The sequence below is a fragment of the Propithecus coquereli genome, unplaced genomic scaffold (assembly GCF_000956105.1).
Source record: "Propithecus coquereli isolate 6110/MARCELLA unplaced genomic scaffold, Pcoq_1.0 Scaffold301, whole genome shotgun sequence".
Classification (NCBI taxonomy): domain Eukaryota; kingdom Metazoa; phylum Chordata; class Mammalia; order Primates; family Indriidae; genus Propithecus; species Propithecus coquereli.
The window spans coordinates 4,638,802-4,710,468 of NW_012148631.1; the positions used below are offsets into that span (position 1 = coordinate 4,638,802).

A 71,667-nucleotide genomic window follows, 5' to 3' on the forward strand; every position below is an offset into this window, starting at 1 on the left:
AAGTGAATAAATAAATGGGGACAAGAGAAAGCTTTTCCTTTTTCTCTTTATTTCATAATATTACAGGGGTACAAATGTTTTTGGTTACAAGGATGGCTTTTGTAATGCTCGAGTCAAGGTTGTAAGTGTGCCCATCACCCAGACAGTGTTCATTGTTAAAGCTTTTCTCATGGTAGGATGGCAACTAAGAACAATACGTGCAGAAGGAACGAGGGAATTAGAAAATCACTGTTCAGCCACCATCGTGGTGATACTTAATCCAACCAAGAAACATTGATGGGTGTGAGCGTTTGATGAGGAACAAGACATTTGCCAAGACTTAAAGTACCGCTCCACACGATACTAATGAAACACAAAGGGACAGAAGAGTTATCTGGAAGATGCTGCCTGAATCAAGTGATGAACGTTTACATCACCGGCAAAGGGAAAGCTGAACTCACACGCTGATCAGATGCAATGAGGAGGCACAGCCTCCATTCTGTGATGTTCCTACCAAAGGTGCAGAAGCCGAACTGAATCAGGAGGACTTGTCAGATGATCTGGCCTGTAGTCTCAGAAAATTCTCCAGGAACTATTCCAGTTTGCAGGAGACAAAAGACATGTGACAACTAAGTGTGACAGTGATTCCAAACTGGATCCTTTCGCTAGAGAGGATGTAATGAGAACAACTAGCAAAACTTAAATGAGGCCTGAGGATGAGGTGGCAGTGACGTGTCACTGCTGATCTCCGCAGGCCTTTACTGTGGCCATGTACGAGGCTGTCCTCCTTTGCCGGAATTCCGTGTTCAAATACTCGGGGGGATGGGGCCACAGGTCAGCAACTGCTCTCCAGTGGTTCAGCAAAGAGTTATTTGTACTACAAATTCTTATTTGTATTACAACTTTTCTATAAGTTTCAAATTATTTCCATGGAAAAAGAAAAAGGCTTAAAACAGTTATCCAATACCTACGAAAAGTCGGGCATCTTAGTTCAGGGATGTAGGTAAAAACTAGGCTTTGCAAAATATGGTCTGTACAGACAATGGAACATAGTCGGCCTTAAAAAGGGAAGGAAAGTCTGACACGTGCTACAACATGGATGCACCTCGAGGACATTTTAAGTGAAACAGGCCAGTCACAAAAGGACAAATCCCACACAATTCCATTTATCTGAAGTGCTTGGAGTAGACAGACTGGGAGAGATGGAGCATGGTGGTTGCTAGGGGTTGCGGGGAGGAGGGGATGCGGAGTTAGTGTGTAATTGGTACAGAGTTTTAGTCTGAGAAGATGAAAAGTTCTGGAGATGGACGGTGGTGATGGTTGCACAATATGAATGTACTTAATACTACTGAACTGTACACTTAAAAATAGTTAAGATGGCAAATTTTTGTTACGTACATTTCGCCACAATTGTTTTAAAAATCGAGGGGAAAGAAGCTAGGCTTTGGAGTGAGCGCTGGCTTGGACTCTCAGCTCTGCACACTTGCCACAGTGTGGTCTCGGGCGAGTGCTCGTTCCTGTGTCAGTGGGGACAACAGCACGGTCGTGGTGCAGTTAGAGATCCTGTGGGGAAGCCCATTAGCGCAGTGGCTGCAGGAACTTCCTCTGGGGACAGTTAGAGAGGGGGAGCGTGTGCCAGCTGAAGGCAGATATGAGAATGTTTGTGCTCATAAAGGCTTATATACGCACAGATTGTCTCTAGAGAGAAAGTATGGAACTGGTAACTGATTGCTTCTGGGGACTGCAGGGACACTGTTAAAACCATTTATATTCTTTGGACGTGTTCCCACATACAAACATTATCTATTTAAATGAATAAATTGATAGTTTCAACTTAAATAACAGAGAAATTCTCTGAAAGATAATGATGTCTATTTGGGAATGGGCATTGCAATGGGAGTACGTATGCCACGGAAAACTATGTGTGACTCTGGGAGGTGGAGGCAGGAGGATTGCTTGAACCCAGGAGTTGGAGACCAGCCTGAGCAAGCATGAGACCCGTCTCTACTAAAAACAGAAAAACTAGCCGGGCGTGGTGGTACACGCCTGTAGTCTCAGCTACTCGGGAGGCTGAGGCAGGAGGATGGCTTGAGCCCTGGAGTTTGAGGTTTCAGGGAGCTATGATGATGACGCCACTGCACTCTAGCTGGGGTGAGACTCTGTCTCAAAAAATAAATAAATTAGGCCGGGTGCGGTGGCTCACGCCTGTAATCTTAGCACTCTGGGAGGCCGAGGCGGGTGGATCGCTCAAGGTCAGGAGTTGGAGACCAGCCTGAGCAAGAGCGAGACTCCCGTCTCTACTAAAAATAGAAAGAAATTATCTGGACAACTAAAAAAAAAAATATATATATATATATATATAAATATATATATATAGAAAAAATTAGCCGGGCATGGTGGCGCATGCCTGTAGTCCCAGCTACTTAGGAGGCTGAGGCAGTAGGATTGCTTGAGCCCAGGAGTTTGAGTTTACTGTGAGCTAGGATGACGCCACGGCACTCTAGCCAGGGCAACGGAGCCAGACTCTGTCTCAAAAAACAAACAAACAAAAAAATTAATTAATTAATTAATTAAATAAAAATTAAAAATAAACTGTGCGTATTCAGGGAGGTAAAGTTTTTTCAAGCAAAAGTGAGGAAGATTACATAATTGTTTCGAGATAATTATCCTTGGCTACATGGATCAGTAACAAGGGTGGCCCCAGTCTGAGGCTGGACAGGCAGTAGCTGGGCAGATGTCCTCAAGTAAGTATTGTTGTGTAAGCTTGTGATGGCCTTGTACTCCCAGCACTTTGGGAGGTCCAGCCAGGAGGATTGTTTGAGGCCTGGAGTTTGAGACCAACCTGGGCAATATAGTGAGGCTCCATCTCTTCAAAAAATAAAAAGGTAGCTGGATGTGGTGGCACACACCTGTAGCCCTGGCTACTTGGGAAGCTGAGCCAGGATTGCTTGTGCTTGGGGGTGGAAGGTTGCAGTGAACTTTGATAGTGTCACTGCACTCCAGTCTGTGTGACAGCGTAAGACTCTGTCCCTGTCTCAAAAAAAAAAAAAAGGATATGGTGCCCTGGCAAACTTTTCAGCTGGACAAATGGCTCAGGGAAAAATAACAAGGCTTTTTTTGCACAGAAGCCCCACAGACTCAAGTTTACATTTAGAGAGAGTTAAGACAGTGAGGAAGCAAAGAAATGTTAATACAACAGATTTGAGAACTGAGTCACAAAAAAAAACAAACAAAAAAAACTGTGAGCGTGGCTTCTGGCCTGTGTTGCTGATTGGAATCAATCAGGTAAAACTCTACTACATTTTGGCAATCAACACCTTAAAGGCAGGGTGTTGACTGAGAAAGCCGTATGGCCTCTAAGGAGAACGAATACAGGAACATCTTGTTTGGGTGTGGCCAAAGAGCAGGATGGAAAGGAACGATAACGCAAGTGGAGGAATCTGGCAGAGGGGGAAGCCAGAGGCCACAGAGGACCGTGGAACAGGGAGGCTGTTCCCCCAGAATGAAACCCAGTCCTAAACAAGGAGCACCTGCCAGGCCTGGGTTGAGGACCTCACGATGGTGCCCAGTGGGATTTCAGAATTGCTGTGCGCCTAGAACTGCCATGTTTTCCTTTCTCGTCCTTTCCAGTTATTCCTGTGGCATATGAGGTGGGATATTAGGCAGACAACTTGATTTTCAGTTCTTGGGTATAATAGAGGAGGAGCTGCCTAACCCCTAGAGACATCCTCAACTCTGGCTCAGATGCAGCCCCTCGATGGCACTTTGGATCACTGTCCATGGAAGAGGATTAGCATCTTTGTGGGGCAGAGACGCCGTGTATTCGGTGGTGAGAGGGCATGCTGAAGTAGACTTTGGTGCTCACACTTGCCCATACTTGATTCTCCTCTCCTTCTGGGCACGTGAGTGGGTTAGACCTCTCTGTCCCCTGGCACTTAGGTGAGGCCACATGCCTGGTTCTGGCCAATGGGCCGTGAGTGAAAGTGGCATGTATCACTCGCAGGCCAAATCATTGCATTCCTCACGTGAAAACGCTCAACGTGCGCTTCCCCTGTTGTGCTCGCTCTTGAGGAAGAGATCTTGGATTAAGACAACGGGGCTAAACGACCGAAGGGCCAGGGTGCTGAGCTGCGGCAGGAAGAACAGCCGCCTGGAGTGTGGCCTGGATGGAGGCCGTCTCGTATACACGACAAACTCCTGTTGTGTCAGGCTGCCGAGATCTTGGTGTTTCTTTGGTCACTTACTGCAGCATAAACCTAAATCTGTCATGACTAGTGCAGCCCCAGAGGATAAGTGGCAGAGTCGGGATTCAAATCCTCAGCCTTTACCCAGTGTCCTCCATGAGCCTGCTGGATTGCTGGGACAATGGCCTCGTGTTGAGACCCCCGGGTCATACTAAAAATGACAAACTCCTGCTCACCCACAGGATCAGCTCTACAGAGACATGAATGCTGGATAAACTGCCATGTCCAGCCTCTCTGACCACTGTTTAACTTCCACCATCCCCAGTCTAGCACTCTCATGTACAACACTTTAAGCTACATGCATTGATTAGGCTACACAGCCAAGCCTTCTTCTGACCTTGGCTCTGGAAGAGACTACCCCTTTGGGTTAATTTGAGCTTCTGAGAACACTGTGCGTTGGCTCTATCAGTCTGCATCCTAGTTGTACCTTGTACCCTCTATCTGCTATGTCTGCCATGTTTTTTTTTTGTTTTTTTGAGACAGAGCCTTGCTCTGTCGCCCTGGGTAGAGTGCAGTGGCATGATCATAGCTCACTGCAACCTCAAACTCCTAGGCCTAAGGAATCCTCCTCCCTTAGCCTCTCGAGTAGCTGGGACTACAATTGCCCGCCACAATGCCCAGCTAATTTTTCCTTTTGTAGGGACGGGGTTTTGCTCTTGCTCAGGCTGGTCTCAAACTCTTGAGCTCAAACAATCCTCCTGCATCAGCCTCCCAGAGCGCTAAGATTACAAACGTGAGCCCACACCCGGCCCCTCTGCAGGCTTAATCTGGATACCCGAAGGGCGATGTTAGAGAGGGAATATGAGGCTCCATTTCAATCTCAAACATTCTGGAACCCTACTGATGTAGCTGAAAACCTAGTGTCTATGCCTATGGAAATCGAAGTCTAGAAGATCTGGCCCTAGAGCAGCTAAAGGAATGTTTTTGAGTAACTATAAGGAATCACAGGACAACGACATTCTAGGGGGAAGTATCCTCAACTAGAATGTCCACAGGGACCAGAAGGGTGACAGAGATAAGTGAAGCCAGCCAGTGGCATCTGCGTGTCCAACATGTTGTCTAGAGAGGGGAGTTCTATGAGTTCTACTTAGCCTAGCTGACTGACAGCCAGTGGGAAAACACAAGTGTGACCAGACCTCAACACTTTTCATTAGTAGCCAGAACTGTGAATCTCCCCGTTTTAGATACTGGCAATTGAAAACTAAACAGTAAACAATAATCACAACCCCATGGCCGAGGGAACATGGCTGCATGGCAGAGCAGACCAGCCCATCCAGTTTGTACACTCTGCCCTGTGATACCATTTGCTGAGGGGAGCAGGGCTGGCTAGAACTAAGGGTGCACATTGAGATATAGCAGGACGTCAAGTTGATTTGATTTCAGCCTAGATTTGGAATGCAGGGTGAACCCCAGAGGACTGACAAGGTTAAACTTAATTAATAGGGAGGCAGACTAACAAAGGGGGAGGGGAAAACATGGGCACTGAATTTAGAGTGGCTTTGGTTCAAATCCTTGCTCCCTGACTTATAGTTGTATATTGAGCAAGTTGCTCCACCTCTCTAAGGCTTGGTTTCCTCATCCGTCAAATACAGAATAAATCCTAACAGGGTCATGAAAATTAAATGAACTCATGCATAAGAAAACGTCTGTCACTTGACAGGCACCGAGCTCATCTTACTTCTTTGTTTGAAAGGTTCGTAAGGCTGGGCGCAGTGGCTCATGTCAATAATCTCAACACGTTGGAAGGCTGAGGCTGGAGGATCATTTGAGCCCAGGAGTTTGAGGTCACAGTGAGATATGGTGACTCTAGCCCAGGTAACAGAGTGAGACTCCATCAATCAATCAATCAATTAATAGATTAAAAGGTTCGAGAATGAGGAACAGACCTGGTGTTGATGAAAGCATTGTTTCAGGAAGGATGGCCAGATGGCAGTTTGGAGACTGGGGTCACAAAGACTGGTCCCAGCAGTAGGATCAGTTTGAGAGGACAGGTGATTATTACCGTGTGGCTTTGGAGCCAAGCCCATCCCCAGTGACACCACCATAAAAGTTGACCTCCTGCCCCTCCACAGTTAAGGTGATGGACAGGGTGAAACATACAGTGTGGACACCAAAGCCCGGCTCTGCAGCTCTCCTGTCTGTGCCCGCTCCCGTCCTCGGCACCCTCAGGGAAGCCAGAAGAGGCAGCCCCTGGCCTCTCCGCCTGGCTCATCCAGACACGACTTCAAACCCAAACCTCAGTGTCAGGCTCAGACACATGTCAGGCCCTGACCTTTGCTGGGTCCCCACAGGCATCTCTCCTCAATCTTTAAGAGCCAAAGAAAGCCTGCAGAGTGCCAGGTAACGTTCTGGGCTGCTTTAGCAAAGTCACCTTCAGGATGGCTCACAGCTTTTGAAAGCTTGGGAAGTTTAAGTTACTTGCAGGCACTTCTAAATCAAAATGTCCAAATGGACATGCAAATGTCCCTTGCAAGCAGATGTTAAAAATTTTTTCAGAATGAAAGTCTTGCCCTTCAGGAGTTGTTAGAGACACGTGTGCATCTAGTAATTAAACTGTCATTACCAGCTTTCAGAAAAGGTTTCCTAAAGCAAAAATGACTTTTAGTGTGCATTAGATCACCTGGAGGGCTTGCTAGGCACTCCCCAAGCGTCTGCATTAGTAGGTCTGGGCTGGGGGCCACATTTCTAACAAGTTCCAGGGTGATGCTGATGCTATTGGTCAGGGATCACGTGTTCAGAACCACCGTTGTAACGGATCTGTAGTATTTTCGCAGTGACACATGATGCAAAAGAACTTTCATCCCCCGCCTCTTGATGGGTAAATGGAGACGAAGGCAAAATGGCAGAAATAGGATAAAATCACCTGAGATTTTGCTATAGGAGCCACAAACCTCACTAAAAGGCAAGAGTTAAAACAGGACTGGGCTGAGATGGGCCGGCAACACCACCAATCAAGCATCTAGGCTGGGAACTGGAACGTGCCAGAACGATGGTCTCCGGCAGCAATCACAGACGCTGCCTCAGGCAAAAGAACTGGGTTTCAAAGTGAGAGGCAGCCCTCCCCCCCCCAGCCCGCCCCCATCTTAAATGAGGATGGAGGTCTCAAATCAAGATCCTCACGACTGTGACTGGCTCTGTGTTGGCAACATTTGTTCACGTCTTACGGAGCTTAGCGCTGTGTTCCACTGGGCTTTGTGCGAGCGGCAGTGGTTTTTCTAGCTATAGGGAGAGAAGCCTAGTTGGCCTGAGGTCAGTGACAACTGATTTCCTGTTGAGGAAGGAATGTAGCAAGGGCACTTAAGGGGTGAAGAATTTTTGGTGACCTCATTGTCCCGTTCTCAGGGAACACACAATTTTTCTAGGTTTGCAACACTAACCCACCACTGCCCAAAGTGCAAGGCCCAGTTGAGGATGCAAACGGGTTTGCCTGGTCTCCTAAGGAGGGAGTACAGAGACTGGCTTTCTTCTCCCCACCTTCCCCGCCTGCCAATCTGGGTGTTTACCAGGGGACACAGGTGCTCCTTCGCCCTCAGTGTGGCTCAGCCAAGAGCTAAAAGGTCAGCTTTCTGTCCCAACAGCAGTGCTGTGCCCAGCTACTTCTGTAATCTGATAACGTTCTGCTCTGTTTTTTTTCAAATGAAGTCATCTCTAATCTAGGTGACTCTTAGTGGATATAACACAATAATGAAAAACAGAAACTCTGGTATCTTGGCATATTAAACATTTTGAAAATTATTTCTCATCAGCTGGTTCAGGCTTCTCTAATAATGGAAAAAGCAACGTAAGAACTGATAAGGACCCAAGAATACCCGCCAAAAAATATATAAAATGTAGTCAGTTGAGCATTTGAGGGCAGAAAGGATGAAGTTTTTTTTGGGCTGGTTGATTTTGCCCTTTGTTACTGGTCAATGTGGGAAAGGCAAGATGTTGGGAGGGTCAACGGAAAGCAGCTGTGCAAGGATCTCCCTTCTGGGTACATGCCTCAGAGCGAAGGAGCTTCCCACTGAAGGTCTGTGGGCCTGGAGAGAAGATGCTCAGCCTGAGAAGCCTCTCTGCAAGCACAGACCTGGCGAGACTGGCCACTCCATGTCTGCCTACTAGTAAAGTGGAGAGGACTGGATGGCCCCTTCTCCAGGTGTTGAGAACTCTGCTTGTGGAGGCCAGCAATCTGTTTGAGCTGAAAATGAAACTGTACCCACCAGGTGGGAAACAGACCACATTTCAGATATTAACTGCCACCTGCCCTAAAGGTGTTGCCAGCTTGCTTTAAAATGAGGGCACATGCTGCCAAAACATCTGAGTGTGGCAGTGCAGTCCTGATTTAGGGTATTTAGGGTAAAGGTGGAAGTGGAACATTTATTTTAACAGGGAAACAACTGAACTGGTTAAGATTCATCAGATTGGCAATATCCAGTAATAGACTCAACTAAGAACCAGACTCTTAGTTTGAAGTAACCTTTGACATTATCCAAGGATTGCCATCCAAAGTATGTTCAGAGGCCCAGCTGCACCAGCATCACCTGGAAGCTTGTTAGAAACAAACTCAGGTCCTGCCCCAGAACTTCTGAGTCAGAATATGCATTTTTCCCAAGATCCCCAGGTGATACTTCTGCATATTCAACCTTGAGAACACTGACGTAACTGGCTGCCCTCAACTAAAGAGTGGTATCACTAATGCTTCAGAGGAGGATAGGAACTGGCCGCCCCCCTCTAGCTACACCTATTAGCTTCAGGGAGAGAGTAGTTCCAAGTTACGAGGGCTGTCCGGAAAGTATCCAGCCACTGTTAATATAACGAGAACAGTTACATGGCTGGATACTTTCCGGACAGCCTGCGTGTGTCTGCTAGTCTTCACCACCATTAAATCATGCGTTGTGCACAGAAGTGGCATATAGGCAGAGGACAAAGGTCACCCTTCGCAGACTTGGGGTCTAAGATTCAGTTGAAGCTTCAGAATAAGGGTATCAAATGATTTTATTATAAAACTTAAGCCATTTATTGACCATTCTAAAAAACACAACCACAAGAATAAAGTAAACACAGCCCAGATCACTAGCCCTTGCAGAACAGGAAGAAGCCCAGCCTGCAACTGTTTTTCCTTACTTCCAATGTCTGAGCTTCCGCACATATTCTAGGGTTCCAAGTTTTGTCACCTCTTATTAGGGAAAGGAAACTGGCTAGAAGATTCATGTGCAAGAAGGTCACAACTTTAAAGCTATCTGATGCTAGTGGCTTGTACATTCTAGTTTCAACTCTGAGAACAAAATCAAATAAGCATTGTCAAATCCCTACTCCAAGCTAACCTACTGTCGTTGTTCTCGAAATTACCTTTGGGACTTGTTACGTTCTTTCACTGTAGCTTGTTCATCCCAGAGCACAAACCCTAAAGTTCACGCACAGTCTCCATGTTCAGATACAGAAGTCTGTTTCAGGACAACCTCAGGGGTTGCTGTAGTGTTTCTCTCTGTAGTGTCTACTGGTATCACACCCTTGGACAGGCTGGTCAAATGGCAGCACAGTCAACTTTCCCATTGCCAAACTTGCTCAGTCAATCTGGACACTACCCACAGTCAAGGCTGAAATCTTGACGTCATTGATGACCTTGGACCTATCTTCATTCTGAAGCTGTACTCTTATGTAACTGAATCCACTTCTTCACCATTGATTAAATGGCACTTTCAAAACATGTCAGGCATATTCTAAAAAGAAAAGATCATATCGAATAAACACAATCATATCAAAAAAAGATAATCACATCAAAATGCTACTTTTTGATAATTTTATGTTTCTAAAGGAATTTATAATTAAACCAGAAAGACTTAAAATGAATGTTTTACACACCAGAATGGACTCGAGGTCCTCTCCCAAGAGGCACAAAAAGACCATCCCTCTTGAGTGCCCCACGTGAGCCCAACGTGAGTCCAACACTCTCTTCCACCGTTCACTCACTGATCCTCGAAACGCCCCCGTCAATTCACTTCACTTACCGATTTACTAAGAATAAAAGGCATCTCAAGGAATCTTAAGAGAGCACTAATAGCAGAATGAAGGGATAAGGCACACCCCAATGGCCACCAACAATGGCTAAACATGCACTGTAACTTCATCACTGCTCACGTTTACTAAAGTTTCCCAAAACCTGCATAAAGCATTTTTGTGCATCTACAGCTGTTTAAATTTAATTCAAAAAAGGGAGTGCTCATAACAGAAGAATCCCAAGGTAACTGATAGGGGTAAACAAACCCCTTCTAAGTACATGGAAATCCGGCAGAGCTCAAAGCAGACCCTGAATCCCATTTAGGATACCACTTTAGAACACACTGCTTGATTCTATATTAAAATTGCAAACCCAAGTTAACTCATGTCCAGGGGAGAGACTCATTCAAACAATTTAAAAAAAACAACAAGACTTTCATTTGAATTTCCCCTGTGCATACCATCATCCCAGTTGGTTTTTAATGAAGCACCTATGCATAGCTTACATGTTTGGCTCCGGTGGCAGAGAAAATCATACATTCCCCGACACAGGAAAATGCTACTAATTAGTTCTCAGTAAAAAATGAATCATAACAGGAGGTGAAGTGCTTCTGCAGGAAATACTTTCTGAATGATCCCCAATTATGGCCTACCCCCTTCCTATCCACTTTATATATCTACAAGCCAGACATGTGTGTTCTTGGACAAAGATGGGATACTAGACCTTAGGAAGTGTCCTGGGATGGAGCCGCAGGGTCCTGGCCTTCAGGCTCTGGAGGGGGTGCTGGCGCAGCTGCTTTTTTCTGGGCCGCCAGGAACTCATGAATTGCTCGTTCTATTTGCGGCCTGAAGATGTGGTTTAGTTTTGGATCCACCACCTGAGAAATAATCCTGTCTACTCCAGCTTCCAACATGCCTGACCTTGTGGAGACAAACAGATCACTCTGTTATTTCCTTTGGGATTCATCTTTAGCCCCAACAAGCATCATGTGGGAGCCCAATAAATGTCCACTCGGCCAAAGCTACAGCCCTTCTAGGGAGTTCTTTCAGAGGGCAATCCACTTACTACATAGAACTCAGGCTATTATATTTTCATTTTTGAGGAGCAATCCACAACCAGCAGCTATCTTTTATTTCTAATTCACTGTCTCATCCACTACCACCTCAGCCTTGTACAAGGGAACCAAACAAAACTAAGCAGACTGCCCCAAAGACAAAGAAAGAGTGACAACATGGCAAGAAAGAATTTGATAACGTGTGTAGACCTGAAAACCTTAACCATACTGTCAAAGCCATCGAGCCTTGAATCTGACTCCATTTCCTTCAATATTCTCTTAATAGCCAAAGCAGAAGTAGCCTCCAGCTGCATCCTGGTTACCAATCCGCAACCCTTACAACAAGGCACATCAGTCAGGGCTGAGAGTGTTTACATCACCAGCAATTCGACACGGCTGAACCGTGGCCGTTACCTATAACATATAATAAGCAAGTTGGAAGCGAACAAGGAAACAGACAGACAAGAAACAAACTGGTTCTAAGCTCCTATAAGACTAAATTACACCCTTAAATCCTTTTTGAAGTAGTGTAAAAATCAAAGTTAACAATGTCTGTATTCCAACACTTAGGGCAGGGTAATGAGAAAGATTATGGTGACAGGAAACAAATCACATTTGAAGAGTTTAGAAAACAGCCCACATAGGTTCAAACTCAAGTGTTCTTCTCAAAGGATTAAAATACCCAAATACCATCACAAGCATGAGGGTAGGTTTTACTTATTTTCCTTTAGACTTGAGAATTCTCAGGCTATTTAAGCCTTTGCTTGGGTAAAAATAGGCCAGGCAGTAACTGGGCAAATGGTCTGTCAGGGCACAGCAAAGGAATTGAATGAGCAAACGTACATAGTAACAAGAAAGACAAGAAACAGACTCTGAACTGGGGAAGCTGATTAGTGCATAAAGTGCTTCCTGGATTCCATGGTAACCTGCAGCTTCCTGACAGGAAGACTAGATGGAAACACAGCACCATCAGAGCACTGAGGGGCACACTTTCAGGCAGACCATGCGCTGGACAGTATCTGCCCTTAGAGGTGAGCACCGGGAAACACAGAAAGGTCGGCATCAGGCTTCGGGTCAGTTAGGAAGCAAAGCCACCTCTTAGTCACAAGCCAGTACCTTTCCCACTTCACCAAACTACTTCCTGACTCAGATTCACAGGGGTCTTTATCGGATGCAAAAGCCTGATGTTATGGAATGTTTGTGTCCCCCCAAAATTCTTCTGTTGAAATCCAGTCCTCAATGTGATGGTATCTGGAGGTGGCACCCTTGGGGGGTGATTAGGTCATGAGTGTGGGGCCTTCATGAATGGAATTTGTGTCCTTATAAAAGGGATCCCAGAAAGTTAGCGAGTTCTCTTTCCTCTATGTGAGAAGAACAAGCAGTGGGCAGTCTGCAGCCTGGAAGAGGGCCTTCACCTGAACCTGATGATGCTGCCACCTGTTCTCAGACTTCCAGCCTCAAGAACTGTGAGAAGTAGATTTCTGGTGTTTATAAGCCACCTAAGTCTATGGCACTTTGTTAGAGCAGCCCCAACTGACTAAGATACCTGATCAAGGAAAACAAAGTACCAAGAAAGTGTAGCTCACTTTCCTGGAGATTCTAAAATCGTTTGAGTGGAACGTGGAATCTTGTCAGGAGCCTAAAATAGAAGATGAAATGAACAAATATTATGTAATTAAAGTACTTATTAGTCGTAGTTCTGTTCTCCAGTAAAGCCTGGTTTCTTGTTAAGCCATCCAGGCAGCAGCACTGGGTTACAGCGTCTAGGCCTAAGCAGCCAGGCCAATGCTCTGAAGGCCTCAGTGTCTTATGCAGGGAGAGCACTCCAGGGGCAAAAAGCAAGTCTTCATTTCAAAGCTCCAGTAGAGTCTGCCTCAAATTCAAAATGTTAGCAAGAAGCAAGGAGAAATGTCCCAGTATTAAAGCTAAATTCATGTTTTCAGGTTAAATACATTCTAAATCAAATCAAAAAGCACCACATGCATTCCTCTAGAATGACATCAATGCTCATTATGGAAATTAACATCATAGTGACAGCCTTTATAACACTGATGGCAGCTTTCCTTATATTTCAAAATATTCAGTGTTTTGATTTACTCTCTTAACATGCTGGCCAATCCTTTAGAAGGTAGGGTAAAACAAGTTTATCTAATTGGTTACTTCAGCTGTAAAATGGGCTTTTTGTGAGGATGAGTGCCAGACATGTAATAAACAGTTGCTCAGTAAGGGTCAGCTACTGCCTGATTCCAGAGTGACAAGGAACTGGGCGTCTTCTGGTATCATGCTTCTTCCCTAATGCTCAGCTACAGTGAAAGTGCTGACTTGTTAGTAAAAAAATCCTTTTTCTACTTTCAAAAACTTTTTAATTTTGAAATCACCATAGATTCACAGGAAGTGGCAAAGAAACATACAGAGGGCTCCATGTACCCTTCAGGCAGCCACCCCTAATGTCAGCACCCTGTGTAACTACAGTACGATGTCAAAACCAGGAAAATGACATTGGTACAGTCCAGACCTTATTTAGATTTCAGTTATACCTGCACTCATTTGTGTACACGTGTAGCTCCACACAACTTTATCACGTGAATTGTTTCACGTAAGCACTAAGACAATCAAGATACTTAACTGCACCATCGCCACGAGTTCTCCCCCTGCTACCACTTTCAAGTCAACTCACCCTCTCCTCCCATCCCTAAGCAATCACTAATCTGTTCTCCATCTCTGTAACTGTTAGCTCATGATTGTCAAGACCAGATTCCACAACCCACCTCCACTTCTGCGCCCAGTGACACTGAACAGTCACTCGGATAAGCTAGCAATAGTACCTTTATTAACTAAGGTTCAGTTTGTTCTAGTGAAGGACGATGCTTTAATAAGACTATGCCTTCCTCAAAGCTGCCGCTATGCTTTAGAGGTGGTAGCCATGGTGGACTCAAAGAATTTACTTAACTCACATTTACTGGTGAGAATAAAGATCCAAATACCGATATCTTGGGGTAAAACTCACATGTATGTTCAGACTACACTGAAACTTCAAAGAGCAGGAACACGCCTCACAATTTGGAGTATCTTTCAGTGTACCCACTAGAGATGTGCAACATGGGAGGCGTACACGGGCTGGATAAACTGGAATTTTAACTGAGTGCTTTGCTTACTTTGACCTTAATTTTAATAAAAGAGCAGACTGCTGCAACTCCACAGTGATATCTGAAATAAGGTACCATCCACCTTGACTAAACAGTGAGTTCGATCAGCCTTCTTATGCATACTTGTGATTACTGCCTTTTCAAAAGCTCTACATTCTGCTTACTTACTGAACCACACTCTGCCTCAGACCATTTCGCAACTGGTTTTTGTTCATTGTAGGATTCCATTCCTGCTTGTCCAGATGTGTTGACACAAAATTATCCACTTTCTGCCTCAGGTTTTGGTAAGCTGGCTAGAATATTAACAAGAGGAGGGAAGGTCAGAAGTTACATGCACCAAAGTTTTGGAACACAGTCATTCAGAACACTGCTTCTCATAGAAATGTGTTATTTTCAAGTCCAAATACATTTCCATTATAACTCTGAAGATCCCCATACAGCATGGCAGTCATGAATTAATTGCTAACATGAGCGCCCATTTTATGGGGGGGGGGGGCACAATGCCAGATGCTTTACTTACACATTATTCCATTTACTTTCAAGTAACTATGAAAGAGATCCTATTAGTGTTCTCCTGCTCCCATTTTAGAGATCAAAATTTTAAGCTTAGAAAAAATAAACAACTTGCCCATGTGGCTAAAATGTAGCCAAACCAAGGTTAGACCTAGGCTGTTTCTGAATCAAAGGAACTGGCTTCTAGCCCTGGCTCCATCACTTACTGACTTTCAACAAGTCATCCAACTTCTCAGTCTGTTATTTCCATCTATAAAACTGAACTATTACTGCTCTGCTTACCTCACAGGGGTGCTCTCAACATCAAAAAGGGCTCAGGCAAGCTCCCTGCATTAAAACGAAGGGCCACCCAAGAATGTAGACTGAAGTCAAGGCCTATGGAACACTGTGAAAGGCCGCGGGGAAGCAACGAGTCAGTCCAAAAGAGAGTTGAGAGGCACTTATTGATCTTAAATGTTCTAGACCCCACTAGGATCAGGTGAATAAAATCAGAAAGTAACTCAGTGAATGCAAGGCAGCATAAATGTTCTGAGCCTCTAAGACCTTTGATGCTATCAGTTGCTATTTTCCAAACCAGGTGTAACAGTGTGGACTGCTGTTCAGCACTTCAGTCCTCTCCCCCTCCCTCTGTGGGCAGAGGATACTTCCCACCCCAGTGACACTGAGTTTGGCAATGTTATTTTCTCTGGCCAGCGGAGTGTTAGTGACAAGAGCCCCTAAATGTGGCTGTGCTACCTGGTTTGGTTCTTGTGCTCTGGTGATCCTCTATGAGGGCATGTTGTAGGTAGCCCCTGCCCCTAGGGCGGGCACATGTGCAGCAGGCCTAACACCAGCCCACCACCCCACCAGTCTGGACCCAATCACAGGCAACCTGCAGCCTACAGCCAAGTAATCCAGCTGAAGCCTATCTAGATCAGCTGAACTTTGGTTGACCTAGACCCATCAACATGAGAACAAATGCTTATAAGCCACTGAGATGTGGTTTGTTATGCAGCATTACCATGGCAAAGTTTGCTAACAGTCACTGGAATGAAATTGACAAAACAGCCATCGGGCCTCAACTCCACGAGTGGACCTCTTCCAAAAGGCCAAGAGCAGGCTCACAAATACAAAGACTCTCCACTAAACCTGGAAAGAGGAAGGGAGGGAGATTGGTGAGGAGGAATAAAATTCACAGATACCATGTACCATCTGCCTAGTAACTCCTCCTTCTTGGTAACTGTCTTCCCTTCTTTATAAGAGTAGGACAGAGGGTGTTGTGTTCTCCTGGCCAAAGGGTGAGTGCCCGAGTCATGCTAAGACCATGCAGACATTCCCTGAGGTTTTCTGAACTACAGCTGACAGTCTCTTTCTAGAGGAAGAAGCTGTAAGATCTAATCACGAAATACTAGTAACCAAACAGATGACTCCGCTCCGTAGTGCCAGTAAAACATATAAACAATGGAGATGAAAGACATGGCAACAGTGGAGACTATCTGGTTCTAAATTCATCCCTACCCTCTGACACAGCTTGTTCATTCAATCCTTCCCTGGATTCCATAAGACAACAGATTCTCCGCTTTGCTTAAAGGAGTTAGAATCAGATTTACCACTCGTAACCATGAACCCTTATACAATACCTTCTACTACTCAAAATAACTCACCTGGTTTGAGATGACAGAAACCGTTTACTAAAAAAAGGACAAAGAACAGTGAACATCACCACCAAACCTTCACAAACCCTTCACAATTATAGAGAATAATCACTTCAGTTTGAGAAGTCAAAAGACCTAGTGTGCCTACCCCTAACATTTTACCGTACTATCTGCCCTTCCACCTAGTCACGATCAGTTTGTTCTATTTATTTGGTTTTGAACGCACCACGAAGTAAATTACAAATATCTGTTCCATTTCTCCTAAATACTTCAGTAGTCTGGGGTAGGATCCAAGAATGTGCATTTCCAACAAGTGCTCAGATGCTACTGTTGCTAATCCAAGGACTACACTTTGAGAACCACTGGGCTAAAACAACAAAGGTCTCAGGTAAGATATGCCTGAAAACACACCATCTTCAAGAATTAAAACAACCTGGCAACTACCAGCAAGACCAGCTACGAGCTACACATGGGAAAGGCTCTACCCACTCTCCCTCAACAGCTGTTTATCCTCAGGGGATACGTTCTAAGACCGCCCCCCCCCCCCAGTGGATGCCTGAAACCCCAGAGAGTACCGAACCCTCTACATGCATGATTTTCCCCCCATTTCACAACTTCGTGGCAAGAAGATTTGTTCTTACTGTAGATCTTAGCAACCTCAGCTGTTTTTTTCTTTCCTTATTAAGTTGAAAACTTTCACCTTTTTACATAAAGGAAGCACTTTACCGCTTCTCTTTGGTGTATCTGAATTGCCAGCATCACTACTCTTCCGCTTTGGGGCCAGTGTGAAGTACAATAAGGGTGACTTGAACACAAGCACCTCGATACTGTGACAGTTGGGTAACTGAAGCCTTGGAAAGCAAAACCACAGATAAGGGGAAACTACTGTAGTTGTTTTGTCTGTTTTTGTTTTAAAACCAGAGGCATTGATTAAGCCACACAAAAACTAATGAAACATAAGAAACACGAATGGAGAACTTGTCATAGGAAAGGTAAAGGCTCTGTCAATACCTGCCTGAGACTCTTAAAAAAAGTTACTTTGTTTCAGGGACAGCACTCCTAGAGTAGAAGCTCAGAGGATGGAATAGTGACTTCCTTTTTCCCATATCTGCATAGTTTGGCAATTATAGGCCAATAAATGTTCAATGAACAAATAGACTAGGTCTTGCCCTATCTTAAGATCTACTCTTTACTTCACAATTTTACTGTGAGGTAAGCAAAAGATTTTCATGATAGGCTCTGGGAGAAGAAATCACTACCCTGAAGAAGTCCAGGCAGTAACAGAGCCTCCTAACTCTACCATCATAGTCTTGTTAGAGGAATTTTGAAAAGGGAGAAAAATTCCACACTTAACACAGATTACTTCAATGAATCTAAACAACCTTGACAAGTAGGTCAAGCAAACTAGCATTTTACTGGGGGGAACTGGGCTAAGGCACTAGGATCTAAAATAGGCACCGAATCCTGTTTAATCAATGATGGAGTAGAAAATCAGGGTGCTGTTTCTAAAACAGTTTGTCTTAATCCAACTGCGTACTGGGTCAGAGAAAAGGAACAAATAGCTATAATATGCTGATGACTGTGCATTCAAACCATTCTGTTTAACGTCAGCTCCTTAGTGGCGAACAGAGAAAGGGTGGAAATTCTAAAGCATTCTTGCTTACCTACCTGTTTTTCTCCATTGTCCTTAACATACTGAGCTTTATTTGTTATTAAGGGGCTTAAAGGAGTTCCACTTTGGGAAAGATAAAATCTAGGCTCTAAAATCTGTATTGAATCCCCAAGTTCAGAGAAGTGACGGCTAAAATCACAGCTAGTAAGCAACCAGGCAGGGACTCGAATCCACGTGTGCATCACTCAGAAAGCTCTCTGTACTGCCCCAAGCGGTGGAATGCTTCATTGCTGAGATTTTTAAACTATCTTTTGTTTTGCGCTCGGCTTTGGAAAATCAAAGCCGCAACCTTTGGGGCCTCACGCGCAGCTCCGCTCCCCTCGGCCAGGTGGCCTCAGCTACCTTGGTGTCCACGTCGGCCAGGCAGTCGCGGCGGAAGCTGTCAAACAGGCCCCGGCTCTTGAGCTGCTCCACGATGAGAGCGATGAGCTGCGGGTCGCCAGGAGGCAGCGAGGCCGGGTTGATGGGGCCGCCGCTCCCGCCGGCCCCAGTCGCGCCCGTCGCTGCCCCGGCCGAGGCCTGGCCCGCTCCGCCGCCGCCCACCGCGCCCGTTCCCCCGCCGCCGCCGTCCGCCATGGCTGCGCCCCGGGCCCACGAGGGACACCGAACGCGGTTTCTTCTCCAGGACAAAGGGCTTGGGTCGGGAGGAGGGGGCGGAGGAGGAGGAGGGCTCCAAGGAGGCAACGGCGGCGGCGGCGGCGGCGGCGGAGGAGAAGGCAGGCTCTGAGGTAGCGGAGATGAGAATAGAGGCAGCAGCAACCGCCTGCTCGATTCCTGGCGCGCTCCAGATGGCGTCACCTTTGACCTTTGCATTGTGGGGCAGGGAGTTTTCTGCAGCCATCTCCGGCTTTCTTAATATAGAGGCCTGGCCGAAGAAAACTACAATTCCCGGCAGGCACCGGGCTCGTTTGTGTCGAGTTTGCGGAGCAGCATGGGAATTGTAGGCTCAGGCCCTCGGGACTGTTGCAACCTGGCAGGCCTTCCCCGCCCACACCCTGTAACCTTCCCACTAAATCGGCACATCCCAACTGTGACTGATTATAAGAATCATTTGCGGAGCTGATTAAACGTATAGAGTGCCAGGCTTATCCCTTAAAGATTTTGATTCAATATTTATGGGTCGGGGCCCAAGAATCTGCCTTTAACATGGACTCCATGTCCTCTTTCAACAATATGATCTGGGAATTTTGGAAAACAGTGAACTGGTTAAATTTCCATGATTCAAAAATTTGCGGGTTCCCCCCCTTTTGATTTTAATAGCAATGCATACTCATTTTAGAAAACTGGAAAATAACAGAAAAGAGTGAAGAAGGAAATAAAAGTGCCTCTTAAGTCTCTCTTATGTGTGTCGATTTCCTCCCAAATATTAAATATTGTCATTAATAATTATAAACCAATAATGAGTAATTGGAATATGCCAGGCATCATGCTATCCACTTTAGACACACTGCTTCACAACAATCTGAAAAGCTGGTACATACTACCAAGATCGTTTTCTTACAGACACAGAAATGGAGGCACAAGAGTTTGTTACCCTGATCGCATGCCTGGAGGCAGAAGAGTAGGATTTGAATCCAGGTTTCGGGAATCCAAATCTTGTATATTTCACCTCAGGTATAGTACATCCCGAGAGCTAGCTGGTATCATACAATAGCTTTATATACTGATTTTTTTTTATAACTACAATTCACCATTGGAACCCCATTGTTGCCACCGCTATCCTCTCTTCCTTTCATCTGTTTGCCATTATCAGCTCAATTCCTGCCCCCAAGCCTGGCAATTATGTCTGTTGTTGTTATTTCCTCATCTTAAATAAGCAATGGAGGGCCGTAAATAATAAATTCTACAATATCCTTGGCTCCTGGGAAGATGCAGAATAGGCAGAGATCCAGGATGCTGTCCATGCTGATGTTTACGACCCAGAAGAGTTTATATTAACCCTCAAAATATTCAGGTGTTAGATTATACTCATCCTTTAACATCAGCTCAATCATCCTCAATGGTTGAATTAATGACAAACATTCTTAATAGCTCAGCATCCTTGAGATTACCTAATGTCTATTCTTATTAGTTGACCCCACAACAATCACTCACCTTTAGCCCTAGGAGAAGCCCAAGTCAAGCTGCCTTGGCCTCAGGTTCATTCTCCCTCAAGCTCCCTGGTCGCTTTGACTAGCCTCCACTCCATTTATGGCACAACACACCTTACTCTCTTTTCTCAGTAAAGACTTTTCTGAGGCCCAGACTTAATCTGATCTTTTCTCCCTGTTACAGAGTCTCAAGGCCTCATTCTTGCAGCAATTATAATAATTGAAAGTGAGCAATTTATAGGCTAATTGGCCTCCTGTTTCCCCTACCAGAGTATAAGGTTTAGAGTAGGGACCACGATTTGTTCATCGCTGTGTCTCTAGCTCTTAGCACAATACCTAGCTCAAAGTGAATACATAAATTCCTGTCTGTTTCCTATAGCTGTGGGATGGGGATGTGTGTGTGTGTGTGTGTGTGTGTGTGTGTGTATGTGTGTGTGTGTTGGGGGGGTCATTTGTAGCCACTATCTTCAGAAAATAGAGTTATAGCAGGAGATTATGGATCAATCTGTCATGACCTAATGGGTAAGTGATCCAAGAGATTGGCAGCGGATGGTTCACGCTGTGACAATCTCACTGTCTGTCACAGGAATCCGTGTCCTAGTTGCTGGAACTCTGAATTGTGAGAAGCTGCTGCACCCTATATCCATGATCTTGCCTCTGGAATTAATATAAATGGGATGGGATGAAGGCCTCAACTATATTCAAAATGTGTTCCTCCTGTCAAGAGACATGTAATACACAACAATAATCATGAGGGGGCGCCATTGCTGTATTAATAATCCAGAGCATTTGGCAATGTCTGTGCAGAATATTGTTTTACTTTGGCCTAGAGGTAGCAATCTCATTTTCAGGTATCCTTTAGGTAACAATCCGTTGTTGCTTCTCAGTGTTACAACTTGTCTGTAACAAGTTGCCTGAGCCCATTGAATTACACATATCAGGTGCTGGAATATTTTATGTCAAAGACTACAGGAAAAGGTATAACCTCCACAAGCCCAAATCCAGACCTCACAGCAACCAGAAAAGAAATGAGATCTATAGTCTGCCAGGGAAGATATGAAAAAGTAGTCCAATGCATGGGCTTTTGGGGATACAACTGGGAAAGTTGTATCATCTCTCTGAACCTTACTTTCCCCAATATGCTAGAGAGGACTAAGTGCCATTCTGGAATCTATTTTAGCACAATTCCTGAGCCTTAGCAAATGTTTGATAACATATTACCATCGTGAATTTACATTTGGGTCAGAAGGCTATCCGATTAACCTCTATTTCCCCTACTAGCCTCTAAATTCCATGAACGCAGGGATTGTCTGGGGCTTCCCTCATCACATGCCTAGCACCCAGAACAATGCCTCAGGCATCAGGCTCTCCATGAACATATGATGGGTGAATAAAAAAAAAAGAGTGGGAAATTTTCTCTTCTAAGTATAGGATAAGGCCGTTTAAGACTTTCAATACGTCCTGGACCAAATGTCAGAATATAGTCAGTATTCAGAGGGGTCAGGTATTAACACAATCTAGTAATCTGCCCATAATATATGACTAAACTGGACTTCTGAGACTGGAAGCAGGCCCAAAGGTTAGAAGATAGTTTATGAGTTGCCTTGGTAACCTTCCAACCTTCTAATCTAAGATCTTGGTCCTTAAACATGAACATTCTAGAGCCCTAAGACTGAACCCAGGGTTGCACTTAAACACCACACCCACTTGGGTTAAACTAGTTGTTGGTCCTTATTCCTGTTCACGGGTGGCTCTTTTTCTTCTTGCCTCCATATATTCACCCAAGGAGACTTGTCAATTCTTAGGCTGGACAGTTGTTCTTTTCTTAATTAACAGCATCCAGAGTTTCTTGAGATTGCCTGTCTGTGGTATATTGGCTACATCTGCACCATCTGATCTCTGCTCCTTTTGCTTGCTTGTTTGTTTCTTTCTGATGTTTTCCAGCATCTCTAATGACAGACTGGATCCAATACACACTAGGAAATCAGGGCTTAAATAAGCAGAAGTCCTCAGCACCAATCAACACTACTATCATCTCTCTGACCAAATATACATCTTGGACAAGATTTCAGGCTGCACATTGTCACTTCAAATTATTATTACCAAAGGATGTCAAGTGAAAGAGGCAACCTGATATAATATACAGAAAAGAGTGAGAAGTTTGGAATCCAGTTTGGATGTGGATCCAGCACCTCTGCTTATTTGTTGTGTGACCTAGGCTAATCCATTAACGGATCTGAGCCTTGGTTTGCACATCTGTAAAATGGAGATAATAATACCTACCATGCAGGGTTGCAATAAAAATTAGAGATAATATATTTGCAGATCCTAGCACACAGTAGGCCCTCAATAGATAATAGCTAATAATATGGCCTTGATATAACATCCTAATGCATTCGATTGCAGTATACTATCAGGCAGGAATCTCGGCTAATGTGTATCTAGAGTTAACACTAATAAATATATTAATATTACTCTGATAGTTTTGATTTTGTGGTGATGTAGAGAACCACTCAGCCAGTTGCTAAACTGATGGGCTCAGTGACTTGGCCAAGTTCATGGCCAAGCCCTGCAAGCTGTTGCTGTTGGGGTCTGGGTCCATCCTATACCTCTGTCTTCACACTTCCAGATCTCTGTGCTCCTCCAGTGATATTCCCTATGCCCCCAGTTACTTCTAGTTGCCTACTTAATATCAATTTCCCCTTTCTTAACAGAACCTAATTTTGTTTGGGGTTGCAGCATGTCTGGTTAAAGTATACACATCTCTGGATTGCCTTGTTGGTCAGGGTGACCATGGGGCCCAGTTCTGGCCAAGGAGAGGGAAGCCGAGGGTTTCTGTGAAAGCTTTGCCTCACTGTGAAAGCACCCCTCCTTCCTGCTGTAGCATCCCTTCTTCTTCCTGCATGGAGGTATGGCAGTCATAAACCAACACCCTAGGGCTTAGTTAGGCCGTGTAACAAGTTCTGGCCAATGAGTTGTGAGCAGAAGTGACTTGTGTCACTTCTGGGCCAGGACATTTGCATATCAACCTGATACCCTCCAGAGCTCTCTTTCCATCTGCCATGGTAACCAGGAAAATTTGAGACAATGGCTGATCTATCACCCTGGGCCTCAAAGTGAGGAGAATATGGAGCAGAGGCCCCAGCTGACCCATCATGGATAGGAAGCATGAGTGAGAAATAAACCTTTGGTTTTACGCCACTGAGAATTTGGAGTTGTTTGTTACAGCAGCATTGCCTAGACTACCCTGACTGACCACATTCCTCCACTAAATCCACCACATGTGGAATAACCAAATAAATATGAAAGCTAATGAGTGACCTAATGCATGCATGAATGAAATTTCTTCTCTGGGGCCCAGTCCTTCAGATAATTTCTAGGAATGACTTTAAATCAAACTGGTTTACTGAGTGTTGTTTTTTAGACACCTTAGGTCAGTCCTCCTTCAACTTTGGTGTTTATCAAAATTCCCTGAGGACCTCATTAAAAAATGTATATAGTCAGTCATCCCCCCAAACCTACAGAATCAATCTCTAGAGATGTGCCATGGCCATCAGCATTTTTAAACAAGATTTCTAGGGCTCTGGTCCCCAACCCCCAGGCCATAGACCGGTACTATTCTGTGGCCTGTTAGGAACTGGGCCATATAGCAGGAGGTGAGGGGAGGGCGGGTGAGCAAGCAAAGCTTCATTCCCGATCACTCACAACCCCATCCCTTGCAGCCCCGTCCCTCGCAGCCCCGTCCCTCGCAACACCATCCCTTGCAACACCATCCCTCACAACACCATCACTTACAAAACTGCATAAGCTCCACCTGCTGTCAGATCAGCAGGGGCATTAGATTCTCACAGGAGCACGAATCCTACTGTAAACTGCGCATGCGAGGGATCTAGGTTGCTACTCCTTATGAGAGTCTAATGCCTGATGATCTGAGGTGGAGCTGAGGCGGTGATGCTAGCGCTGGGGAGCAGCTGCGAATACAGATTATTGTTAGCAGAGAGGTTTGACTGCACAATAACTGTAATGTGCTTGAATTGTCCCAAAACCATCCCAATTTTTCTGGTCCATGGAAAAATTTTCTTCCAGGAAACCAGTCCCGGTGCCAAAAAGGTTGGGGACCACTGTTTTAGGGGGCCTGACAACGGGCCAGGCTTGGGAACTGCTTCATCTCTGGGTGGAAAGTTCTGGTGACTTTCAGTGTGCAGGTTCCTCAGCTTCTCTCAGTCACTTTCTCCTCCACTCCTTCTCCCACCTTGCACGCTTCTTCCCAGGTGGTCACTTCTCCTGCCTAAAAGTGATAACCTCTGGTAAAGATTCCCTTGAACATGAAACTGAGCTGCATGGCCTTCATCACTGATGTCTCCTCTCTGGCCCTTGTGTCTCTTGTCTACAAAAGAAGGGGGTTGAAACAGGGTGACCAGGAGAGCGGTCTGTGGGAAGTGTCAACATTTAGCAATCTAACAGACCCGCTCACAACACAGCGTAATGTGTGATGGTGCTACTTCTAAGATGATGCAAGAATTAATATGTACTGTGTATATAAATTCAGGTGTGCTTTGTGCCCTGTGGGGTGATGATGGGACAATGTTTAAAGCTGTGGACAAATGTCTTCTTTGCTCCTGCCCGTGTTTCTCTGCGACTGCATGTTTAGCCTTGCGTGGAGAGAATATCTAAATGCGAGGACTCTGGACCATGAGGACCAGGAGATGGCCCTCCCGACCCCCCACTGTGCCCCTCTCCACCTATGTTCATGTCTGATGGGTCCAGGAGAGGCACAGAGAGTTCTTGCTCTGGGTGTGAGGTGTGGCTCAGGTGTGGCTGGGTGTGGCTGGGTGTGGCAGGGTGTGGCTGAAGTGCCATTTTTCTGCAGCTAGGCCCCATCTGGGGCAAGCAGAGGTAGCTGAGCTGCTCCTCACAGGGGAGTCCCTTCCATTTCTGAGGGAAGAACTGGCCCCAGAGATTCCTAAAGATTTGGGGGAGCAGGAGGAACAGAACAGCAGATAATGCCAGCCAGGGGAAGGAAGGGAAGTAATATTAATTAAACACCTACTGCATACTTGACCGTGGTTGAGGTCCTTACCCCCATTGCTTCTAATTGGGGCAATGGCTCTGCAAGGTAGACAGATGTTATTCCCATTTTACAGATCAGAAGACTGAGGGACAGGGAGAGAAGTCACTAGCTTGGTGTCAAATCCACAGTTCAGACCTGACCTGCCTGGTGCCTAAAGCCTGGGTTCCCCTTTCTATGATGTATTAGGAGGATTGTGGCCTCTGGAGAGAGGCCCGGGGTGGAATCCCAACCCCACCACCATGCACTGAGTTAGTGAGTCATCTCCTTGGAGCTCAGTTTCCTTGTGTGTGACATGAGGAGAATAACAGAGCCTGTGAGAATTATATGAGATGATGCCTGGCAGGTGCTAGGTTCTAGATCTGTGCTACCTACGATTATTCTAGAGAGAAAATGAACTCAGGTAGGGTGGTTTGGTGAACAGGGAAGGGCCCATGCAGGGGTGAGAAGGTATGTGCGTGGAGATTTTATGGCTGCCAAGTTTAGAAAGCTTTCTCAGGGCACGGGTGGCTGTTGTTTAGTGTGGTCCCTAAGTGGTCTGGCTGCTTGGTCCAGCCCATGACAACCTGCTGCACTCGCCCTCCCCCTGCCCTGGCTGCCCTGCTGGGCATTCCAGGCTGTGCTGGGACATTCATATCCTCCTGGGTCGGGGGCAGAGGCACAGGGGAGCAGCTGGGAGCTGCCCACCCATGTCCTTACCTTCACCCTGAGACAACTGGGACAGGAAGGCTCCAGAATGTATACGTGGGGTTACACAGAAAGTGAGTGCTGGGCCTGCCCTGACTTCCTTCCATTGCCTTCTCTGGCCAAACCTATGATGTAGCCTTTTGGTTTAGATCCTAGTCCCTGGAGACAAACTACTTGGGTTTAAATCCCAGCAGTGCTACCTGAATACCCTGGGCAAGTTATTTGATATCTCTAACAGGCCTCAGTTTCCCCACCTGCAAAATAGAAAGGATCAAATTGTACCTATTTCCTGGAATTTTGGTGAATAAATAAAATATTGTACGTAAGAATCTAGCATGGAAATCAGTGCATAGTAAATGCTCAATAAATCGCAGTTATTTTTATTACCCCTCGGTGACGGCCCCTTTCCATACACATACACACCACCTTCTTGCAGTTCATATCCTAGACAGTAGATCCAAACCACCTGCTTGCTCACCTAAAAAGAAGGGGTTCTCTCTTCTCTCCTGGGTACAGAGGGATGCAGGGAGGAGAGATGAGATACACGTATCGACTCTGCCTTGGCCCTTAATCTGGAGGAGTTCAAAGTCTGGAGGGAGGTTGTCATGACAGCGCTGCCTGAGGATGAAGGTGGGTACAAAGGTATAGGGCCTGCAGCTCCAGGCAGCCTTGAGGATGTCATAAAGAAGGTGGCATTCAAGCGGGTCCTAGCCAGTGCAGTGGGCATTTGCCCTTCTTTTTAGAAGTGTCTATGAGCGCCCTTCCTGTACTTGGGCAGTCCCGAGCAGGAGGCAGAGACTCGTTCTACCTTGGAGCCCAGGGACTGGATTTCCCAATTTCCCAAACACGTGGCCTTGACTCCAGCCATCAGAGGCTGCTCTGGCACTTGGACATGGCAGGTAGGCAGGTGAAGAAGCAAGCCCCATGCCAGGGGGTGAAGCCAACCAGCCTTCCCAGGGGCTGGGGGGAGTCCTGTAGGAGTGTTTAATACCTGTGTGGGCAGCGTCGCAGGCACCTGATGCTGTACCTGTCTCAGCACTGGGACAGTGACGTCTCCATGGGATGTCTGGTGGTGAGATTGTGGGTGTGGGTCCTGCCCATGTAGTCTCCAAGCCTGGATGCCTGGCCCTCCGAGAGATCCCGAGAGCCACCCCATATCCTATCCTACAAACTTTTTCTAACTTTTCTGCCACTAATTAATTTGTTATGACTAAGAACCTTACCTGGGTAAGTAGGTAGAGAAAGGAGTGGCTTGGGGTCCCAGGAAGAGAGTACAGTTTGAGCAAAACTCAGAGGCTTGAAGGGCACTGATGGGTCAGGTTCCATGAGCTGTGTGGGGTTGCAAAGGACGTATTTGGGGTAGGGTGGGGACCAGCAGGAGATGAGCTTGACGAAGTAGTCTGGGACCTCATATGCTACCATTTCAGAGATGGAACTTGACCTTGGGTTGGAGACAATGGATTTTAAATAGGGCAGGAGTAGCATCAGATGTGAAGTTTACAAAGATTTCCCTGGGACGGTGTGATTGGGCTGGGTGACACTGGAGGCAGAGAGACCAGTGAGGGGCTGCAGGGATTATCTCACAGGGCAGGTGTTGGCTAGGGCATTCCCTTGAGATCCAGCCAAGACTGCTCACACCCTCCCCAGCCCACATCTCCCCACAGCCATCCTAGGCCCTGCAGAAAGCCACCCTGACCCCCCTCCACGATTTCTGCAAATTCTCCACCTCTCCTTTGGAATTACTGCCTCTGCTATATTCATTTTAATTCATGAGCTTTCATGTGAAACTCAACACCTTGATTCTTTGGTACTGATTGACGTTCGGAAGGTGTTAGAGGGAGGGACTGACATTTCAGCAACATTAAAAACAAACCAACTGCAAACTGTACTTTCAACCTTCTTGTTCTTAGAGGATGTTCCATGTCCCAAGGGATCCATGGTCAGCTGTCTCTCCTCATGGATGCATAGCCTCCAGCCAAGTCATCACCTGGCTCAGGGTGCCTTGCTGCCCCACATCTCTCTGGGGACACACTCTGGCCTGTCATCTCTTGGACACTGAAACAAAGTGTGGGCCCAATAGGCCTATGGACACTCTAGGCATCCTGGCTCCTGCAGCCAGCCCATCAGGCAGTTACAAGCAGAGGACTTATTTCCAGAGGGAACCTGGGGTGACAGAGAGGTGCCCATCTTCCTCGGGAGAGAGCGCAGTGGCTACAGGCCCTGCAGGCAGGAGCGAGGCTGCCTACCCGAGCTGCAGAGTCTGGGCTCGGCTCCTGCCTCCCACAACCCCCGGGCCCTCCAGTGCCTCATGGGTGGGCTGTGCTGTGGCCACCTACTGCTGCCATGTGCAATTTGAGCAGAGTGTCTTTTTTGACCACACCCCAAAGTAGGGGTGTCCTCCAGCCCCTAGATGCTGCTGAAGGAATATACAATTCCCGGTGGCTCCACCGGGAAGGAAACTCAGCTGTCCTGCCTGCATTTCAGTGCCTTTGTCTTCTGCCCCCTCTCCGGGCGGGCTTTGATTCGCGGACTCCATAGAGCGCACTCTGGGCAGCATTAGCACCGCTCACCCGACATTCCCGGCTCTCTGTCCTCGAGGCCTCAGGCAGAATTGCACTTGCTGGCCCCAAGGCAGGGCCATGTGACTAGTTCTGGCCAGTGAGCCATGCGTGGAGGTGACGTGTGTCACTTCTGGGCTAGAACCTTTAGTAGCTGATGTACTCTCCCCTTCCCTCTGCCCCATGACGGTGGGCAGTGTTTGAGATCGGGGTGCTCTGTCAGCCTGCGGTCTGGGTTAAGGACAGCCTGGAGCGGAGCCCTCAGCTGACCCCTGTTGAACATGGAGCATGAGCCGGAAATACCTCTGGGGAGTTATTTCAGGATTCAGATTCAGATGTAGGACTTTTTCTGTTATCGCCGCCTGACCTAGCCTAACCCGATTAGCTCACGCACATTTGCTATCGATGTCCTTGCCCGGCATCTCAATGTGCTTCCTATTTTGGGCAATGCCTTATCCTCTGAGACTTTTTAGGTGGCAGAGGCTTCCTATAGATCATGCAAATGCCAGATACCCACTTTCCAGCCTCCTTTGCAGCTCCGGCACGTGGCCAAGGCCAGCAGAGACGGTGGCACAGATGCAGTGCCACGGCTCTGTGTTTGTAGTCGCTGTGACAGTGACCTTGTTGGGCTGGCTCTGTAGCGACAGTTTTGGCTGTGATTCCGGCTGTGTGACCTCCCCTTTTCCTTGGCTACTTCCCGAGCTTGGTGCTAGGGCCTTCGGGTCTATTCTGTGAGCTGCCCAGAATCCCTTCCATCCCTTTCAGCTTACATCACCTAAAGTCGGCGTATGTTGCTTGTGACTAGGAGCCTTGGAGCCAGACAGCCAGTTAGAGGGCGACGTGAAGCTGCTAAGGAGAGAGGAAGCCGGCAAGATGCGCCTGACTTCCCTCCCCTTGACCAGCCTGTTTCCCCAGGGGCGGCTCTCGTATAGCCCAGCCCGTGCCGGCCAGAGGGCGCCAGGCAGGGGTCTTCTGACCAGATTTGGTCAGCCGCTGGGCATGTGAACCTCTCTTTCCTTGTCTGTAAAATGGGGTGCATAACAGGGCCTCACTTCTAGGGTGGATGTGAGGGTGTGTTTGAGAGAGCTGTGGGAATGATAAAACCCCAGTGCATGCTCACTGAGTCATTATTGTGAGTGTTCATTTGCACAAGTATATCCGGCTGGGGAATCTTGGCTGGTGTAACAGGGTAAAATGGCATCTCGAGACCCTTTCTGATGTCACTCTATCACTCACCTCTTAGAGGTCACGGACTATTCCTCTCAGCTCAGACCCATCTGAGGTTCCGCTCAAGAGACCAAAGATCCCAGCCTTGAGGTAATGGGAGGATTCCTGGTGGGCTTGGTAAAGCAGAGAAGTACGGAGGTGGGAAAGGAGATTAGGGACTGTTTGATTCAATGCTCTCAATTTACAGAGTTCAGAGAGGGAAAGCCACTAACCCACAGCCACACAGCAAGTCTGTGGCAGAGCTTGGGGTTGGGACGTAGATCTTTTCATCCTAATACTGGGGCTATAATCTAGACGTAGAGTTATGCTGTAGTCCAAATTTGCAAAAATCAACTGGAAATAGGACAAGTCTCCCTCAAATTAATGACCCCGTTTCATAACAACCTGTGACCAACTAATCCTCATTTCCTCCTAGAGAAAGATCCCTAGAGGGCCCCTTCTCTTTTTCTTCCTCAGCTATCTAAAATACTTTATTGAGGAAGGGTGAAAAATTGCTGAATTGATCTTTTTAAATTAACGCAGATCTGAACCAAAGAAATTTGGAAGGAGAGAACTTTCTCACCCAAGCGGCTGCCAACACCTCACCCCCAGCTGAAGTGCTCCCTTGTTCTCCCCTGTTCTGCCCCGGATTCACGGGCCACTCTCCGAATCGTTGGCAATTTTCTCTGCACTGTCCTGACAACCTCCAGCCATGAAATTAAAAAGCTAGTTACCGAATCTTGCTCCTAATGGCTTTGTCCTTGCCAGCGATTCGACAGAGAAGTCTGGAAGAGGGAGCCTCCACTTCGCCTACAGTGAGGGAAATGCTGCTGGAATGACAATGGGATCCGCAGTGGGAGGAGGAGAGAATGTGCAGTTCGGCAGGAATGAATGAATGAAAGAAAGAAAGAGCGAACTTTGGGCTTCAAACTGAAACATTCCAGGGTCTCAGCAGAACCCCCGATGCCTTTCCTCCAAAACCTGCTAGGAAATGCTGAGCGGGCTCGTTTCCCCCACCAGTGCCCTCTGGCCCTCAGCCTGGGTCCAGACCTTGGGCCCGGAAGGCTGTAGAGTTGGAATTTAGGGGAGGAAGTGGCTTCAAACTGGGGCAAGCCCTGGGAGGCCAGCCCACCTAGCCAGCCTGCTGCCTGGCCCAGTTTTCCTCCCCCACCTCATGTCCCCTGAATGCAGACATCAACCCCTCCCCCAAGGAATTTTAAGAAATCCTCAAAACCCAAGGAATTTTAATTGCCTTTAATTAGGAAAAAATGTTCTAGAAGACCATTGTGGTGTGGTTCACTGTGATATGGGTCCCTGAGCAGCAGGAGGGCTTAGCCTTGTTGCTGTCTGTGTCTCCGCCCTTGGCCTTGGGACCCACACAGAGCAAGGGGCCAGCAGATACCTGTTGGATAAAGGAATAGGAATGACTGCATTCACAGAGCTCTTTTTCTGTCTTTGCCCTGAGCACAGACTTACAGACTGACCTCATGATGTCCAGGGGACGCGGGAGAGAGAGGCGTTTGAGCCCTCAGTCCCCAGAGGTGGGCAGAGTGAGGCTGGAGCCACAGCTCCGTGACTTCTTAGCCTAGAGACCTTGAACAAGTTGCTAACCGCCTGAGTCCGCCTCCTTATCAGTAAAATGGGAATCACCATGATGACCGCTCTGAGGGTGGCTGGCGGATTAAACAAAGTCTTGCATGTAAAGTGTTTGTCATATAGTCAGTGCTCAGTCCCCCATGCATCTTGGAATTAGTCTCACTGCTGGCATCGAATGGTCTTGGGAGATTGTGTTGGCCCTCACTCTTTAACTGGGCATTTGCTCATTCATTCATATAAATATTTATCCAGCGCCTTCTATGCGCTCCCCTGTACTAGGGGTTGGGGCAAGAAGAGCAAGGAAGAGGGTCCGAAGGCAGGGAGCAATAGCACGGGCGTGGAGGCGGGAGCAAGCCTGGCCTGGCAGAGGGGCAGCCAGGGGCCAGTGTGGCCGCAGTCACTGGGCAGCGGGGCAGGGGTAGCAGCTGAGGCCAGAGGGAGGCCCTGCAGGAGTTTGGGCTGTACCCTAAGGGTTCCGGGAAGCCAGTGGAGGAGTGATTTCATAGCGCTGGGAGCGGGAAAGCAGGAAGTCTGCCCGGAGGATTGCGGCTGGAGCCCAGAACACGTGCTGGGCATGGTTTGCTCTCACCAACGTCTCCCCCCAGCGTGTCTCCGGCCCCCTCTGGCCCCCACACCTACCATGACTCTGTGTGAAAGGGCGGGTCTCTCAGAATGGTGGTGTCGTGCTAGCAGACGCAGCACTATCATGTTGTGCCAACCTGCTCAGAAGTACGTGCCTCCCCAACCCCGAGGCCACACCTGCGTGGGAGAACAGCCTCCCTGCTGCCCCCACCGTGGGGAGCACACACTTGTGCTGCTGCAGGGCCCTGCTGGAGGCGGAGATGCCCTTCCCATGCCAGGCCTGGCAGGGCAGTCGTCAGGAGGGCACTGTGGGGGCTCACTCTCCAGACCTCCAGGCTGAGCTCACTGTCACGACCAAGCAGCCTCTGGTCCACGCTGGCCAAACAGAGACCCTGCAGCTACCTTAAAGGCAGCATCTGGGGTCCTAAGACCATGTGAGCAGACCAGCAAGTCAGAAAGCACTGTCCACCCGGGGTCAGGCAGCCAAGGGCCTGTGTTACGGAGCCCAAGATTCTTGAAAGGGAGCTACGAAGAGGCATTTAATCCAACCTCATCCATCCATTCGTTCATTCAATAAATGTTCGTCAAGCACCTACTATGTGCTGTACATTACATTAGTGCCAGGTTATAGACTAAACGCGGGGGACTACATGGTGAACGAAATAGAAATGATTCCAGTTCTCACGGACGGTAGTATTTTTAGGAGGATGAACAGTCACAAAACAACCCTACAAATACATAATTCTGAACCACCACAAGTGAGAGAAAACACAAGAACAAAGCATGCGGTGTACGTTTCAGATCCAGGTGTGGGCAAGCTTGATTCAACAGTACCAGCATGAATGGCTCAGGTAAGATCAGAGTCACAAAACGTCGTTTTGAAGGATGCTTATAAACACCCACGATGCCTATGTCATATACGAATCTCGTTATTCATAGTCCATGCCAAAATAAATAAATATGAAAATTATGCTGTAGAGAAGGTCTGAGGTCTGGCTAGTATTGAGATTAGCTGGCAAATCCTGATGCTAATGAAAGTTCTTAAATTAAATGATCTGTTGACTGCGTCTGCAACACAGGGAGAGCAGACGACATGTTTGTGGAGCGTCTCCTGTGTCGGGCCCCGTGGAGGGCCCTGGGGGCCCCAGGCACAAGCACCCTGGATGTTCACTGTTACCTGGAAGTAAAGTGCTCTCACCTGCACGCAGGAAGCCCCCTCCCAGTGACTGCCCCACTGTGCCCAGTGAGGGACAGCCAGGCTGCAAATTCCTGGGCAGTCTATTCTGCTTTGCTTCAAGATTTGACCTTGTCGCCAGATTTCTGTTGAGATTAACCTGGCAGAGTTTCGAATGTACTTCATTCTACAGCAAGTGAGGTTTTCACACTTGATGAAGTCAATTATGCCTATGTCTTGGTGAAGCAGGCCCAGAAGAGGAGGTTTGCAGGGCAGAACAGTCTCCTTTGAGATTAGGAAACGCAGCATTCATGTTTCTGGAAAGAGTGCCATTTCTGTCGCCAGTGTGATTTTGTACCCACTTCAGCTGTGTTCCTCTCCAGAGCAAAATCCTCCTCCTCCCCCCGACCCATCTCCTCTCTCCTCCTCTTCCTCCCTTCTCTCTCCTACCCCTTTCTCCCTCTCTTTCCTCTCCTCCTTTTAAAATCAATCCACATATATTTGGCTTTGATTTGGGCTGTAGTAGTGATCGGGGGATGTAATGTCAGAGGAAAATCAGGTGACCCGGAGCTGCTGACCTAATTTACAGGCATTCCCATCGCCTCTGTTTTTCTGTAAAAATGGGAACAATTCAATACCCCGAATATTCATCTGAGCATGTATTTATCTTCTCCAGTCTTCTGGGTTCCGTGAGGAATAAAACAGTGATGAACAGGGCAATGTCCTTCCTCTCAGCGCCTTCCTATCTCAATGGGAACCTCCCGTCTAACGGGAACTTTCCGTCTCAAGACACTAGAGACAGACCCCAGCGCGAGAATCTGCGCAGCCACAAGGAACTGAGAGCACAGGCTCTGAGTGCTAGAAGCTCAGGCTCCATGTGGGTCGGACAAAGGCTTCATACACAATGTGGGGCTTTAACAAAATGAAACGCAATGAAATTTGGAAAGATCTGGAATTGGAGGGGTAGGCATTTCTGATTCTGATAAAGGGAGAACAGGTGCTGTCATAGCACCAAACTGTCCCTCCCTCCCAAAGTCCCTGTTCCTAACCTGAAGGGACCAGCCTTCTGGTTTCCTGCCACTCTTCCCCTTCATTGCAGCCCCTGACCCCCAGCCAGCTTTCGTATCACACCTTTCCTCCTCTCAACCTTGCTCATCGTGTGGGAGTCTCCTTCAGCACTCCAGGCAGGACCAAATGTCCTGGGGATGCTGGCAAAGCAGTGCACGTGGCAGAAGGGCCCTGGACTTTGACATCACGCTGACCTGAGTCTGACCCCTGGCTCTGCTCAAGACTCACGAGTCAATCGACAAGTCTAGCAGAGTGTCCAAGTCCTCTCCCATAACTGGGGTGACAATCCTACCTCACAGGGCTGCTTTCCGGATTAAATAAGGTCATGCAGACAGAGGCATCCTGGAAATATTAGTTCTCAATTTTCCTCAGTTGGTATCAACTAAGCACAGTGGCGAAGAACACCAACTGGTGAGGCAGACGGTGAAAACGTTCACATTCTAGAATCTGATCGTGCTCGCTTGGTCTCTGGTTCCAGGTTCTTTTGGACAAGCAACCTGTCCTCCCCGAGCTGCAGTCTCCTCATCTATAAACAGAGCTACCCAAAGTCCCCTGGAGGGCTGTGCTCAGCATGAAAGCAGATGCACATGAAGTGTCGAACCTGGTGGCTCGTGTGGAGAAGGTGCTAGCATTGCCACCATGGCCACAGATATTGGACCCCTTGGTGGCATTGGGCAAGACCTCCGTACCAACCTTAGAAAGACGACAAAACAAGTCGGAAACAACGAATTGTCTCTACCAAGTGTTCACACGGGGTTTGCCATCACTAATAAAGGTATCTGCAGGCAGGAAGTGTATTTGGAAACAGGACCTGGGAGCCTCAAAGTGACTGATTTTCTTGAGTTGCCCTTTGGAATCCGCACACCATATCCTGTCCTCCTTAGAATTCACACACTGCCAAGAGCTAGTCATGTATCAGGAACAGAGTAATCAAACCTGGGGCAGCTGGCATTCTGGGTCGCTTTGTTTGCTAACTTAAAAACATACCCAGCACGCTGGCAACGACCCATCAGCCTGCTTCAAGCAGGTCAGAGCCGGGGGACAGGAGAGCTTGCCTTGTCTGCTTTTTAGAGTGACAGCCACAGAGATAAAAGCTTAATGTGCCAATTGTCTTTCTGTTCTCAGGTGCCCAGTAGCACTGAATGGGCTACCTCGTTCTAAGGAGCCCATGGAGGTTGGGTGTGTGAAATTGGAAATGGAAGGAGACTCAGTTGATAGGATGGTGACACCACTACATTTTTAATCAGGACTCCGAGTGCCCTGGGCTGTCCCCAGGACTCTGCTGTAGGGCCTGGTTCAGGTATTTTCACATTTCTTAGGTCCATGTTAGGCATAAGGAACAGAACAGAGGGACCAGGCTGGATTCAGCCCCCAGGAATAGAACCCCTTGCAGGAAAACCAAAGGAACACATATCTGAACATATCTTCATGCTTCTCGGCAGGATTAAAATGAGTGATGCTAACAGAGCCTGCCTTTATTATGACGAAGTATGCCAGGAAACTGGTGTGGGGCAGGAATATGCTCATCCTCCCCCAGTTATATTTAACAACAATAATAAGAACGAAAGCACCTCACGCCGATTGAGTGCTTACTATGGGCCTGGCAGTTTTCTATGCACATAATTTAGTGCATTCAATTGTCACCACAACCTTATGAGGTGGGGTGCTAGTATTCCCATTTTATAGAGGGGAAAACTGAGGCTCAAAGTGCAAAAGCAAGAACCAAGAGGTAATATTCACATGGGCCCAGCTATCAAAGAGCCCACAGTCTGGTGATGGGCTCAGTGGGTTGGGGATAAATAAGTTGGTCGCCAGCTGCAGGCAGACATGACGCATGACCTCACCTCAACACACGTAGTGATGCTGAGGAGAGAGACGTGGGGAGAGGATGGGGACGAAGGGTGTGTCCGAGCCTGAAAAGATTGGTAGGATTCTAACAATAAATCAAGATGGAGGGACAAACGGAAGGGACTCCCGGTGGAGGACACTGCTGCGGCAAGGGCACAGAAGCAAATCTGGACGGCAGGAAAGAATTCCAGTGTGACCAGACTGGGCATCCACAAAAGGCAGGGCTAGAATGAGGAGGGGCTGCTATGGGAAGCCTTGAATGCCAAGTGGAGGGGACTGGGCTTCATTTGGTCAACAGTAGGAAACAACGACAGTTTGGAGCAGTGTGTGGCCAGCATGCTGCTCTCCCTCTTGGCCTGGGGAAGGAAGTAGACAGAACAAAAGTGGGCTTTGGAGTCAGGCCCTTCTGGTATTAACCTTGATTTTCCTCATGGATTTGTTGTGTCCTTGAGAAAGTTACCCAGCTTCTCTGAACAAAGAGCATAATTACATGCATTTCGTAGGCTTTTGGAGAGAAATAAATATGACAATATATGTAAAGTGTGAGGTATGTGGTAGGTATTCCAGATGGTGGCCAATATCATATCATTTATTAATAATAGGAACTCTCTAATTTCACATTTTTGATGCATGTTTCCAAAAGCCTTGCTTTTCTAGGATCTGTCCTTCTGAAACTGAAAATATAAAGATCCACCTCATCTTTCTGCATGAACTCCTACGCAATCTTCAAGACCCATCTCAAAAGTTTCCTACACTGTGAAACCTTTGCCAATACAAAGCAAGTCACTCTGTCGGCCATGCCTCCAGCCTGGCCTTCATAACATCTTATGGTAATTATGGCTGTTTATGGGCTATCTTCTCAGCCAGATTGGGAGTTTCTGGAGGCACAGAAACTGCGATGCTCCCCTCACTTAGTGGTTCTCCAAGTGTGGTGTGCAGAACTCTGGGCAACCCCGCCCCAAACCCTTGCAGGGGGTCCTCAAGGTCAAAACTATTTGCATAGTACTCTGGGATATTATTTGCCTCTTTCATTGTATTGTCATTTGCACAGGTGTTGGTGAAATTGCTGTCACCTTAATACCAATCAAGGGAGTGGCACCAAAGTGTACAAGTAGTCATTGTATTCTTCCCTGTCACACACTGGCGTTAAAAATACATGCCAATTTCACTTAAGAACATTCTTAATGAAGCATTAAAATTTTAAATTATTAAAACTCTCAACCCTTGAGTACATGTCTTTTTAATAATCTGTGTGAAAAAATGGAAAGTATGCATAAAGCTCTTCTGCTGCCTCCCAAAGCACAATGGTTGAAGGTAATGTCTAGGAGAAGCACACATGTGATTGTCTGAATTTGAGCTGAAATAGCCACTTTTTTCACAGAACATCGTTTTTACTGGAAAGAACTGACAAATCGCGATTATTCCGATTTGGGTATTTAACAGATGTTTTCCCAAAAAGGAACAAAATGAACCTGTCACTTGAAGGAAAGCAATTGACAGTATTTGTTGCCAATGATAAAATTCAAGCTAAGCGAAAATTAGAAGTTTGGAAAATTTTATCTGCCACTGTGAGCTTGGCAACTTCCCATTACATTTCTCTGATGAGATCTGTGGTAATATTGATGCATATGATTTTTTGATACTGTATAACGACATGTGTCAATATTTGAAAGATTTGTAGGAACCAGTGAAGCAATAGTTTACAAATGAACAGTGTATGATGTTATCAAACCATGCGTGGGTAAGAGGTCCATTCAAAGGGCAAGACCAGCGGTGGGGAACCTTTTCATGTAGGAAGGCTGCATTAATTTAGCTGTAATCAAATAAGTCCGCATCCAAGAAACTTCAATTAGATATACTTTAAAATGTACATTATTTTGTAAAAATCTAACTACTATGTACTTAATAATTTAAAAAATGAAAACTATTTGTTAATCTTAAAATTAATTCACCTTTTAATGACTTTGTCGTGTCTGCTTTTTGTTGGAAAACATTCGAATATTTGATTGCAGCATGGAAGTCCACAGTTTCAGTTGACCCTCTAGATGGATATCAGTCATTTGTGTCCTTAAGGGCGTCTTGATTTGGGTTAGGTAGGAAAATGTAGATTCATAGCAATAAGTGGTTGAAAAGTAAGAAAGCATTTTTTGGGCATGTTGTCAAAGGCATTGAGTATTCTACCGCATTTTTCCATATTTCAATTGGATCTTTCTTAGCATCAAACAACGACTTTAAAAAATCATCTACTGAGAGCTCAATCAATTCCATCTGTAGTTCTTTAGGGGCCTTGGTGATACCAACCAGGTGACGCTGGAATGCTAATTTAAGTGTGATGTCATGATTCTCAAAGTCAGTGAACCTTTCATTGTATTCTCCAATTAATAGGTCTATAACAGCTGCGTAGTCTTCAAATTATTTGCATATATCATCCTGCTCATCAATGACCTTTGCTAACTGGGGAAAATGTTCATCCAAAATTTCCTTTTGAAGAAGTGTTTTGAAAAAAGATAGCTTCTTTTGAAATGCTTGGATTTTTTTTTTTGTCACATATCATATATAGATTTCATTTTACCTTGCAAAGAAATATTGAAGTTGTTTTGATTTGACACGATATCACACAGAAATGCTGCATTCCTATAGAAATTTTCTTTCAATAATTCACATTACTGATTCCATTCTTCATAAAACATAACTATCTGTTCTCACAGAGATAAAATTTTGGCTAACACCTGTCTCTGTGATAGCCAACACACTTTAGAACGATACGGCAAATCCACACTGAATACCTCATCATTCAACTTTAGCGTGTTACGAAACTGATGATCCCGTGCTACATTTGCAGGAATATGATCAACAATATTTGTAACTTGTTGAAAAATGTCACTTAAAATAGTGGCATTAGCACAGAGATTTTGCTGATGCAAAATACAAGGAAAAGAAATGAGAGCATTTGGATCTGTTAATACTTTTTTTAAAATCGTGTGATAAACCCTTCATGTTTTCCTGTCATGGAGGGTGCGCTGTCTGTATACACACTCACTAAATTTACCAAATTCAGCCCAACTTCAAGACATTTATCTTGAAAGTTGTTGAAGCTATCCATTCCCCATGTTCTGTTTGCAAGAGTGCCCAAAGCAAGTAACTCTTCATAGCAAAGAAAATCTTCTGTTATGACCTCAACAAAGTATAAAACCTGCACTAAGTCAGTAGTATCAGTTGATTTATCCAAAGCAATTGAACAATATATATTTTCCTTTTGAAGTATTGCATGAAGTTGTTCTGTTAAGTTGAAGGCTAATTCATGTTGCTGATCAGTTATGGTTCTCCTTGAAAGAGGCAGTTGTTTGTACTTTGAAACGTTATCAGGGTCTAAGCATCCTACAACTTCAACAATGCATTCTTTCCCAATTTCTACATCACTGAATGGCTTCCCTTTTTTCCTGAGTGCATTAGCTACTTTTTTTCATTATTTATTTTTTTATTTATTTATGTTTATTTCAGAATATTACAGGGGTACAAATGTTTTTGGTTACAAGGATGGCTTTTGTAATGCTTGAGTCAAAGTTATAAGTGTGCCCATCACCCAGATAGTGTACATTTTCCCCTTTAGGTATGATTTCATCCATTCCCTCCTCCCCGCCCCACTGCCTTAGCTACTTTATAAGTTGCTTCAATGACATTGTTTCTAGGTCTTATTGCTGCTTGGAAGAATTGTCTTTACTTTTGCTTTTCACCTTTTAATTTCTGCAATACAACCTTTCACATCTCTCGCTCTAATTTAAAATATTTGTGGTCCTTATGAGTGTTATAATGCTGATAAGCATTGAATATCTTTAATGTTGATACTGCAGTTCACAAAGCAAGCAAATCATCTTATCTTTAGCAGAAACAAGATAACATTGCCCTTCCCAATCCTCATTAAAAAATCTGTTTTCTTCTTCCAGCATTCTCTTGGTCTTCTTTGACATGATGGACTGTTAAGCAGACAGAATTAAAAAATAATGTTGAGCTGTGCAACTATTCACAAATTCCACTTCAAACAGACACACAGTTCACCAGTCAAAAGCTGATAACAGCCTGGTGTACTCGACCCCCATAAACTCTCGCCAGCCAGCCTTGTGCGGTGGGGGCACCAGTCAGGTGGGGGAAGTTAGCACTAAATCATGAGTGTCGCAGCCGTCAATTAGCCCTCATGGTTTACTAGTGTTCTAATTGTGCCGGTCAATCTAGGAGGATTATTTTGTTGAAATTTATTTTATTCTTTGGTATTTTAAATACATCCATTTTAAAAATAAAATAAAAATGTAAAATATGAACCAAAATGTATTAATAAAAGTAAAAAGATTTGTTCTGTAAGATTTGGATTTAGTCAAAAGGTCACACTTAAGGACGTAGAGGGCCACATGTGGCCTTAAGGCTGCAGGTTCACCGCCCCAGAGCAAGACAGACCAATGCACTTTAACGCGCCAGAATAAATAAGTTTATTAACATGGTTTCAGATTTTATGCTGCAACTACCTTTAATCACTTGTCAAGTTTTGATGTAGTATCAAAGAAGAATATCCATAATTATCTCAAAAGGCTGTTAAAATACTTCTCCCTTTTTCAACTGCATACCTGTGTAAGGCCAGATTTTCTTTATCCATGTTAACCAGACAAGATATTGCATCAAATTGAACATAGAAGCAGACATAAGGATTCGTCTGTCTTTGATAAAGTCAAACATTAAAGGGATTTGTAAATATGTACCACAATGCTGTACTTTTTGTTAAATGTCTTCATTCTGTGCAATATAGTTTATTTTCATAAAAATGTGTTATATGTCAACGTGTAATGGATTTGTTATTGCTATTTTTAAATGACTGAATAAATCAACATTTGTGTAATTCTTACATTTTAATTTCTTACACGGAAGCAAGAAGTTCATTGGGGTCTTCAGTCATTTTTAAGTGTAAAGGGGTCCTGAGCCCTGAGAGCTGGAGGGCTGCTGGGTCTAGCTTATGGCCTGGCACATAGTAGGTGCTCACTAAATAGGTGTGGTGTCCTAGCCTTTGGGGTGATGATGGGCCCGGCTGCATAGTCCTAATGTCACTCTGGTTCCTGGTTCTTCAAAGGACAGTGTCTGGATCACCTGGTTCCCCCGTGACTCTAAGCAGGGGCTGGACTTGGCCACGCTGGAGCTCCTTTAAGCTGAGTTCTCCTGCCTGCTTCACGCTAAGTAGGATCACCCCTGCGCCCTCACATCCACATCTCAAATTGCTCCTGTAGACTGCAGGGTCTAATTCCATTTGTTTTCTGCCTTTATTGCTGGGTTTGGGCCAGATTGGGAAGGCCATGGAATTGCTGAGACAGTAATTTGCAATTAAATTTAAGAAATGTTAAGGTCAAGTCTGGGGCAGATGTAGGCTCTTTTTAAAGATGGGCCATTTCAGAATAGAGCAAGGGTGGACCACTCACCCTGTGGGCCTTTCTCTGCTGCCTACAGCAGCGGGAATGCTGATCTCTCTCCTTGCTCAAAAGCAGAAAGAGGTGGGAGAGCATGACCCTTCCCTGAACCCCGTAATCCAATCTCCCCTCTCCTTCCTCTCTCCTTCCTCACCGATCCCTGTGGGCCTGAAAGAGAACATCTTCCTGGCCGGGCTGAGTGGCTGCCTGTCATTAGAGCTGAGACCATGATACACTTGAGGAAACAGCAATGGGGCCTGGGGAAAGAGCGCATTAGCTAATGTAGGAAAACACATAAACGAAGAAACCCAACAACCTTCAAGGCTTTCGGGGCCTGTGGAGGTGGAGGTGACCCTGGGGATTGGTGCCACCAAAGCCCTGTGTGAGGATTTGATGCGCCCAGGCTTCCACTGCTTGGGTCTCAGTTGGGAAGGGGCTGCGGGCGGGACGTTCTGCTGGCAGCTCTGAGTGGAGGTGCCTGTCTTTGGGAGGCGTCTTAGGTTGAGTCTCCTGGGAAGCAGATTCTTGAGACAGACGGTGTTTTGGGGAGGGGGCACGGGAAGCATGCCTGTGGGGGGTGCGGGGGGGGGCGGATGGGCAGCTGGGCTGTGATGCAGCTGCGACAGGGGCCTTGGCTGGCCCCCGGGGAGCTCAGCAGCTGGGCGGCTCTGCGGAGTTGGCTTAAACAGAAGCAAAAGGTCTCAGTTTTTTCCTCCCCAGTGACCAGTTTCTGGTCACCGTTGCCCCTTGGGCAGGGCCAGAACCCAAGGCCACACAGGTCTCTTCAGCCTAGTGCAAATCCCAGAGAGGGACTCTGTGAGGGCCATCAGCAACTAACACTCCTGGAACGCAGAGGATTCCAGGTCCCGAGGCCTGGGTCCCTGTGGGGGATCTGGATGGTGCACCGTGGCCCTGCACACAGGGCCATTGGAAGGCATCTGAGGATGCAGGGAGAGAGGGATTTGAGTCAAAGTATGCAGGAGGCTGGAAATAGCAGGAGCTTCAAGTTTCATTTTCAAATGCAATAAGTATTGTTTTACTGAAACCAAAGGAAACATAGAGGGCACTCAATGCAATGTTGAGTGAATGTTTCAACGAAAGAATCACTAAATAAAAGAGGTAGCATATGGGAATCCAGTATATACAAAGGACAGAATTGCTCTTGGTCAGCATTAACCATGCTGTGCCTTAGTTTTTACTCATCTGTAAAATGGGAACAATAATGGCAACATCATTATTAATATTTTTGTGATGATTAAATACTTTAATATAGGTAAATGCCTAGAGCAATGCCTGGCGAATATTAAGAGCTCTCTAAGTGTTGGCTGCTCTGGTGCTTGCTGTTGTCGTTGTAGTGGTTGCTGTCATTACTATTATGCAAAATGCTCATCCACCATGGCAGCCCCTAGATAACCGTAAGTTCTGGAGCTTAAGGTCTCCAAAGAGCACAGTCCTGTCACTGATAGTGTGCAGGAAACCACACGTGTAGTTGGGGGTTTGGTCTCAGGTTTTGGCTGGGACTCAGTTTCCCAAAGTGGGGGGATGCTAGTAGTATCTAGAGTTTCTTCACGGGGGACACAGATAAGACATTAAAGAAAGTATTTCTGTTATTTTAGTTCTCTCCTCATCTTTCTCAGGCCGGCGCTGGGGTGTCCCTAACCCTTCTTAACACTCGTGATTTTCTCCGCCAGACAGAGCGCAGGCTGCGCGCTCAGCAGCTGCCTGGGGCAGAGAACCTGGCTGCCTTTCAGTGGCATCATTTTGCTCACAGTGTTCTTATTTTCATGGAGACCGTCTATATATAGCAAGCGCAACCTATTTTCCAATTACTGCTGTGAGACAAAGATTCTTCTTCACATCGATTTTACAAAACAAAAATCGATGAGTTGACTTAAAGAAAATGGTGAAATAAATAAGAGCTCAGGTTTGTGTGAAAGTGACAAGCACCAGGACGGTTTTACGGCCATGACCGAGGTTCGGCAAGAGCGAGGCTTACACGAGACAGACAGGAAGTGCAGGGACAGAGAACTGGCGGGACTAACTAGAACCCGCTCCCCTCCTTCACCTCCCAGTGTACGTCACAGAGAGTGCCTTGACTTGTCGTCTCTGGGTGGCTCAGATCTGACCCCTCTTTCCCACCCAGCCCCAGAGCTACCTCCTTCACAGGGTTTGCCCGAATCCTCCCCAGGTGAAGGTCACCCCTTTCCTGCTCTAATCCCCTGGCACGTTGGGGCAGTAAGCCTTTTCCATTCTATTAGAACAGTGCACACCAAATTCCAGTCATGTGAGCCTTGAACAGTGCAGAACATACAGTAGGTACTCAGTGCATGTTCACTCTGAATCTGCACCTCACTAAACCGTGGCCAGATGGCGTGTGTGTGCACGGATTGACCCACATATAGTCAGAGAGACGGAAAGCACAGCAAAGTGCGCTGGGACCCCCAGCTGTCAATGGCATGGGCTCCCTGTGATGCAAGACCTTGCAGTTATAACGCTGAACTCAAGCTAAACTTGCTGGGCTGGGCGCATGGGGGCGGCACGGCAAAGGACCACGTTTCTGCGAGGCGCTGTGGGCTCCTCAGGGGAGGCGGGAATGCATCAGAGCTGATGTCAGCGGTGGTGGCAGCGGCTCTTGTCCTGTCCCTAGGAGATGTCCGCTCTTATCAAATCGCTCCCCCTCCCTCCTCCCTCAGGACGCTGTGCATCCTCCGTAGCAGAGCACCAGCCCCTCCGCTCTGCTCTGTGCTGATTGCAGGAGGAGAGAGCAGCTCCGGACCAGTAGTCTGCTGTCAGCATGATTACCTGTCTCCTCTTTCCACCAGGGGAGAGGCAGTTGGCTTAGCGGAAAGCTTCCCAGGGGGCTCTGCTGTTGCACAGACTAGAGTTTGAACCCCGAATCCTCCATGGACAGCTTTGTGACTTTGAGCGAATCACCTCCCCTCTTGGAGCCTCAGGCTTCTCATCTGTGAAATGACCCCTTCCCTTCAGGTTGTGCAGACAGCTGGCACGGTGGTGGCCAGGTGGCAGGTGCTCCTGCCCCACGAAGGTCCTCTCGCCTGCTAAGCTCTGAGGTTGAGGGGGCGCTGGGTGTAGGATGGTTGGGGAGAAGTGCTAAAGGGAGGGTGCTCCATCCCCACTGTAATGGGTGCAAATGGAGGGTGGGACCCTACTACAATGGAAAGCCTAGGACTTGCAGTTCTCACATTTCTGTGTGTGTAAACGCCATCTGAGGAGGCCTTCTAAAATGCAGATTCCTGGGTGCTGCTCCAGAGGTTCCTGTCTGGGCTAGAGAATCTGCCTTTTAAATAGCCCCTCAGGCATTCCACTGTAGGTGGTTCCCAGCAAAACCTTTGAGAAGTCCAGCACTGGATTGCAGTGTGGAACCACCACTCAAAATTGAGAAATTTTCCCGTAAATATCCCAGTTTCCTGTTCTTTGGCAGTCCTAGGCCTGCTGTCCTGCCTGACAACAAAGGGTAAGAGCTGAGTTGCCCCTGTTCTCTTTCGACGAGGCCACTGACTCTGGGACCCCATTTCTTTAAAATCCTGGCACAAACCCTAGTGGCGTTTGAGTTTGCAACTTTGTTTCAGTTTTCTAATCCCACAGATTAGGAAACTGAACCCCGGAGCTGGAGTGGTGCAGGTGCGGAGAGCTGGCTTCGGACAGCCAGGTCCGAGGCAGCCTCTGAAGAGCTGCCCAAACAGCCACCGCCTTGGTAGGCAAGGGCTGCCCTGGGGCAGGGCCGGGCTGGGCGCGGAGCGGGGTGGGAGGGAGACAGGCAGGGAGGATGTCTCCTGAACAACCTGGAGCAGGAGCCCCTGATGGCTATTTTTGCCCCTGCAAGGAATGAGCCTCCCTGAGTCTGCAGAAAGCAAAGCCCAGAGACAGGAGCTGGGGAGAGAGAGAGAACCCTCATCGTGTTACTTGAGCTCTTGGGTCCAGCTCATTTCATGAGTTAGTAAGTATCCGCCCATCTAGGGTTGCCAGAGAAAACTCATTGCCCAGTTAAATTTGAATTTCTGGTAATGAGTATTTGTTAGTACAAGTATGCCCTGTACAATGTTTAGTATATACCTATACTAAAAATTATAATATTGGTTCTTTCTCTGAAAATCAAAGTGGGCATCCTGTATTTTTATTTGCCGAATCTCGCCTCACCCCTCCTTTGGGCTAGGGCCAGCCTGCTTGGGTTTCCAAAGGGATCTTAATAGAAGCAGGCAGTTGTGCAACTGTGGCTCAGAGAGGTGACTCCAGTTGCCCGGGGTCACAAGGCCACACCTCCCAGTGGCCAGGTTAGAACTCAGGTCTGTGACTTGGGACCATGTGATCCCTCTGCTACCTGGCCTCCAAGGGGAGAGGCCTTCTGACCCCAGCCAGAGAGGATGAGAGGAGCTGAAGCTGATGCAGCAGACCAGAGTGTGGTCTGAACAGAATATGGGCAGGGAGGAGAGAAGGGGACTGGGCCTCATAGTTTTGTTGACTAAGAAGTGATGTTACTTTTTTGTAATATATTATTTGTTAATTCACTCACTAAATACTTATAAAGCACCAGGTGCAAGGCCCTGCGCTTGTTTCTTTGATATCTGAAACAGGTTGATAGCATCAGTATTTACCTTTCCCATTTTACAAAATGGAAGAGTAAGGCTCCAAGCAGCCACAGGCCTGGGGGCCTCGGGCTGGCATTGCATGCCGGACCTGCTGCCCGGGCTCCGAGTCCCTGCCTGCCAGCCCACACGGAGGCCTGTCTGCTCCAGTGCTTGCTGCATATTCAAACATAACCCCTTTCCCCCACCTGACTGAGCAATGCAAATTGGAATAGCTAATGAATGTTCAGCGTGTGTCTACCTTTGGCAGGTGTGTCTTTTGTGACGCATGTGATGTTTAGCCCTGTGGCTGGCGCCGTGCCCTGCACCCTGGCCACAGCACTCTTTGTAGTACCCCAGCCATGTCTCCTTTCTACCATGCGGGATGAAAGATACTTGCGGGGCGGGGCCATGACAGGAGCTCAGGGCCTCAGCAGAGCCGGAAGTAGGATCCAGGCCTCTGGTGCCATGGTGACGGTTGCTATAGAAACGCACCAGCTGCACTCAGCACGCCTGCCGGGATCTGTGGGGGTTTTTCATAGACTGGAGCCAACAGCCAGGGGAACTCTGTAGTGGTTAGAGCCCTGGCGTGAGAGCCAAGTCTCTTTTAGGGGTTGCCCCTCCAGGAGTCTCCACCTCCCTCCCCTGCCACTCCCTCTACCATCTCCTCTCCTTACCCCTGCAGCTGCAAGTGCTGGTGGCTCGCCCGCTGTGTCGTCAGCCCGTGATGCCCTTTCTGGCTTCTTCACTGGGCTAATTCCTACTCACCCTCCAAGCCTCATCTTGATGCCTGCTTTCATTCGGCAAACACTTACTGTCCACTAAGCACAGGACACCGTTCTGGCCACTGTGGACACAGTGGTGACCAAGAAAGACCAGGTCCCTGCTCTCATGGAGCCGTCAGTCTAGGTTGGAGAGACATGGCATCAACGGAGCACCCAGGCAAATGAACGAGGACACATTCAGACGGCGCCAGGAGGAAACGAAGGAGAATGACGGGACAGACAATAGTGGGGATTTGGTGGTCAGGGACCTGTGTCCAGGGAGCAGTCTCTGTCCTCCTGAGCCCTCCGGCCCTCCTCACCGCCATATTCTGGTCCCACTGCATGGCTTTCACCCCTGACTCACAGCACTGCTGACCCTATATGCCTCTGCCTGTCTTCCACCCTAACCTGCCTCCTCCTTGAAAGCAGAAGCGAAGTCTGAATTTGTCTTTGTGTGCCCGGTGCGGCGCATGGCAGGGACTTGGAAAGGCACACACATTCTCCGGGTGTGCTCCGTGGGTCAGGCAGCGTCACAGAGGGGCTCTCATTTCCCGTCTGCGTTGATCCCGTCACATAACTATGATTTGATCACATTTTGTCACGTAAGAGATTGAGGCACCAGGGCTCCGCCAGGGTAAGTGACTTGTTCAGATCCCGGAGCTGGTGTGTGGAAGAGCTGAAGTTCACACCCTGCGCTGTGCCTGCTATGCCCCTGGAGGTGACGTGGTCACACCTTTACTGAGGTATCATTCACATACTGTACGATTCAGCCTTTCGGTCTATTCACGGAGCTGTGCAAACATCGGAACAATCCATTTTAGAACAATTTCATCACAAAACAAAACAAAAAAACCCCTCATTTCTCTAGCCAGAACCCCGGCCTCAGCTTTGTGGGAGGACTGGAAGTTCAGAAGTTGGCCGCAGCTATAAATTCAGAGCTGAAGATTTATGCGTGGGCTGCCTGCCTTTCTCTTGGCATATTGATAATCAGCTTTTTGCTCATTGGCATTTTAAATGTATACACTCAGTTTCTCTGAATTAAGACCCCAATTCTCCACTGAAAATTTCAAAACAACCTACGGGCAAATAATTTGAATTCCAGGAGGGCCTTCCGAGAGCTTTCCTAGCTGGGACATGGGGTATGCAGACCACGTGGCCTCTCAGAATGTCTGGAATTCCCCAGACCCTGTGTTTGTAAAGCCCAAAGCTTTCTGGAAGCCTGACTTTGTGGCATGTGCTGGCATAGAAGGGGCTGTAGCCAGGGAGCCCCAGGATGGGGGATGTCTTTGAGCCCCAGGACCACTTTGCCCTCCCCTTCTGCCAGGGCCCAGTTTACCCATGTGTCCAGTTCATAGCTGAGAAAATCACTCAGCCCCAGGAGCAGTGGGTGGAGTCAGTGATCAATGTATCCTTTCCTTAGTCTTGGGGTGTGGGCCCATTGTCCCAAATTTTCACATCCTCCCGCTCCTTCAACTAACCACACATGCTTGAATTGCACCTCTGAAGACATATTTACTGAAGTATTGAAGAGTAACTAGAATAACTTTTTCCCCAGCTTGGAACCCAAAAGAGGTCACTTGTCTTTTTAACAGGTGCACTGAAGCCCTCAGTTGCCTAATTTAGCAGAATGTTCAGCGTCTCTCTACTGGCCCCATTTCTCCCTCCATTAGAGTTGTGCAAGAAACTGTCTATCTCCAGGGATCAGGTTGCAGCCAAAGACAGGTGACGTGAGCCCTGGAGAGCCTCATCAGTCTTGTATCCTTTTGCCAGTGTCTGGCTTTGCATTCTCTGTCTTTATTCAGGATCCTTGTGCACGTGACAGGAGCCAAACCCGGCCAGTTGAAGCAAAAGAATTTCTTAAAGGTTGTTTCTTGGGTAACTTCCAGAGTTTTTGAAAGGGCCAGAGACCCAGGCTTAGATGTCACCCAGGCAGGAACAACTTCCCGAACTATCCCTCCGAACCATCTCTGTGAAGACACAGCTGTCCCTTCGTTGGGCAGAGACACTACCACCTGTACCACCAACAACACTGGACCCTGATCCAGGGGCTGACACTGCCTCTGCAAACCTGACTCAGGTCACAGCCACCGTCCTTGCCAGAATGAATTCCATGCCGTCCCTGCATCTCTGTGTCACTGGTGCACACGTCAGTGTCCTGGGGTGGCATGTCTGATTGGAGAAGCCTAGCTCACATGCAGCTCTCAGCTACAAGGGAGTCTGGGAGGTGAATTTCAGTTTTTGTAGTAGAAGGCATCTCTCCCTGCCATGCAAGTTCATAAGGTGGAGAATTCCCCTAAAATGAGCAGCCCAAACAAAGAATCAATGACCACCATGGCTGCTATGCAAATTTGCCCACCCCCTCCCTGGTGCCCTCTGACCTCTGTATGCCATGGGATTTAGAGAGGGACAGCCATTGGCTCCCAAATAAATCCTATTCTCTCCTTCCCCCAGGGCAATGGGTGCTACTTGCCTTACGTTTCTATAACTAAGATGAGTCACAAGTGGCTCTGTGCAAAATAAAGACACCTGCTCCAAGATGACCACACAGCCTACGTGGACACGAGTAGGAGGGGCTGTTCCCCGAAGGAAAATGGGGATGCTATTTTTAAAAGAAGGGATTCTAAGCAGGAAAAACAACATATGTTCAGCTGGAGCATCCCGAAGCGAAGAGATTAGGAAACAGAAATAGCACAGAGAAGACCCGATGGGGTTAGGGTTGGGGTCTTCTCTGAAAGGAGCCTTACTGCAAATGGCCCTCGGCCTGCCCTTGACTTCTGTTCCCCTCGGGTGTTCCCTTCCCTCTCCGCCTGGCTGGCAGGGGAGACCTTTCCCCCTTCCTTCCTGCATGGTCTGGGGAAGGCTCTGCCGCCTCATCCTCGACAGATGCTGTGCTCTGGGAATGAGGGTGAGCCGGGGTCATGGCAGATCTCGGTTCTGCTTCGGACTCGGACCCTTTTTTGCAAGTTGGGAAACTTTACCTTTCTCAGCCTTAATTTCTTCACCTGTACAACAAATAAAATGAAAGAACTTCTGTCGTACGGTTTTTGTGAAATTTGAATGAGATTATCCAGGTAAAGTATATAAGAGTATAGGGCCCAGAGTAACTCTTGGTAAAAGGCAGCTATTTTAATAACACTGACAACAGTACAAATAATCATTATTATCATTACCTTTTCTAGCTTTAATAGTTAGGGCAAGTTATTTACTGTTTCTCAACCTCAGTTTCCCCTGCTGTAAAGCTATGCCTGTTCTCAGAAGGTTACTGTAAAAATGTTTTTTAAATGTGTGGAAGGAATCTAGCAGAACACAGCAGTACACATAACCCCACCCCTGCTTCCCACCTCTGTGTTTATTTTGCTGGAAAAAGTCACCTCAGAGCATTTATTCTGTGAGGAGACTCACAGCAAAACATTAATGGAGCCCAAAGCCAGGGCAGACTTTCCAGTCTAGATGATATGGGGAGAGAACTGTTCTCCGCAGAGATGGCACTTGGGCCCAGGAAGGTGGGCCACGAGAGAGTGTGCTATTGTTCAAAAATGTTCCCCGGTCCTCCTGTCCCGTCGACTTCAGTCTTGGCCAATTGACTTGATGTGGCTAATGAAATGTGAGAGGAGCCAAGAGTGTTACTTCCAGGGAAAAGCTTTAAGAATCATCTTGTGGTTTCCTATATTCTTTTTCCCTTTGCACAAACTTAGCATTGTTCCAGATGAAGGCTGCTCCATCATCCTGTGTCCCTGGATAAGGCAGGCATGGAGCAGAGCCACAGCCAGCTCACAGTGGACATGTAGCATGGGTGAGAAATGAGCCATTGTTGTCATAAGCCACCGAGAATTTGGGGTGCTTGTTATTGCAGCATAACCTACACCATCCCAACTTATGTAGGTCAGACACCCCAGATAATCTTCTCCCTCCTGGACCACCCATGGCCAGATTCTTTGCTTGTAGTCTTGGATACCCCTTGGGAATGGGAATCTTATCTCATTCCACCCCAGGGCCAGCTTTATGCAGTGCAAACGCCATCTCCACGTGTGGAGTTGTGCTCAAAGTTGTGTATGGAATGAGACTTGTTCTCAGCAGGTCGCACCCAGCAGCAATGTTGAAGTGTGGTGTGATGAACACTGTGGGTTGCCTACCGAACTTCCTTTTTGCTTTTCTGCCTTGCCAACAAATCCCTGATTTTCTGTGGTCTCCACCCCAGCTTCACGTGAGTCAGGGGAGCTGACCTTGTCTTAGGTGTAGAAAGAGATTCTGAGTAGTCTAAGCCAGTGCTACTCAAAGTGTGGTCCACTTAGCAGGTGCTGTTCTACAAATTATTTCCTACTGGTGCATAATAAGATAACTACAGAAATGGGGAGTGTTTAGAAACTTTTATAGCCATTTGATCCTCCTACAGCATCCATGTGAGCAGTGGACTCCTCTTGCTGTTCAGTTGCTGTCAGAATTGCCTGGTAAGTTCCATGTGATAAAACTGCATGCTAGTCACATGCAAATAGGAACACATATTGATCCACAGATGGTCTAGGCCAATGGTGCTAATCCTCTTCGACTTACCAGTGACTGGTCTAGGCTTGGACATGTGACCCATATCTGACCAATGAGACATGACAGGAGGTTTGATGGGGTTTCTGAGAAGGGTTTCCTTATTTCTAAGAAAGCAACACAGAAAAAACCATTTTGAATTTTCTCTGGGGCACTTTGAGTGTGGATGAGATGCTGGGAACTGTTGCTACCTTCCCTCTGGGTGTTTAGTTATGTGAGAATATATTCCCTCATTGCTTAAACAGGCGAGAGTTTGGCTCTGTTGTTGTTTGCGGCACCTTGACCAATGCACTCACTCAAGGCTATTCAGAAGATCAAATCCTTGCACTTCCTAAATCTCTCTTCTAGTCAACTGCCATCAGAGTGAGACTTTCTTCCCCCTTCTCACCTAGGAAACATTTATCGATGACCCATTATGAACAAGACACTTTGAAGATATCCAGTTATATAAGACAACATTTTTTTTTTTTACCCTTGAGCACCATACAATCAAATCACAAAACATAAAAATCTATGAAAATAAAGCTAGCTAGAAAGTGGTGCCTGTTACGGAAAATCTACAAATAAGTGACCATGCAAATATAGGGCAGAGATAAGTTATTTCCAGTGGATTGTAATAACATGTTGTTAGCATAAAAATCACAAGGTACTAGGGCACATATCTGAGATTATAGCTTTTTTTCTCTATTCTTCATTATAAAAACTCTACTAAATAAGGAAAATTCAAGCTAAAAACTGTTCACTATCCCATCATCTTTCATTTATCCATTTTTTCTTCCATGTTCATATACAAGTTTTTTTTTTTAGAACTCTAAATTTTTTTTAAATTTCAGAACATTACAAGAGTACAATGTTTTGGTTACATGGATTGCTTTTATACTGCTTGAGTCAAAGGCATAAGTGTGCCCATCACCCATATAGTGATCACTATTCCTGTTAGGTATGATTTCACCCATCCCCTCCTCCCCCCTCCCCCTCGCTTGACTTCCATTGAATTTTACTTCCATCTGTGCACATGAGTGCTGATCGGTTAGTTCTAATTTAATAGTGAGTACATGTGGTATTTGTTTTTCCATTCTTTAGATACTTCACTTAGGATAATGGTCTCCAGTTCCACCCAAATTGTTGCAAAAGGGATTAAACCATCATTCTTCATGGCTGAGTAGTATTCCATGATATGTGTGTGTGTGCGTGTATGTGTGTGTGTGTGTATCTCATTTTGTTAATCCACTCATGAATTGATAGGCACTTGGGTTGATTCCACATCTTTGTGATTGTGAATTGTGCTGCAATAAACATTTGAGTGCAGGTGTCTTTTTGATGAAAAGTCTTCTTTTCGTTTGGATAAATATCCAGTAGGGGGATTACTGCATCAAATGGTAGGTCTACTTTTAGTTCTTTGAGGAATCCCCATACTATTTTCCATAGAGGTCGTACTAGTTTACAGTACCACCAACAGTGTATAAGTGTTCATTTCTCTCTGCATCCATGCCAACATCTATTGTTTGGGGACAATTTGATAAAAGCCATTCTCATTGGGGTTAGGTGACATCTCATTGTGGTTTTGATTTGCATTCCCCTGATGAATAGAGACATTTCATAAGTTTATTGACCATTAGTCTGTCTTCTTTTGAAAAACTTCTGTTCATGACTTTTGTCCACTTTTTAATGGGGTTGTTTGGTTTCTTCTTACTGATTCACTGGAGTTCTTTGTATATTTTGGTTATTAGTTTTTTATTGGATGTATAGCATGTGAATATGTTCTCCCATTCTGTAGGTTGTACTTGCTCTGTTGATTGTTTCCTTGGCTGTGCAGAAGCTTTTAAATTTAATCAAGTCTCATTAACTTATTTTTTCTGTTGCTGTGATTGCCCTTGGGGTCTTCTCCATAAATTCTTTGCTTAGGCTGATATCTAGAAGAGTGTTTCCAACATTTTCTTCAGAATTCTTATGGTTTCATGCCTTAGCTTTAAGTCTGTTATCCATCTTGAATTAATTTTTGTGAATGGTGAGAGATATGGATCCTGTGTCAGTCTTCTACATGTGGCTATCTAATTTTCCCAGCACCATTTATTGAATAGGGATTCTTTTCCCCAGTGGATATTGCTGTTTACTTTGTCAAAGATCAGATGGCAATATGTGGATGGCTTTATATCTGGGTTCTCTGTTCTGTTCCATTGGTCTATGTCTCTATTTTTGTGCCAGTACCATGCCGTTTTGGTTACTATAGCCTTGTAAGTGTAGCTTAAAGTCTGGTAATGTGATGCCTCCAGATTGGTTCCCTTTGCTTAAAGTTGCTTTGGCTATTTGGGCTCTTTTCTGGTTCCAAACAAAGAATAGAATTATTTTTTCTAGATCTGCGAAAAATGACATTGGCATTTTGATGGGGATTGCATTGAATCTATAAATCACTTTAGGTAGTATGGACATTTTAACAATGTTGATTCTGCTGATTCATGAGTATGATATGTTTTTCCATTTGTTTACATCATCTGCAATTTCCTTCCTCAGTGATTTGTAGTTCTCTTTGTAGAAATCTTTCACTTGCTTGGTTAAATATATTCCTAGGTATTTTATTTTCTTTGTAGCCATTATGAAAGGTGTTGAGTCTTTGATTTGATTATCAGCTTGATTATTGTTGGTGTATAGGAATGCTACTGATTTGTGTACATTGATTTTGTAACCTGAGACTTTGCTGAATTTATTTATCAGTTCCAGGAGTCTCTTGGAGGAATCTTTGGGGTTTTCTAGATATAATATCATATAATCAGCAAAGAGCAATAGTTTTACCTCCTCTTTCTGCATTTGGATACCCTTAATTTCCTTCCCTTGCCTGATTGCTATGACTAGGACTTCCAGTACTATGTTGAATAGAAATGGTGACAGTGAGCATCCTTGTCTTTTTCCAGTTCTAAGTGGGAATGCTTTCATCATTTCCCCATTCAGTATGATGTTGGCTGTGGAGTTGTCATATACGGCTTTTATAATTTTGAGATAGGTCCCATCTATGCTTATTTTGTTAAGAGTTTTTATCATAAAAGGGAGCTGAATTTTATCAAGTGCTTTTTCTGCATCTATTGAAGTGATCCTATGATCTTTGCTTTTGCTTCTGTTTATGTGGTGAATCACATTTATTGATTTATGTATGTTGAACCATCCTTGCATCCCTGGGATGATGCCTATTTATTTGTGGTGGATTATTTTTATGTGCTGCTGAATTCAGTTTGCTAGAATTTTAGTGAGGATTTTGGCATCTATATTCATAAGGGATATTGGTCTGTAGTTTTCTTTTCTTTTTTTTTTGTCATGCCCTTTCCTAGCTTTGGTATCAAGGTGATACTAGCTTCATAGTCATATACAAGTTTAATGTACTGATAGTAGTACTATAGTGTATTTCTATTTGGTGTGGCCCTATATATTCATTTTTCTTAATACCATGTACATTTTCCATTTTGCTATGGCACTTTTTCTCCCACTTCCCCTTTCCCTCTTTGTTCCCTGAGGTAACAATGGTAACAATCTGGTGTATACCTTCTGGATCTTTCTCTGTGCTCATACTAACATGTATAAATATGTTGGCTTTATTTTTCTAAAATTGGGTCACACCACATAAATCTTTCTGTAGTTACTTTTCTTATTTAACAATAGGATAAAAATTGTCTTTATCAACCTCTGTTACAGAGTTGCTGGATTCCCCAACGTTCTTCATTCCTCTGGTAAATGTGCTTCCGGATGCCCATGGAGTGCTGACATGCCTTTGTCCCAGTATGCTACTATATAGTATGTTTCCACTCCTCTCCCTCCAGTTGACTTCTGGGCTTAGATGAATCAGGTTATGTTGGCCCTTAAACCAGTTAATACTATTATACTTGTAACGGTAATTCTGTAATTTCATCAAATATATGTAAATCAATGCAATTATAGTATAAAAGGAAGAGCATCTTGTTTCTATGAATACTAAGTTAAATGCTCAGGAAAGATTTGCTAAATGTAGCTTTCTAAAAACATTTGCTATCAAGACAACAGTAAAGATCTAGGGCATATCAGTTATCTTTTGCTTTATAACAATCCATCCCAAAACATATTGGCTTGGAATAATAGTGGTCTATTATTTCTCATGATTTTATGGGTTGCTCTCTCACAGGGCTGCATTCAGCTGGAGAGTTGACTGGGCTGGAAAGTCCAAGACAGCCTCAGCCATCCATCTGGCAGTTGGTGCTGGCTGCCAGCTAGAGAGTGTCAGTTCTACTTCTCATTGCCTTTTATCTTTCAGTAGAATAGACCAGCTTCCTCATTGGTGGTCTCAGTGCAGCATTCCAAGAGGGCCCCAAACCAGAAAACTGCACCGTCTTAAGCCTAGCCTAACATCCCTTCTGATGCATTCTGCTGGCCAAGGCAAGTCACAAGGTCATCCGAGCTTCAAGCGGTGGGGCATAGACTTCACCTCTTAATAGAAGGAGCAGCAAAGTCACATCACAAAAGCATGTGCTCATCAGGATGGGAGGAAGTTATGGCAATATTTTGCAATTTAACACAAGGGAGGAAATCATAAAAATCTAGAAATATTCTATACCCAGTTTGCTTTACAACAGCCTTTAAATTCTCACTCCGCATGAAAGAAAACAGAACTGTAAATTGTAGACAACGTATTATAGTAATGGTTTGTATAAGAAAAGTAACATGTAATTCCACTTAGCAGATAATGCCCTGTGAGAAGACCTAGGCCTCACATCCAAAGATAGGCAAATGATTGTACATTCAGAGGGTTTAAGCTTAAAAATATTAAATGTGTCTTTTTTATGACTTTCATTGACTTACTCTTACCCCTATGATGCTGAAGAATAGGGCTTCCATGGTGTTCCAGGCGTATTCTTACAGGCCAGTGGCTGGAGAGACCTCTCTCTGCCTTTTTCACAGCTCCATGAATCCCAAGACATGGGTGTGCCGCATTGTATTTAATCGGTACCTTATCATTTGATAGTCAGATGATTTCTTTTTTTTACCCCCCCACAATGAACACTGCCACAATAAATATCAATGTCAGTCTAGCCTTTGATACTAATGGTTTTTGGTCTTGTTTTTATTCTGTTTTTTGAGTATTTTTCTTTTTCTTTTTTAGGTTCTTTTGTTTATTTGTGCGTGTGTGTGTGTGTGTGTGTGTGTGTGTTTCATATCTATAGGCCTGCATCTTAAAGTTGAAATTTCTGGGTTAAATTGTTGTCTGTATTTCAAATTTGAACAGATACTACCAAATTACTTTTCAAAAAGCTCCATAATATACTCTGTGTCCCACCTGGGTGCCCTTTTTCTTCTCCCCTGCCTGGTCGGTCTTACTTGGCTCTCAGAACTTAACAAAAATGCCCTCTGCTTTGGGAGGCTTCCCTAATGCCGCATGGCGTCAGCCTGCCTCCATCCCTACTGCATCTCCTCCCATTATGGTCCTCCCTGCCAGCCCCACCATGGGGCATTAGCAGGATTGGAGTGTCTAGAAGTCTCCTCCACAAGACTCTAAGCTGGTAGAGAGCAAGGGACGTGTTACAATCTTCTCTGGGGCCCCTTTGCCAGTTAATGTTCATTTACTAAGTGACATTATAATGAAGCTTTTCCACAGATATTTGCTGAATGAGCAAAGGGAGTTTTTAAAAAAAGGCTAATGCTTGTAAGGTGAGACTGGAGGAGCGTGCAATTACGGAATCTACGGGCAAACACCCCAGGGCCGGGAGGGCCCCCGAGGGTGCTGTGTGGGCCTTGATCAGTTTAGCAGTTCCTACCATTCTGACATCCTCTCTCTGTCCTTTCCAGACTCAGGCGTCCAAGGTCACCTCATTATGGCTCTGTGTGAAGACTGCACCCCAAAGGGGCCATCGATTTGGCACATCCGATCGGCTCTCTGAGTCAGATCCACTAGCTCGTAAAATCCAATAAATGTCAAAGATATGTCAGACTCATTAACCTCTGGGGTCTATTAAAGGACTCTGCTTTTGCTAAGGAGATTCTGTTACTGTCACGAGGACACCAGGGCTGCCAATTCTAAGACCACTGAATTTAGGAAGTTAGAAAGGGGTAAGATTTTACATGGAATCTCCTGGTCTCTGCTAGTTTTGTCATAAGAAACTGTCATTTCTTCCTCTGGTACATACAGAGCATCTGCTAATAATACCAGCTCTGTTATATGTATGTGGGGGGGAAACATTCTAGAACTTCTTTACTTGCCTCCCAGAAGATTAACCCAATCCCTCTTTTTGTAACACCCCATGTACATCTCTGCCTCACACTCCCTTGAAACACTGAAGCATAATCATTTGCTCGCCTGTGGGGCTCCTCCATCAGACCGTAAGTGCCTTAAGAACAGAATATTTGTCGAGATTCTTTTTGGTAAAAGGCAAGGGAAACCTTAACTCAGATTACTCCGAGCAAAAAGAAACTAGCTTGGCACACAAAACAAAAAAGTCCAAAGGCAAAGCCCAAGCGTAGTTGGATTCAGCAGCCCCAAAGGTGTTTTTAGGAGTCTCAGCTCTGTCTGGTGACTCTGTGCTCCTCTGTGCTGGCTTCATCTGCAGGCAGGTGCTGACAGATCACGTGATCCAAGCCTGTCTTCGGTGGCTCCATGCACCCTGCTGCCAGCCTAACACCCCTGTGAGAAAGAACTTTTCTTTCCCAATAGAGCCCGTGGATCTCCCAGGACAAGCATAGGCCCAGTTGCCAATCCCAATGCATTGTTCTTGCAAAGCAGTTACCTCATTGTCCTGTAATTGCTGCCCTACTCGCCAATTTCTCATCCAAAACTGTGAGTTACATGATGGTTGCAACCACCTCCATCTTCCCAGTGCCTACTTTAAGGCCTGGCACACAACAGGTGCTTAATAAATCTGTGTGGAATGAACGAATAAAACTAACATTGTTGCAGGTCTCCTGTGTATTAGGCACTATTGAAGTCCATTTGTGAAACATGGTGTTTCCAAAGTGGTTGCCAAAATACCCCCTACCTTACATGCTTTTTCCATATCAAGAGGTACAGTCTGTTTGTCTTCCTCTTGAATCCTTGGGTCTGGCACTCACACCTGTTATGACCCATAGAATATGATGGGGGTGACGCAGGGTAACTTCTGCAGCTGGGCCTTAGGACAGATGTAGCCTCTGTCTCTGCCTCTTGGAATCTCCTTCAGTGCCATGCTGCGAGGAAGCGCAAGCAGCCGTGTGGAGAGGTGCGTGGAGAAAAATCAAGGCTCCCAGCCGCCAGATCCAGCGGAGCTCTTAGTTGCCAGCCAAGTGACCAAGGCCATTTTGGACCCTCCAGCCATTCCAGGGCCTCCACTCACACCATGTGATGCAAACCCAGTCAACTTACAAAATCATGAAACATACTAATTAACAATAACTGTAATAATAATTTTTAAAATATCATTCTCTTATCAATCCTATGGAAGCAGAGGCTCAGAGAAAGTAAGCAGATTTCCTCAAATCACAGTCCTGAAGCAGTAGATGCTCAGACTTATAGCCAGGATTTGCTCAGGCAAGCTAATGTTGCCAGCAGATGATGGTGGAAAGCAGTGATAGGTAGACAGACCTACTGCTGCTTTGGCAAAGTCGTGGAAATGCATTGCAGAGCCAGGTACTGGCTGCGTAGTGACTCTGTAGCCTGATGGTTTGTGTTGAGGGCAGAAGGCCGGAGCTAGAACAGCAGTGTGGGTGTGAGGGACGTAGGCTGCATGGGACACAATTGGGGATGGTGAGGACTCTGGCAAACAGGAGAGGGCTTGCCCCATCTAGAAGAGGCAGCCACTACACGGGCCCTACCTGTAGCTTCCATGGGTGTAAGGTCATCGGACCCTTCAATGTTTCAAAAACACTAAGTATTCTAAGTCCCCATTTTGTCTGAATTGGGAGAGAAGGGAGGAAAAGTCTGCATGCGAGATCTGAACCACAGAATTTCAGTCTTTTACTTTCTTTTAAGAGAACCATCCCAGTTTAGGGCTCCAAAGAGGAAAACATACCCATTGTCTTTGTTTTGACAGACAAAAAGCAATTTTTTTTTCACTGTTAAGCTCCAGAAAGGGTTTCAAAATGTTCCGATTTTTTCCTATAGTTAAGATAGTTCACTGGGCACTCCTGGTCCATCTTCCGCCTCCCAACTGGTGTTTGCTCCTCTAAGCTCTTGTCATCCTATGAGCTGCTGGTGCTTCCCAGCGGAGGCCCATCGGGGAAGTCTGTGTGGAAAGGCAGGTGGCTGCTGCTTCCCAGGCCTGGCTCCCAGGTCCAGTTCCACAGGGAGCTGGGCCCCCTAGGCAGGTGCTACCTGCCGGGTCCCTGACTCAGTCTGGAGGGGTGTCACGTTCTCGGCGCACACGTGGCCCTGGGGCACCATCCCAGGCAGTGGTAAGGACAGCAGAAAACAAGCCACTGAGTGAATTCACTCACTGGGCCTGGCCACCAAGGTGGAGACCTCCCTACAGAGACCAAGCCAGGCCTACAGCAGCCGCAGAGGCTCTTGGAGAGGCCGTGTCCCCACCCTTGCTTTGTGGCCAACCTCAAGCACACGGCCTTTGTTTCTCTGTGTTCCCTGTTCTTTCGCACGATGGTAAAAGCCTTGCCTGTGTCTCTCTGCCACGCGCTGCTGCCTGCATGGCCTTTGAGAGCTCCATCAGGTGTCTCCCCTCAACCCACTCATTCGGCATTTTCTGGGCTCCCCCATGTTGTAGCAGCACCTGAGGCCCAGAGAGGGTGAGCGACTTGCTCAAGATGATGAGATTAGTGAACGAACTAGAGTAGACCCAGATATGCCATCGTGATTTACATTTTTCACTCAGCAGATTTTTAAAGACAATAATGCCTGTTGATCACCAAAATGTCAGGATTAGCCAGGTGCCAGGACCACCACTTGACTATCATTGGCCCTCAGAGGAGGCCAGGCATGTGTGCAGGGGCACTAGCTGTGGCCATGCCAAGCCCCTCTCCCAGGTGCTGCCACAGAACAGACTGGACCCTGAATCTGATGAGCACCAGGCTTGGTAACCACTAGATTAGGTGATCCTCCCTCCATCCCAACCTTTCAGCTCTAAAACGCAGGTCCTGGGATTAGTGAATGAACACCTGTGATGGTGGCGTGTAAACTGTAAATGGCACCAGAAATGAGGTGTCACCACTGCTACTCCCTGTGAATCAGTCTGGAAAGGTCACAGTGGTGGCATGTTCTCTGGATGGGACTCAGTGCCACGGTCATTGTATACATTTCGTAAGTCCTTGTCCCTGACCAGTGGAAGCCAAGCAAGGGCTGTGTTTGACCCCCGGGCAACAGTGGGCCTCCTGTGCTTTTCCGGGAGAAGGAAGAGAGTGTCTGTGGGACACATGAGACCAGGAACCTGCATTAGAGGCCCTCCTAGGACTCTGTGCCCTTTCACACGTGATGCCGTCAAGGCTCTGGTTGGTGAGTGCTAACTCCCAGCCAGCACGGAACCAGCACCTTCATGGGCATCGGTCCTCTGACTCTTACACCACCATATTGTCCCCATTGTACAGATGGGACAACTGAGGCTCAGAGGTCAAGTCACTCACCTTTGAACCTAGATCTTTCTGACTGCAGAGCAGGCCCTGTGTCCCACTACACTATTCGTGCCCCAGTAGCCTCCTGTGGCCATGGGGCCTGCTGCCTTGGGGTCCATGATTCCAGCATTCTTTCCAACTTCTCCTCTCTCAGAGCCCCAGGGAACCAGCACCACTGGGTTTAGATTCCCTGTGCTCTCTCTGCCCAAGCTCAGTCACTCCAACCAAATATGAGGGCAGAGATACGACAGAACGGTGGAGGCCCCTCATGGTCCCGAGTTCAGACACACTCAACACACTGGGTGTATGACCCCGGCCAGTGCCTGAGCCTTCCGGGCCTTGGTTTCCACGCCTACTCAAAGGCAACCAGAATTGTGTCTGGCACTCGGGTTCCCTGGAGGACAAAGCAGTTAGTGCACTGCATTTGCTGGCTTCAGGAGTGTTTGTGGTTGTTCCTAGAGTTAATGTTTGCATTGCAAATTTGCTATAAGGCCAATTAACCCTTCACTTATTCTGAGCTTTACCCTTAGCAGGTAGAATAGTGCCTGGTACATGGTAGGCGCTCAATAAATATTTGTTGCCCGAATGAACAAATGAATAGATATTTGTTGCCTGAATGACTTATTCGCTGGAGCTGCTGCTGACAAACTGGGTGACTTTGGGCTGGTCACTTCCCCTCTACTAGCCTCAGTTTCCCCATCTCCAAGAAAGCAGGTCCCTTCCACCAGGCCTCAACCCATCCAGCCTGGTCTCGTCTGAACCAGCCTTCAGCGATCTGTGAGCAGCTCAGAGCGAGTTGCCCTTCTGTTTCCCTGAATATTAACCTGCAAGTTAGACAAGTCCATGCCGGAGTGTTCAGCGTTGCCATGGTGTCACGACTGCTTCAGCTCCCTCTCCCAGGCAGCAGAGAAGTCCCTTCCTCTTCCCTGCCCCCCGCCCCACCGCCCCTCCCAAGAGGCAGCCCAGTGGTATTGAAGGGGCCAGTTCCGCAGGCCCCAGAGAAAGGTGCTTACTGAAGTTGCAGGCTGGGTGCTGCTTCCTAGCAAGAGGAGCTGCAGGGTCAGGGCTCCATGAGGAAGCGGAGGCTCTCCCCAGGCTGCAAATGGTGACTAGGTCTATGCCTGAAAGGTTAGAACTTCGTGCTACCCGTCCCACTCCCCAAACGGGCCCACGTTCCAGAGGAGCCTGGTTCTACAAAAGGCCGCAGCTCCGCAGACGTGAGGCCACTCCCGCGGGGCATTACTTAATGCTTAAAATTCCAGATTTACATTTAGTCATGGCTGCTCTCAGAGGCCACTGCCATGAGCTTTGGGGATGGAAATTCTCAAAGGCACAGCCATGGTAAGAGGGAAGGGCCAGAAGTTTTCATAAATACCAGAGATTCTGGCAAAGGTTAGTACATGACAGAGTGCTGGATGCCGGTTGGGTCCCAAGCTGAGCATTCACGTCCCCATCTCGTGGATGAGGAGACAGAGGCTCAGAGTGGTCGCGTTTGGCCGTGGTGGTTGCACTGCGTTGACATAGTTAGGCTGGAACCGTGTTGTCCGGAGTCCCCTTCCCCACAGGGCTCTGGGTCTGAGCTGGCCGAAAGGGGCGCGTGTGTGAGACTCGGAGGTGGGAAGTGAGCCGTGGCCCCCACGTCTGAAGGATGTTGTAGCAGCGAGACACGGAGGCATCAGCGGGTGCCCGTGGGCCTTCGCTGCCTCTGCCCCGTGTCCAGCTCTGCTTCCCTCCCAGATGCTCAGCGGCAGACCCTGGAGGCAGAAGCTCCTGCCAGCTCCCCTCTGCCGTCCCACTTGGCTTCCAGGTCAACTGACTGTTTTCGACCTTGGACCCTCCACTTCCCAGTTCAGAACTTCCTTCCCCCACACGGTGTGAGGTCAAATTCCAACAGCGAGTCCCTTACCCCACACACCCTAGTGGCCTCTTTCCCGAGTGGACCCTGACCAATGCCTTGCCCAAGGCACAGCTACTGAAACACAGAACCTCAACTTTCTCCGCCACGGTTTCCACTCAGTCTGTCGACTGGCGAGTCTGTATCTGTCCCTGACATCCTCTCAGAATCAATGAATCAAGAGCTATTGGCAGCAGGTGTTCAGCGGTGTGGCAGAATGACAAGAAGCCAGCCCCGCCCTCAGAGAGCCTTTGTCTGTTCAGAGACGGAAAATGAACAGACATGACACTTTGAGAACGTCCTCACGTCGGGGTTACTTCTGGCAGAGACAATACCAGTTCATAAAGCTTCTTTCCATCAGCTTTTGTCTAAGGCACAATGCCCCGCTCTGGAGGGTTGCTGAGGTGGGCTAGGGATGGGCACTGGCGGTGTAAGGGGAGCGTGCAGGGGTGTAGTTCAAGGGGCCGATGGATATCAACTCTGCATGACCAGGCAGCATCCAAGGCCTCCTGTTCCAGAAACTTGCTCCTTTGGGGAACCCTCCTCCAGGCTCACTCCTTGTGTTCTGGGTGGGGCTGACCCTTCTCACAGCCAGTGAGTGATTATGGAGCGAACACATGGTCCAAGTCAGCGTGCGGAGGGTCACTTGGAGGACTTTTGCTGGTGCTATGGGGAAGACGGCTTCTCCCTCCACGGGGCCTGCCCCACTGGCAGGCTGTGGGCCTGGAGAGACACTGCCCAAGGGTGAACAGAGACATCTGGACCAGAGACGGAGAGAGAGAGGCAGCCATCCTTACACCAGCCCAGGGAGGGTCTGTGGTTCTCCGAGCTCTCTGAGCTTGTCCTCCACACCCTCCATCCCAGATGTGATGGCTGAGCTGGAGGATTATCTAATAATTATCTGCCTCTCTCAGATGCTGACTGGGGGTCTACAGAGACCTGGGAGGCAGTGGAATGATTATGAGTCAACAGACAGTGGTGGGCACCGAGTTGGGCTTCAGAGTCACACTCATCTAACTGGGGGCAGCAGCACCACTCTAGGCAATAGACGCCATGTGGGAAAGAACCTTCTAGTTTTTCAAGAGAAGCCAAAAATCTAGACTTTGATGTGACACGCCCTGATTTTTAAACATTGGAACCCAACATTTCACCTCTGCAGCAGCTGCAGAAATGTCACGAGCATTGCACAACCTTGCTTACTATCTACCCCAACCCCCAGCCCCAGAAGGAGCACCCCCCTTGGAGGCCTCTTCCACAGCTGTCTCTCTGAGCCTTCTGGAGCCTGAGGAAGGTTCTGGCCACCTTGCCAGTTTCCAGGGCTCCCTTGGGCAACGTTGGGCAGCCAGGCCTGTGGGAGGGTGGAGGTGCTGCCTGGCTGTGGGTGGCAGGCTCTTGAGGGCAGGAGTCAGCGCCTCTTGAATAGTTTACCTTCCCTTGGCCAGCTTATTTCACCAGCATTTCCAGCCTGCTGGAGAGACAGGGCCCTGTGGTGAGCCCAAAGCCACTGGCCATTTCCAGGGAGGCAGCAAGCCATACAACTGACCCGTCCCAGGGAGACTACCAATGCCATCTCTCATGTCCCCTCTCTTCTCATCCCGCAGCACAGTGATGGAGATCCTGGGAATCTGTCCCTTCCGCCCCATACCCCTGGAGGCTCCATCCTGCCACCACACCTCCAAGGGCCTCAGCCTCCACCCTCGCACCCACGAAGATTTCTTGCAGGCCTGCTGTGAGCAGGGTGCCCAGGAAGGGTGGAGACAGTGTCTACCTGCCTGTTGCTCCAGATCTCAAACCAAATCATCACGGACATAAGAGTTTATAGGCAAACTTTGCTAAAAGATAGGGAGGGAAAGAACTGTGCGTCGTGGGCATCTGACCCAGTCTGGGGGATCAAGGAGGTTGTCAGGGCAGCTGTCGGAGCTGAGCCCCAGGGAGGAATTTTAAACAGGGAGCCCCTGAGATGTGATTTGCAGAACCGAAGGCCACTCCGGCTGCTCCGTGAGAGCAGGTTGGAGGGTAGGGAGTGCACCCTGTGGGCAACCATTAGGAGGCTGTGGCGATGGTCCAAGAGGACAGGGTGGGTGCTGGTAGGAGGGCAGAGACGTGGGCAGATGCAGGCTCTGTTTAGGAGGAGCTGGTGACAGTCTGGACAGTGAGTGGGCAGGTGCCAGGGCACTGCCCGTGTCCATGGCTGATGCGCCAGGATGGCTGAGATAGGAGCCCACAAGGGGAAGTGGGCCATAGGGATGGTACGGTGGAGGGCAGGGGTGCGTGTGAGCCAGTACGGATGGCAGCTGCATCCCCCAGACACTTTTCCACAGGCAGCTTTCTCTGCCTTGGAAGCCATTCTTCTCGGCTTTCTGGCCACATGTCTGTTCATGTGCCAAGGTCAGGATCAAATGCCCCTTCCTTTAGACCACTCGCATACCCTTGGTGGGAGCCTGGCACCTTATGTCCTCGTGGCCTGAATCACACTGGACCTGAAGGAGCATTGCCACTGGGGAGGAAGGGGGTGGCGAGGCTAGAAGCAGGCTCAGGCTCGGTCAGCGTGGCTGGGAACAAGAGGGCGGGAAGCGTGTGTGTGAGTGTGTGTGTGTGTGTGTGAGTGTGTGCACGGATACACGTGTGGGGGGTGTGTGTGCATGTGTTTGCCTGAGAGAGGAGGTGGCGAGAACAGGGTGGTGAGGAGTGGGAAGGCCGGCCTTGCCATGTCCACGCTACAGGGAGGGAAGTGTATGCAGTGGTCGGGGCCACGGCTCTCAGACAGGGCCACCTGGGTTTGAGTCTGGGCCCTTCCACATAACAGGCTCTGTGACCTTGAGCAGCAATATCACCTCCTTGAGCCTAAGATACTGGTCTGTAGTGGGATTACAACAGCATCCGTCCCATTGGGCTAGTGTGAGGAGTGAGGAAGATGATGCTTGCAGAGTACTTGGCCACGGCCTAGCATGTAAAAGCACCAGACACAATGAACATGCACCCCACCCTCCCCCGCCCCAGGGACGCTGTCCTCACCTGCCACACCGGGCTTGTCTCCTGGTTGTTCCCACTCACAGGATTATGTGCTCACGCACTCCCTGGTACTGTTCAGCTAAGTGACCATCCTACAGTTATTTGTGTGTTTATACGGCATTTTAGTCTATTCAGTGTTGCCCTAACATTACACCTGAGGCTGGGTAATTTATAAAGAAAAGTAGTTTGTTTGGCTCGCAATTCTGGTGGCTGGGAAGTCCAAGAGCACAGCACTGGCATCTGCTCAGCTTCTGCGGAGGGCCTGGTGCTGCGTCACAGCTTGGCAGAGACACAGAAAGGTGGGCGACCGTGTGCAGATAGACGCACACGAGAGACCAGGCTCCCTGTATAAAAACCTTCTCTCTCCGGAATGAATCTGGTCCCACAAGAGCAAGAACTTCCTCATTCCTGAGAGATGACATCGATCTATTCAAGAGGCATCTGCCCCCATGATCCAAATATCTCCCACTAGGCCCCCTGTCCCAACACTGCCATACTGTGGACCAAATTCCAACTTGAGTTTTGGCGTGGACACGCCCAAAACATGCCATATGATCAAGGTCATCTTTCCCATAAGCTCCAGAAGGGCTGGCACGGGGTCTTGCTTTGCTCACCTCTGTCTCCTGGCATCTAGCCTAAGCTGGCACACAGTGGGCGTACAACAAGTATTTATCAGATTGAATCGACCAATGAGTGTAGAATAGTAGTCTCTTCCTCCCCTTCTCCTTGCCTCCCTTTTTCTTCTTTCTTTGACCTTGCCCTAACCCCCACCCCCGCCCCTACCTCTACCCTATGATCAGGGCTGTCTCATGCTGGGCCTGTGCCGGGCTCACTGCCCTCTCTGGGTGGGACGAAGCTGGGAGCCAGAACCCAGAGGAGAAGCCTGAAGACAGCTCTGAGGCCCCCTGAGACTGTGCGGTATGGTTAATGTCTGCCAAATTGCTGGTGCTTTATTTAACTGATGGCTGCTGTCACTTTTCACACCTCTGAACACCCTTGAGAAATTATACTTTCTTTATTTTTTATCTCCAATGCTCATTATTGTTTTTATTACTTTTAAGATCTCATTGTTTGTTTTAAGCATCCTAAATGAAGCCTGCTAATTTACATTCTGCCGTAATAGCAAAGTTTTCTATTAATAACTGGTTAATCATTGTTGAACTTTAACCTGTTAGGAGATTTTATCAGAAGGTATCATTTTGCCTGGAGAAGCTTTAAAATTGTCAAAGAATTTGTTCCTTCCTGTGAGTCCTGTCAAATAAAACACATGCAGGAATACCTGGCTGCCTCTTACATTGTCCTAAACATCCTACTGCTGTCTGAGGATTGATATGCATCCTCTGAAATGAAGTCGCTTCTTTTCCATTATCCTCAGGCACTGAGGCTGAAGACGTTAATATGGAAAACAAGGAACAGCAAGCAGTTTGATGCCCCCCTTTCTTTTCTTCAGGAAATTGCTCTCTTATGCAAGAGCGATGCAAGCTCACCCACGGCGGATCAGTCATATGATAAGAAATCTGTTTGCAAGAGAGGGAAGCTCATTTCGCCGTTGAGAAGCAGCATTTGTTTGAGGGAGACAAGGAGAGAGGAGGCATTTTTGCCGGGGCACAGGGAAGGGATTAAGGCATCATGACAAGCACATTGCTTAGAAATGAGCCCAATTAAAAAAACATGAACCCATCCGACCCTCATATGAAAAGCCAGGGCTGTCACCGTCCACTCCCTGATTTGAGAGACCAGCACAATTATCCTGGAGATCATTAGGATTCTGGGGGAATGAGTTTTCTGTTTTGCTTGTGATTTCCATGTTCTCATTACTGACAGAAGCTGCATTTATGGATCTTTCTCTTTTAAACAGGAACTTCTTGGAGTGTTTTCTTTCTTTCTTTTTTTAATTGGTCTCCTCAAAAGGCATAAATGTCAAAAACTTAAATGGGCTCATCTGGGTTGGTTCCACAATAACTCCAACCACCCCCTCCCCCCGACCGACTTAAATTTTTTTTTTTTAATTTTCTTTTTTTGCCTTTGGAGATGGGATTCACAGCCGTGGGTAGGCAATTAGATTTCAAAGCAGGAGAACGCCATTGCACTTTGCCAGGAACTGCTGAAGCAGGCAGGAGAGCCCGCGAGCTTTGAATGCCTGGCACGGAAGCAGGCCTCCCAGTGCAGTGCTCCTAGGATGGGCTAGAGGACTGTGTTTGCCTTTGTTCTGAAAAGGGATATTTAATTTCATCCCCTGAGCACTATCTGCATGGTAATTCCATAGCTAGCCGATACCAGCTTTCAAAAGGCTGGGAGATTGCCTGGTTTGTGAAATGTCACGAGTTGGCGTGGTCCAGGGGAGGGTCAGCTTCCAGTGGGCAGGTCAGTCCTCCAGCTCAATGCTGAGCGTTCATCTGTGGCCTTGTTCCCAGGAGTGCTGCTATCTCTCTGAAGACCCAAGGACCTTGTGTCCCCAAGCTGGCCTTCTCACATGCTGCCTGCTGAGTCATGGGGCTGTGGGCTGACATCTGATTTCCAAAGCCACTGAGAATGAAATTCCAACCCTTGCTCAAGAAATAGGCTGGTGCTGTGGCTAGAACTCTGGACTGGCCACCTGGAAGTAGATTTGGACTTGGTGGATCCTCTCTGTGGGTCCCCAGAGAGCGTTGCTGGTCTCATGCCTCTGCTCATGGGAGAAGGAAAGTACGTGACTGAATGACCAGAAAGATATTGAGTAGTGATAAGAGATGTAATAAAAATGAGATTGAGTGATGTGAAAGAGAAAGACCAGAGGGCTTCTCTGAGGAGTTGACATTCCAGGTGAGAAGTGATGAAAAGGAACCAGCCATGCAGAGATCTGAGGGAAGAGCATCCCAGGTAGAGGAAACAGCAGGTACAAACCCCTGAGCAGGGGCAAGCCCAGCATGTCTTTGGAATAGTGAGGAAGCCAGCGTGGCCTGAGATCAGGAAGGGGGATGGCATGAGATGAAGTCAGAAAGGAAGGCGCTATTGTAGGGAAGAGCTCAGCCAAGATGCTGACCGTCGTGTGGTGGTTTGGAAGCAGGGGAGAGACGGCGGCCTGCTTTGTGTTTCAGGAGGATCACTCTGCTTTCTGCGTGGACAACTGATTAGAGGGGGTGCAAGGCCAGAGGCAGGGCTGATCACTAGAAAACTACTGCAGCACCCCATGTTATCTCCCAGTGACAGAAGCCACCTTCCACTGAAGGTGTCCCTTCTTCAGGACAATGATTCTAGGGTTTTTGCTTATTCTGGACATTGAGCAGAGAGCCAGCTGGGTGGAGGTTATGAACATTCTTGAAAGTATGGTTTACTAACCAGGCCCCAGAAACTTACCTGTGTGCAGGAGTACGATTTCACCAGCATCGGCAGCCTGCAATGACAAGCTAGTGGCAGTGGGCTTGAGCATGGGGTATAGTCAAAGCAAACCCCCATTGGAGTACCAAAAAGGTACCGGGGGCACCTGTAACAGGCTGTGATGTGAACTGTGTGGTAAGGCAAAATAACACAACCAACATCTGATTTTCAGGGACGCCTTCCAGACCAAAGGTCAGATGCCTAGCTGTCTACAGAAATCAACACGAACGGACAAATTTAACACGTGCTACATACTTGTGCCCTATGTGGTTCACAGCGTTGCAAAGTGACCATCAATCACAACTGCATAGTGCAAAAGGGAGACAGATTATGCCCATCTTATTGCACGTGGTGCTCTACGCCATGCAGACTTCTTAAATTCTCTTTCATTCTTGACTTTTCACAAGTTAAAAAAAAAATCACCAATGGCAAATAAGCAAATAAGCAAAAAAAAAAAAAAAAAACCAAAAAATTTCTTAGGGAAGATTTTGACGGCCATTCTCCAAATGGTTGTGTGACTTCGAGCGAGTTAGTCAACCCCTCAGTGCCTTCATCTGCTCCTCTGTGAAATGGGGATGAGATGGTGTCTCCTTCTTAGGGCTGTTGTGAGGACTGAATCAGATCTCGAATACACGGGCTTCTTAGACCGTGTTGGGGCCATCGTACCTGCTTGCAACATGTTAGCTACTCCTGATGAGACAGACAGCTTGCGTTCATTTGTGTAGGGCTGTGTTGAACATAAAATGCCACTGTTGGATATGCGTGTGACTCTGCAAATCAAAATTCTAGCAAGTCAAGGGCTTTGTCTAAAATTTCACATGTGGAGCATATGGACAACAATAGCAATGCTAATAAATAGACCATGAGTAGAGATGGTGCTACTATCATAAGATATACCCATCAGGGTCCTGGCAGGAGCAGAACTTCACTCCAGTGATTCCATAGAAGAGATTTTAATGAAGGGAATACTTATCTAGGTAGGGAAAATTAAGAGAACCACAGAATTTGAGTACCAAAAGGCATTGGTGCTACATTGCAAGTTTTCATCATAAACTCTTCCCATCCCAGTATCCAGTTCCCTTTGCAATATGACTGCAGCTGCTCCATTAAGAGATGGAGTCAGTTTTCCCACTCCTTAATCTTGTCTGGTCTTGCAACTGGCTTTGGACAATAGAATGTGCCAGAAGTGGCACTGCGAGGTTTCCAAGGCAAGGCTTCTAGAAGCCTTGCAACTTCTGCCTTACCCTTCCTAGAGGGTGCTCTGAGACTTGCATGTAAAGAAGCCTTAGGTCTAGCTTAGTGGAGCATAAGAGATCAAGTGGAAGAGAACCAGGGAAGCAGCCGACAGTTAGCACCAGCTGCTGATGAGTCCCTTCACCCCGGTCAAGCTGTCACTGCGGCCACATGGGTCCCCTCAGACCCGTGGAAAAACCGCCTGGAGGAGCCCAGCCCAACTGCAGAATCATCTGCAAGTAAATGGTTGTTATAAGTCACTAGCTTTGGGGTGGTTTGTTACGCAGCAATAGGTAACTGATACAACTAACGATACGGAAGCCATTACCATCCCTGGGCCTGAAGAGACACACACCTGCTGGATGCACAGTGCCTTAGGAAGGTGGGCGCAGGGAAAGGCGCCCCAGCCTCTCGCTCCTCCTGCCTCCCTACTGCTTTTCAGTGCCTCCTGGGCAAACCCAGCCAGAAACAGGAAGTTGAGGGAGACTGGGCGACGCAGCCGTAGGAGTCAAACCTCTGGAGCTAGGAGTGGATCGAGGGCAGGTGGAGGGCACACAGGGACGAGTGTTCGGGCCTTGCGTCTGTCCTGGGTGTGTCCCCAGCCCCTACAGGCCTGTGGAGCTCTCCGTCCTCGGAAAACCCAACACATACAGGGCCAGTCTTTCCAGAAGTCACTCAATTTCCTATAGAAGGGAAAGCCATCGGACACTGCCCTGTTTGTTACTGCTTTTCCAGAGCTTTAAGTGGGTGATTTTTTCCCACAGCCCACATCATGTTCACCCCCGCCCTGACATCCCCCGTCCCCATGAAATAGAAAAAGGGAGAATGCCAGGCCCAGGGACCGCCTTTCCTACCATGCTTGCCTCCCAGACCTGTTTCCTATGGTGAAGCTTTTCATCATCTTCCGTCTTAGAAAGCATCCCCAAGTCAGGTGTGGGGAAAGTGCTGCCTCCCGCTCTGCCCCCTCTCCACCATCCGCATCCGGGCTCTGTGAAAGGCCACTGCAGCGAAGGCCAAGCGCTCACCAAGCCACGGCCTGTGGGGACAGAGCACTTGGTAAGGCCGGTGGACGCCAGAGCTCCGCTCTCAGGCCCAGGCGGAGCCAGGCTTTCCTTCCCATCCCACACTGTGGCGGGAAAACGCATCCACGTTCCACACTGCCCCCTCATACATGGCAGCCGGAAGGACCATTACGAGTTGGTGAC

At 47.2% G+C, this 71,667-nt stretch overlaps 1 protein-coding gene across 1 annotated transcript; it reads right to left on the reverse strand.

Moving 5' to 3' along the window:
• Positions 1-9,198: 9,198 nt before the first annotated feature.
• On the reverse strand, positions 9,199-18,906 carry BOD1 (biorientation of chromosomes in cell division 1). Its single transcript, XM_012649702.1, has 4 exons — positions 18,562-18,906; positions 14,569-14,693; positions 10,924-11,120; positions 9,199-9,922 (listed from the first exon to the last, which is right to left on the reverse strand). The coding sequence occupies exons 1-3, from the start codon at positions 18,793-18,795 to the stop codon at positions 10,925-10,927; spliced, it is 555 nt and encodes a 184-aa protein (XP_012505156.1). The 5' UTR covers positions 18,796-18,906; the 3' UTR covers positions 9,199-9,922; position 10,924.
• Between the last annotated feature and the right edge of the window lie 52,761 nt (positions 18,907-71,667).

Coding starts and splice junctions, on each gene's coding strand:
- BOD1 (XM_012649702.1), bottom strand. CDS start 18,795: ATGGCGGACGGCGGCGGCGGGGGAACGGGCGCGGTGGGCGGCGGCGGA. Junction 14,694..18,561: donor TGGCCGACGTGGACACCAAG/GTAGCTGAGGCC, acceptor TTAATATTCTAG/CCAGCTTACCAAAACCTGAG. Junction 11,121..14,568: donor CTGAGGCAGAGTGTGGTTCA/GTAAGTAAGCAG, acceptor TGTCTCCACAAG/GTCAGGCATGTTGGAAGCTG.